This window comes from Bos indicus x Bos taurus, chromosome 6, assembly GCF_003369695.1.
Source record: "Bos indicus x Bos taurus breed Angus x Brahman F1 hybrid chromosome 6, Bos_hybrid_MaternalHap_v2.0, whole genome shotgun sequence".
NCBI lineage: Eukaryota > Metazoa > Chordata > Mammalia > Artiodactyla > Bovidae > Bos > Bos indicus x Bos taurus.
The window spans coordinates 104,448,119-104,520,207 of record NC_040081.1 but is presented as its reverse complement, the minus strand read 5'-3'; the positions used below and the strand labels follow the sequence as shown (position 1 = coordinate 104,520,207).

Below are 72,089 nucleotides of genomic sequence, written 5' to 3'. Positions count from 1 at the left end.
GTGTGGCCATGGGTTAGAAATGAGGCATAAAGGTAGTGTAAAGGCAGCTCTTGTATGTCTGACTTGGTAAGAGACAGGCTGGTACAATCCATAGGGATGGAAAATATGAAGGGACACCTGGCCAGAGGAGGAAATCTTGAGCTTGGTATTGGATGCAATCAGTCTAAAGTGCCTTTGAAACATCCAAATAGGCTGCTGGAGATAACCAGCCTGCAGTTCAGAGGTCAGGCTGACAATGCAAATTTCAGAGCCAATAGTATCTAAAAAGTAGCTAAGCCCTTGGCCATGAACTAAACCACCAAGGAGAGCAGTGAGAAGCCAAGTGGATCCTGTATAGCTCCCTGCCAGAAATTCCAACACCAAATAGCCAAGAAGAGGGCCATGAGCCTGCCAACAGCCCCGAGAAGGAAGCAACTCAGAGGGAGGGTGTCATCGAAGCCAAGACCCAATTCATGCTGCTCACCTGCTCCATCTGCACTCAGGGAAACCGAAACAGAGACAGCTTGGCATTGCCCTGGACCACCCAGCTTTTTCTAGGGTAAAGGGAAAAAGCATTTCCTATGGATGCTGTAACAAACTGCCACAAACTTGGTGGCTTAAAACATCACAGATTTATTATGCTACCATTCTGGACATCAGAAGTCCAAAATGAGTCTTATTGGACTGAAATGAAGGTATTGGAAGAGCCATCAGTGGAGACCCTGGAGGAGAATCCCATTCCTGCCTCTTTCAGCTTCTGGCATTCCTTGGCTTGTGGCCACATCACTTTGGTCTCTGCCTCTGTAATCACACTGCCTCCTCCTCACACATGTCAAATCTTCCTTGTGATTGAGGCCCCATCCAGATATTCCAGGAGAACCTCCCACCTTACAATCCTTGACTTGGGACTTCCCTGATGGTCCAGTGATTGGAACTTCACTTTCCAGTACAGAGGGATGCAGATTCCATCTCTCGTTGGGGAACTAAGATCCCACATACCGCCTAAACATAAAACAGAAGCAATATTGTAACACATTCAATAAAGTCTTTAAAAAAAAAGATGCTTGACTTAACAGCATTTGCAAAGTCCCTTTTGCTTCTGAGTGACCTATTCACAGGTTCCAGGGGTTGGAAAATGTGGACATCTTTAGGGAGCACTGTTTGCCCTCTCATGGGCTCTCTGGGCCCTGTAAAGGACCAGTGATCTGAGAATTTTTGGTGCCGCTCTTCTGGGCAAAGAGAGACGTCTGGTCCACACCCAACAGCACCCCTGGAGGCAGAGACCTGAAATGGTCCATGTAGCCTTGATAAGCGCTTGCTGCCTGCCAGGTGCTGTGGCTCCAACTTTACACGCAGCATCTCAGTTCATGCTTTCAGTGACTCCTTAAGGTCCCCACTGTCTTACAGAGGAGAAAACCAAGGCGCAGGGAGAGGAAGGCAACTTGCAGTGGAGGAGACCTGAACCTGGACTCAAAGCCTGTCCATCTCCCCATACCACACTTCTGCCAGGGAAGTGCCAATCCTCAGGGACCTGTTACAGGGCAGCTCCAGCTCTGCATGCACCTGGGCTGGTAGACTCGGTGCCCCTTCCCAGAAGGCTCCACCTCTAGACACTCACTGAGATCTTGACCTTTCTTCAGGGTCCAGCGTAGTACCCAAGGAACACCCAGATTCTAGCATCAGGGACAGAGCCCTCACCTGCTTCTGCAGGTCACCCACAGCCACGGTGACGGCCATGGTCTTAAACACCACAGTGTCATCATGCCTGTGCATGCTAAGTTGCTTCAGTCGTGTCTGACTCTGTGCGACCCCATGGACTGTAGCCCATGGGGCTCCTCTATCCCTAGGATTCTCCAGGCAAGAACACTGGAAGGGGTTGCCAGGCCCACCTTTAAACTGTGGGAGAAATTGCACTTTGGGGGAAGTGCTCTGTGCAGGAAGGTGACCTGCCCTGTTCCCCCTCTGGCCACTCTCTGGTTTTGTAACCCGACGGACACAGCTGGGAGGCTCAGTTCTGCCCAGTGAGCAGGCCACATCATCCCCATCCAGGTTGGGTGGGTAAAGGGCTGACTGCAGCCAGACTGGAGCATTGAGGGGAAGAAGAAACGCCTGCCATTCCCTAGATCGCATTCCTGGAAAAGGTGAAACCATTTTTGTCAAGTCAGGCGCTCACGAGACAGTTGTTAGGCCTGTAAGAAGGTATTGGAGGAAGTGGTGGGCAGCATGCTATGGACACAGAGGAAAGGATGCGTCAGTGGGTGGGTTCTATGTGCTAATTCCCCACCACCAACCAGTGCTGCAGATCCCACCCACTCTCAGGCTTATCCTTCCGTGCTAGAGCTGAGGCCACCTTCAGGGAGTGCTAGTCAGGATGCAAGTAACAAAGTACCCGATGCACAGAAAGCTCCCAAGGCCGGATCCAGCACGCTGCCTATTGGATCAATAAAGTTTTATTGGCACATCCGCATGCCTCAGGGGCAAAGGTGAGTAGTTGCAACAGAGAACTAAAATATGTTCTACTTGACCCTCTACAGAAAATGTTTGCCCACTCTTTGCTTACATAACAATAATGTTTATCTCCCATAAGCAGTCCAGATAGCCACTGAGAGGGAACTCTACCCAATACTCTGTAATTGTCTATATGGGGAAAAAAAATCTTAAAAAGAGTGAATCTAGGTATCTGTATAACTGATTCACTTTGCTGTACATCTGAAACTAACACAACATTGTGAATCAGCTATATTTCAATAAATATTTTCCATTGTCAAAAAAAGTTCAAATTTCCTATCAAAACAAGGAGTCCAGAGGAAGACAGCTCCAGGATCAGACAGGAGTACAGCAAGGACCCAACCTCCTTCCATCTCCTTCTTCTGTACCTTGGCCTCTCTTTCTTGGGCTTGTTGCTTCATGGTCACAAACTGGCTGCCACAGCTCCAGGCTTGATGACTTCCTCCTACAGTCACATTTAGGCAGGAAAAGGGGCAGACTTTCTCCTCATCTCTTTCTTATTAGGGAAATAAATCCTTCCAGGGCTATCCAGCAGAGGCCTCTTACCTCTCATGGTTAAGACCAGGGGTCAGCAAACATTTTCTGTAAAGATCCAGATAGTAAATATGGCAGGTTTTATGGATCATGTATGGTCTCTGCATCAAATTCATTTTTGAAACTGTTTTTTAAAAAATCTTTTAAAAATGTGAAAACCATTCTAGCTCACAGGTGTAGGTTACCCACACATGGTCTAGAGCTATTCACATGCCCACTTCCATACTGATGCCCAGCAAAGGGGCAGGGGGTTCACTATATTTTGACCAACCACCCAAAAGTGAGTGTTCTAGAAACATTGCCAAGACAGGTAGGCAGCCCTGGTGGCTGTCAGGGAGACAGTGGGATCACTTCCTGTCCCAGGGTGAAGAAGCGATTGGCTGCTGGTTTTTCCCTACGGAGGGGGAGAGCAGACCCCACCTGGAGACCTCCTTCGAGCTGGGTCCCCTGCTTGGCTCCTGATCCAGACCAGGCAGAGCGCGGCACATCCTAATGGACAGGCTCCTGCACTCTGCATTAACAACCAGGCTTAAAGCGCCCTCTTGTGCCTTAAACGTGAACGACGGCCCGGAGGTGTAGACTAGAAGCGCGCAGAGCAGCTCTACCAATTGTACAGCTCACACCAATTGTACAGTTCCCAGCGCCTGCTGGAAGAACTGACTCACTGGAAAAGACCCTAATGCTGGGAAAGATTGAAGGCAGGAGGAGAAGGGGACGACAGAGGATGAAATGGTTGGATGGCATCACCTACTGGATGGACAGGAGTTTGAGTGAGTTCCGGGAGTTGATGAGGAACAGGGAAGCCTGGCGAGCTGCAGTCCATAGGGTTGCAAAGAACTGGACACGACTGAGCGACTGAACTGAACTGAATTGAGCGCCTGCTCACGTTCTGCAATAGTCTGGAGTCCCGAGGGCAGCACACCTGGTCATGCAACCCGTGTGGTGAGGCCCTGGGGCAGAAAGAAGCAGAGCCCCGCCCTCCCAAGAGAGACCGCTAGCAACTAGTGGCAAAGGGCGCCAAGGTGAAGCTCACAGCGAGTCTACTTAGACTGATGTCAGTGGAAAGGGAAGAGACAGCGAAAGAAGGAAGGAGGGAGGGGAGGGGAAGGGAGGGGAGGGAAGCAGAGAGAAATAAAGTGCAGGTAGGGGTGCCTGGGGGAGAGGGAGGCACCAGCACAAGAGGCTGGAGCCGCAGAGGCCAGATCCTGAAGACCCCAACAGACCACCGTTAGGAGTTTGTGAAAAGTGAAAGTTACCCAATCATGTCCGACTCTCTGCAGCCCTGTGGACTGTAGCCCGCCAGGTTCCTCTGTCCATGGGATTCTCCAGGCAAGAATACTGGAGTGAGCTGCCATTCCCTTCTCCAGGGGATCTTCCCGATCCAGGGATCGAACCCAGGTCTCCTGCAGTACTTTCTTTTAAAAGCAACCGGAAGCCACCGAAGGGTTTTAGCGGGTGACTTAATTTGATCTACTTTTTTTTTAGACAACTTAAGTGCCTATTCCCCGTGGTGCTTCATATGTTATTAGGGCAGAGGAAACAGCACACCAGAAGTACCACCCCTTTGAGCATCAACACACTACATTCACGCTTCTCCTGCCCTTCCCCAGCGTTCGCTTGGGGTCTGCTCATTAGACCACAAGAGCACCCTCCCCACCAGCTGCCCTGACAGGTCCCACCCCAGCCTCATGCTGGGGACTCTCCTCTTGTGGGAATCCGCAGCAAAACACCCTGATCCTCCAGACCTCTCGATGGATCAAGGATGCCCCACCCCCGCCCCGAGGAGTGAGAGGTGGTGGGGGCACATGGGGGAAGCATCCTTCTTAAAACTAAATAGCTCTCTCAGCTTCCCTCAAACTCAAAATCTTCCCGGTCCTCCCCCGGGACGCTGACAGCCACCTCTGACACATCGCGGGAACCCAGAGCCGTGGACAGAGTCCAATCAGGGCACCTGTTACCCTAGAGGCTGGTCCCACCCCCTCACTTTGGCTTCAAAGTGCAAGTGAACTCAGAAGAAAAGGCACCAGCGCCCCCTGCTGGCCGTGCTCTTCTATGGCAACGTCCACAATCCCACTGAAGAACCAGCTGTTTCCAGCAGCGTCCCCTTCACCGCTTCACCGTTTGAACTTGTGACCAAACTAGACAACATATTAAAAAGCAGAGACATTACTTTGCCAACAAAGGTCAGTCTCGTCAAAGCTATGGTTTTTCCAGTAGTCATGTGATGTGAGAGGTGGACTATAAAGAAAGCTGAGCGCCCAAGAATGGATGCTTTTGAACTGTGGTGTTGGAGAAGACTCTTGAGAGTTCCTTGGACTGCAAGGAGATCAACCAGTCCATCCTAAAGGAAATCAGTCCTGAATGTTCATTGGAAGGACTGATGCTGAAGCTGAAACTCCAATACTTTGGCCACCTGATTCGAAGAACTGACTCATTGGAAAAGACCCTGATGCTGGGAAAGATAAAAGGCAGGAGGAGAAGGGGACAACGGAGGATGAGATGGTTGGATGGCATCACCAACTCAATGGACATAAGTTTGATTAAACCCCAGGAGTTGGTGATGGACAGGGAGGCCTGGCGTGCTGCAGTCCATGCGGTCGCAGAGTCAGACATGACTGAGCGACTGAACTGAACTGTAGCAATTTACAACTGGGCGAAAAGGGAGACATTCTTCCGTGAATGTAGCAGTCTGTACACACATCCCCAAGCAATTGTTTCATGGTTATATTCACTGAATTGCATTTCTTCGTGAGATGATATGTCTAATAGAGAGGGAAATGCAACAGGGTTTTTTAAAAAGGTTTATTGATCCTGATGCTACAACTTCCTCATGATGCAGCTGTGATCAAAGGTTCCCTCCTTTCTAATAGAGTAGGAATTCTTATCCAGCGAGGTTAGGGAGCTTCTGAGACTTCGTAGGCAGACCCTGGAGGTGTTTGGTAAACTTGAATGGTTATACAGTTAGGGACGCTCGAGTAGTAATTATTCCAGCTGGACTTCATGATGATATTCACCCTGGGGAGATATAAGAGGCTAATGTGACCTCCAGATACAGACGTCTAGACAGATGCTGGTGGAAGCGATGTCTTTTGTAAGGCACACCCACGTGCCACAGGGCTAGTTGTGATCCTGGGAGTCCAACTCCAAAGTTTTTGCTCTCCCACTTGGCCTTACCAACAGCTGTGATACCCAAAAATCACACGTTCAAATCGTCACTTGATGGATGAGCTCAAGCTGCCAAATGCACAGGCTCCTCCCCAGTCTGGTTGCAACAAGTGAGAACAGGTGAGTAAGAGGTTTTTCTGGTAACTTGACTGCCCAAGACATCAGTCCTCACAGTAAAGAACCACGTGGGAAAACAAACCCATCTCAGGTTTCTGATGGACATGGAATCATCCCTGGGGAGCGAGCTGGGTGATGTTTACAAGCTGATGGCATTGAGCTACCCCACGTCTGGGATCTACCTGCTGCCAAGGAGACCACACAGTGGTGACCTTGACAAGGTTGATACACATTCTGGCTCATTCATTTTTCACTCCTGTATAATATTCCATTGCTGGATTAATCCATAATTTATTTATTCATACTCCTAACCGATGGCCACTTAGGCTGTTTTCAGTTTTTCCCAATGACAAGGGCTATTGCTGTGGACATTTCTGAACACATCTCCTATGTGTGACGAATACATGTGAGTGAGGGTACCTCTGGGGTACATACCCACAGAGGAGTGGTATTGATAGATCTCAAGGAATGTGCACCTTCAGCCCTAATCAACATTACCAATTGTTCTTCAGTCTGGTGTTACCAATTTGCTCTCCTACCACCCATGTCCGTGAGTTCCCTTTCTTTCACCTCTTGCTGACAACCTTTGCCAATCTGATGAATGGGAAATGCTATCTCATTATTATTTTAATTTGTATTGTTCTCATTCTAGCCCTGAGATTTGGACACTTGTTAACTGCACACTCTGCTTCCTATTCTGGAAATTGCATTAATATCAAGGTAATGAATTTTCCTTGGTGCCTAAGCTGGTTGAGTCAGGATGCTTGACTACTCATGGGTTGAAGCTGCCTGGCTAGAATAGCCACCCCTGATGCTGTGGGCTCTTCCTGTTTAGGGGAAAGAGATGACCCATTTTTTAAGAACACTCCCAAATGCCCTGAGCCCCAGAAGACTGTGCTGACTTTTCTGAGCTCTAATGGTGCTCAGAAGAGGTGCTTTGAAGGAGGTCACCTTTATCTTCATCACCTCCACCATAGTTTGGCCCCAGGTAAATAACAGGACAGGTACACAGCTCCACCCATCAACAGAAAATTGGATTAAAGATTTACTGAGCATGGCCCTGCCCATCAGAACAAGACCCAGTTTCCCCCTCAGTCAGTCTCTCCCATCAGGAAGCTTCCATAAGCCTCTTATCCTTCTCCATCAGAGGACATACAGACTGAAAACCACAATCATAGAAGACTAACCCATCTAATCAATGGGCCACAGTCTTGTCTAACTCAAGGAAACTATGGGCCATGCCATGTAGGGCCACCCAAGACAGACGGGTCATGGTGGAGAGATCTGACAAAATGTGGTCCTCTAGAGAAGAGAATGGCAAACCACTTCAGTATTCTTGCCTTGAGAACCCCATGAACAGTATGAAAAGGCAAAAAGATAGAACACTGAAAGATGAACTCTCCAGGTCAATAGGTGCCCAATATGCTACTGGAGATCAGTGGAGAAATAACTCCAGAAAAAAATGAAGAGATGGAGCCAAAGCAAAAAAAAAAAAAAAAAACAACAACACCCAGTTGTGGATGTGACTGGTGATGGAAGCAAGGTCCGATGCTGTAAAGAGCAATATTGCATAGGAAACTGGAATGTTAGGCCCATGAATCAAAGCAAATTGGAAGTGGTCAAACAGGAGATGGCAAGAGTGAACATCAATATTTTAGGAATCAGCAAACTAATCTGGACTGGAATGGGTGAATTTAATTCAGATGACCGTTATATCTGCTACTGTGGGCAAGAATCCCTTAGAAGAAATGGAGTAGCCATCATAGTCAACAGAAGAGTCCAAAATGCAGTACTTGGATGCAATCTCAAAAATGACAGAATAAACTCTGTTCATTTCAAAGGCAAACCACTCAGTATCACAGTAATCCAAGACTATGCCCCAACCAGTAATGCTGAAGAAGCTGAAGTTGAACGGTTCTACGAAGACCTACAAGACCTTCTAGAACTAACACCCAAAAAAGATATCCTTTTCACTATAGGGAACTGGAATGCAAAAGTAGGAAGTCAGGAAACACCTGGAGTAACAGGCAAATTTGGCCTTGGAGTACAGAATGAAGCAGGGCAAAGGCTAATAGAGTTTTGTCAAGAGAACACACTGGTCATAGCAAACACCCTCTTCCAACAACATAAGAGAAGACCCTACACATGGACATCATCAGATGGTCAACACCAAAATCAGTTTGATTATATTCTTTTCAGCCAAAGATGGAGAAGCTCTATACAGTGAGCAAAAACAAGACTAGGGGCTGACTGTGGCTCAGATCATGAACTCCTTATTGCCAAATTCAGACTTAAATTGAAGAAAGTAGGGAAAGCCACTAGACCATTCAGGTATGACCTAAACCAAATCCCTTACGATTATACAGTGGAAGTGACATAGATTCAAGGGATTAGATCTGATAGACAGAGTGCCTGAAGAACTATGGACTGAGGTTCATGATATTGTACAGGAGGCAGGGATCAAGACCAAGATCAAGATCCAAGAATAAGAAATGCAAAAAGGCAAAATGGCTGTCTGAGGATGCCTTACAAATAGCTGTGAATAGAAGAGAAGCAAAAGGCAAAGGACAAAAGGAAAGATATACTCATCTGAATGCAGAGTTCCAAAGAACAGCAAAGAGATAAGAAAGCCTTCCTCAGTGATCAGTGCAAAGAAATAGAGGAAAACAATAGAATGGGAAAGACTAGAGATCTCTTCAAGAAAATTAGAGATACCAAGGGAATATTTCATTCAAAGATGGGCTCAATAAAGGACAGATTATATGGACCTAACAGAAGCAAAAGACATTAAGAAGAGGTGGCAAGCATACACAGAAGAATTTTACAAAAAAATCATCATTACCCAGATAATCACAATGGTGTGATCACTCACCTAGAGCCAGACATTCTGGAATGTGAAGTCAAGTGGGCCTTAGGAAGCATCACTAGGTACAAAGCTAGTGGAGGGGATGGAATTCCAGTTGAGCTATTTCAAATCCTGAAAGATGATGCTGTGAAAGTGCTGCACTCAATGTGTCAGCAAATTTGGAAAACTCAGCAGTGGCCTCAGGACTGAAAAAGGTCAGTTTTCATTCCAATCCCAAAGAAAGGCAATGCCAAAGAATGCTCAAACTACCACACAATTGCACTCATCTCACACACTAGTAAAGTAATGCTCAAAATTCTCCAAGTCAGTGTTCAACAGTACATTGCTGGGAGCGAGCTCCGCCTGTGGCAAAGGTCATGAGGAAGGAGGCTTGGCATATGCAAAGGCGGGATCGAGCCTCAGGAGTCTCCCTGGAAATTCTCGAGCATCTACCCCCAAAACCAGAGTCTGCCTACTTTCTGCTTTGTGCTTTCACCTACACCTCTGACTTTAGACTTTACGGGGGGCTGTCCCCCACTACCTCTCTCTGAAAAAAGAGTTAGCTTACAGCTCCAGTTAATAATTCCTGGGTGTGACAGTGTTTCAACCTACAAACTTCTTTGGAAATCCTCTAGCCTGCCTAAATAGGTTTTTCCAGCCACGTGTGATTGTTCGGAGCCTCCCAACTGTGAGAGGCAGGAGATGTTCTAAACTGTCTAAACACAGATTCCTTTGAGTAGTTAAAAGATTGATTAGAAATTGTATTGGTGAAAGGTTTTTCACTTGTTGGGCCAATGTTTGCTGCTAAGTCTCCATATCCCTTACCTACTGTGTCCTTGGCAGTGTATTGATTGATATAATGGGTGTATAGAAATGTAAGTAGTAGCCTCAATGTTTGTAACCTTGGACCCTTAATTCTTTTCTTGATTGAGCCCACCTCACCTTTGCCCTATAGGAATGCAACTTTATCCAATGCTTTTTGGAGGCTGGCGCCTGACTTTAGAATAATCACCTTTAGAGAAAAATAAGTTTCTTAAAATGTTAACAGGCCTCCTGGCCAGAAGATGATGTAAATCACCTAAACTTTTGCATATGATAAGTTTGAAAGCCTGGCTTCGATTAGGATCAGGAACTGCTCTCCTTACATGACTCTACCCCTTCCCCCATTATCCTCTATGCACAACTTACGGTATAAAAACTACTTTGGAAAATAAAGTGCGGGCCTTGTTCACCAAAACTTGGTCTCCCCATGTCATTCTTTCTTTCTCCTTCTGGCTGAATTTTTCCTCTGAGGCGGGGAAGCTCATCAAGCCTACTAATTTTGCCTGGGCTTCTAAGATCTGACCGGGGAGGCCTTAGCGTCTCCTCTCCTTTGGGAGAACGGCAGGACGCCTGCGGCCTTCATAGATGACGTTAATTCCCTGCTTTGGAATTTTATTCAGCCTCTTTTCTTCACTGAATTTCTTCGCTGAGCTATCCTTATTTCACCACTCTTTATATCCTTAATTAAAGTTTAATTAAGCAGTTGTTTCCTGATCCCTGCCGACGCCGTCTCTCCTTCGAATACCCTGGATCAGCCGGGGCTGGACCCCAGCAGTACATGAACTGTGAACTTCCAGATGTTTGAGCTGGATTTACAAAAGGCAGGGGAACCAGAGATCAAATTGCCAACATCCGTTGGATCATCGAAAAAGCAGGAGCGTTCCAGAAAAACATCTACTTCTGCTTTATTAACTATGCTAAAGACTTCGACTGTGTGGATTACAACAAACTGTGGAAAATTTTGAAAGAGACGGGAATACCAGACCACTTGACCTGCCTCTTGAGAAATCTGTATGCAGATCAGGAAGCAGCGGTTAGAACTGGACACGGAGCAACAGACTGGTTCCAAATCGGGAGAGGAGTATGTCAAGGCTGTATATTGTCACCCTGCTTATTTAACTTCTATGCAGAGTACATCATGAGAAACGTTGGACTGGAAGAAACACAAGCTGGAATCAAGATTGCCGAGAGAAATATCAATAACCTCAGATATGCAGATGACAGCAGTCTTATGGCAGAAAGTGAAGAGGAACTAAAGAGCATCTTGATGAAGGTGAAAGAGGAGGGTGAAAAAGCTGGCTTTTCAGAAAACTAAAATCATGGTATCGAATCCCATCACTTTATGGCAAATAGATGGGGAAACAATGGAAACAGTGACAGACTTTATTTTCTTGGCTCCAAAATCTTTGCCGATGGTGACTGCAGCCATAAAATTAAAAGATGCTTGCTCCTTGGAAGGAAAGTTATGACCAACCTAGACAGCGTATTAAAATCAGAGACGTTACTTTGCCAACAAGGTCTGTGTTGTCAAAGCTATGGTTTTTCCAGTAGTCATGTATGGATGTGAGAGATGGACCATAAAGAAAGCTGAGTGCTGAAGAACTGATACTTTTGAACTGTGGTGTTGGAAAAGACTCTTGAGAGTCCCTTGGACAGCAAGGAGATCCAACCACTCCATCCTAAAGGAAATCAGTCCTGAATATTCATTTGAAGGACTGATGCTGAAGCTGAAACTCCAATACTTTAGCCACCTGATGCGAAGAATTGACTCATTGGAAAAGACCCTGATGCTGGGAAAGATTGAAGGCGGGAGGAGAAGGGGATGACAGAGGATGAGATGGCTGGATGGCATCACCGACTCAATGGACATGAGTTTGAGTAAACTCCGGAAGTTGGTGATGGACAGTGAGGCCTGGTGTGCTACAATCCATGGGGTCGCAAACAGTCGGACACGACTGAGCAACTGAACTGAACTGAGCTGAACTAATAGTATTCTGTGTCTACCTCAAAACCACCAAGCCTGGACCAGTTGTTCCCAGCACTACTGTGATTCCCTGTATCTCTTGGCAGGGCTTAAAACCCACAGGCTGGGGCCCTAGGGCTGTACTGGTGGATACTGATAGAACAGGGAGAAATCAATGTCAACCGAAATGGGATCCCTTGGAGAAACCAGCATCCACATAGGGTCATCTCACATAGGATCATTTACCAATATGCCCAGAGACTCAGGAGAAGATGCTTGCCAAGGTGTCATTTATAAAAGCAAAGAAACAAGCAAGCAAACCACATAAATGTCTCTAAGTGTCCAACATCAGGGTTTGACTAAATCAGCTATGGCACAGCCCTCCAAGGAATGTACTTTGAAGCTGTCTAAAGTTATGTTACAGAAGAGAACACAGTGTCTAGGAATGCCCTTCAGGAGTGTCTATGTGAGGTCCATGGGCTCCTAAGATGCTTCTGGAAAATGATCGGCATCACCTGAGATGTTTATTTAAGCATCCAGGACCGAACCCCAGCCCAGTGGAAGCTGACCTTTCACTGAGGAGGCAGGATTCCTAATAGATGCCCTAAATGACTCTAATGCACTCAACCGTGTGAGAATATGTGCCATGGGAACCCTGAAATACCCTGGTGTCTTAAGATTTAAAAAGCAAGTCACATGCAAATACAACACGTATAAAAACAGTACTGTTTGCACTTGTGTGAGTGCATATGTGAGTCTATGTGCAATAATGGGTACCCAGGTACCAAAAATTAACAGCAATTACCTCTAGATCGCAAATTCTCAACCCAGGGACTATTAACAATTGGAGCCAGACAATTCTTTGTGATGGAGGCAGTCGGGTGCGAACCTCTTTCCCGGCCTCTACCCATGAGTTGCCAGTAACGCCCCCTGTTGCTGAATGCAAAAGCAAGTGCAGAACGAGAAGTACCGTTTATGCTGTGGCTCTTTGTTCACAAGTTTGTCTCCCGCACCAGTCTCTTGAGATTGAAATAGAATATCTAGACATTTCTCTGCTTGAGTCGGTTTTATAATTTCTGTAGCACTAGAAATTTACCACTCAAGACGTCCCCTAGTCACTTATGCTGTTTATCTGACTTTGTTGTTGCTCAGTTGCTAAATCGTGTCTGGCTCCTTTGCGACGCCATGGACTGTATCCCACCAGGCTCCTCTGTCCATGCGATTTCCTAGACAAGAATACTGGAGTGGGTTGAAGAATACTGGAGCTCTCCTCCAGGGGATCTGCCCAACCCAGGGATTGAACCCAAGTTGCTTACATCTCTTGCATTGGCAGGTGGGTTCTTTACCACTGAGCCACCTGGGACATGCCAGGGTACACACCAGTATACTAAAGAGGAAGACATAACGCCCCCTAGTGGTTAACAAAAATGTCTCTAGACGTTGCCCAAATTGCCTTGGAAGGCAAGATCATCCACAGTTGAGAATCACCGCTGTAGATGGAAATTATAACAGATAATGTTTTACTTTGTTTTTTTAGTATCTCTGCCCATTACTTCGTTTTTTCTAAAATTAATATAAAGTATTTCAGTCATGTAAAAATTTGAGTGTTTCTTAATGTCCCACACTCTGTGCTGTCAAAAAAGAAAAAAAAAAAAAACTCAGATGAAAAGATGTTCACATTAGTATTTACAGTAAGTAGACTGATTTTATTATGACTTTAAAAGACTTAAGAAAAAGCATATACAAATCCATCCCAAATGTCACTATTCCTTCAGAGGCTTTAAACTATTTATAACCTTTAGATAAGCATCTCGATTTTAAGAAAAAATCTTAAAGAAGCAATCCTAAATATAAAAACTGTTTTACATACATGGTTGATTTTTGCAGAGTCACTTATAAAAACAAAAAGTTATAAACACTCTAAAACCAATAGTAAGGAAAATGAAATTAATTACAGTGCTTGATAGACTAAAACATGAAAATGATATTTACAAAGAGTTTATAACAATGAGGGGAGAAGGTTAAAGCCATATTGTTAAGTGAGGGGAAACGCATACAAAATTGAATATGTTGCATATCACTAGCAAGTATAACAAAACAGCAATAAAAAGAATCCTTTGCTTTCAAACAACTAAAAGAAACACATCAATCAAGTTAGAAAAACGACTGTCAAGATCTTTGTCTTTAATTTTCTATCTACATGAGATGGCAGGTGTTCACTAAACTTATTGTGATAAGCATTTTATAGTGTATGTAAGTCAAATAATTAATGTATACCTTAATACAGTACTGTATGTCAATCACATCTCAATAAAACTGGGGAAAATGTCAATTAAACATTTAAAATGATTGTCAATTTTAAAAATTATTATTAATTAAACATCCTAGGTGATTTTTCTCTCTCTATTCTTCTGAAATATCCACATTTTCTAAAATAGGCCTATATATCTTTATAGTGAGAGGAAGACAGTAAAGATGTATTTTTTTAAAAACTTCAGAACAATTACAATGAAAATGTGCCAAACTTTCAGGTGAGAAATATGTCTTTATATTGATTTATACACAGTTTTCCATCCAGATGATAAAATAACTTTGTTCAAAAAATTAGACATAAAATATTTAAAAATTAAAAATCTTCAAAAGTACAATATAAAATAAGTGGAATTGTAGCTGCATTCACAGTTCTGAGAAGGGTAAAATTTAAGGGTGATTAGACTATCCAGATGGTCAGAAAAAGACTGTATATTGTAACACGATAACAGAAAGCAATTTTAATGAAAAACAAACTGGATATATATTTTTTCAACCTGCAACCACATTCTTTGGAAACAAAGGATCTCATTTTGAAGGAGATCAAATTTGGGTTTGATTAGAATTAACTAACCAAGGGCAGATTTCAGCCACCTCATCGATTTTGATCTAACTCGTTTACACTCATCCAGGGTGACGGGCAATTCCAGCTCATGGGAAAAGCAATTATCACAGACAAAAGGGGCCCTTCTCTCATCTGTAAGGCAATATTTGCCCGACCTTGCCATTCCCAGGTGGCTCCACCTAATTCTCTTGTTAGCGCTCCCCTCCGTCTCTGATGTGGACACAGATTATATCTTACAATAGACCTCGAAAAGGGAGGCAGCTGCGTGCATTCGGTAGAAAATAGAAAAGGGCATGGCCAGGTTGACCACAATTATCCAGGGTTCAAAGCCAAAGACAATTTCCTCCAATCCATTGTCATACTCAGGGCGGCAGCCAAAGGCGGGAGGGATCCAGAGCTGCAAGAGAAGAGGAGACGGTCCCAGAGGCTGCCAGGGGTCCCACACGAACCCTGGTGCTGACCTGGACTCAGGGAAACCGAATCACACACGACAGAGCCAAACAGCCCCCACCCATTGTCTCCCATCTCCATGCAGCCTGCCAGTGCATTGAGCCCCAATTCTGCATGAACACTCTTCAAACTCACCTGCTTCTCTCCATCCTCATAGCCCTCACCTTGGTCTAGTCCCTGGTCCTTGGTCTCCCCACCTGGACTGCTGCAAAGCCTCCCAAGACCCCCCACTCCAGGGGGCACCTTCAATCCATCTCCCTGCGACCCCCACAATGTGTCTGCAGGGATGATCTTTATAAAGCACACATCTGACCTTGTCACTCCTCTGCGGGTCACTCACCAAGGCTCCGTATGCCTTCAGGAGAAAGTCCAAATCTCCTCAATAACTAGACACCTGTCCACGTCTTCACGTCCTTTATCACTCATTTCATTCTGCCCCACCAGACTGTGCACAGCCCCCAAATATGCCTTTTTTTCCCCAGTCTTCAGGGCTTTGCTCCTGCCTCTTCCTCTATCAGGGACTCCTTCTTCTGCTAAGTCCTACCTTCTTCCAAGTCTGGAGACACCTCCCCTTGCAGGAAGCCCTCCTCGATCTAACCTGTCAGGCAGGAACTTCCTCTGTCTCCCCACAGCCCCACCGTGTTTTCCCACAGTGGTGCTCCCTATTTTTCCACACCCATCTGTACATATCACCGTTGGTGCTTGCAGATCCTGGGCCCACAGGTCTGGGCTGATGGTCTTTTTTTCTGGCTTGTCCTTGGCTTAGAAAGACAGCCTAGGCCCTGCCCACATCCTCCTGACCAGGGGGAGAAGCACTGCCTTGGAGCCAGCCGTGGGTTTCTGCCACATACAGACTATGATTTAACCTCTCCAAGCCTTGGTTTCCTCATCTGTAAAATGGGTATACTAACACCTGTATCAGGGGGCTCAGATGAGAATAAGATGGCACCTAAATCTGCAAAACATAGAGCAATAACCTGTTATATTTGTTGCTCATGGAACCTATACCTTGGTTCCCCCTTCTCAGCCTTCCTGTTCCAGCTTCTCCTCCACCTCCCCTTAAATTCTCAGGCTCCTAGACCTGCTTCTCTCTCACACCGACACTTCTGCAACTTCCTCCATCCCCACACTGTGGCAGGCAGCCTCTCAGGTGACCCCCTGCAAAGGTCCCACCTCCTGGGATTCATGTTCCGTGGAGCCCCCTCCAAAGCTGTGAGTTGGACTCATCCAAAAGAATATGACACCAGTCATGGGATGTCACTACTGAGGTTAGGTTACAAAAGGACTCTGGAGTCCATCTTGCTCACCCCCTCCCACAAGAATGGAAGCCAGCTGCCACGTGAGCCACCAGAGGAAACTGGCTGCCATGTGAGCCACAAGAGGAAGCCAGATTCCACGTGAGCCACCCTATGGAGAGGCCACGTAGCCAGGAACTGTGGGCAGGTGAGTCTCAGGCTCGCAGCCAGCAAGGATCTCAAACCCTCAGCCCAACAACTCACCAGGAACTGAGTCCACATATATGAGCCACATAAACTCACAGCTGCATACATGAATTTAGAAACAGACCCCTTTCTCCCAAAAAACCAAGCCAGGAAATGACTGCAGCCCCAGCAGACAGTTTGACTACAGCCTGTGAGGGACCCAGAGTAGAGTCACCCAGCTAAGCCATGCTCAGCTTCCTGACCCAGAACAGCTGTGCAATGATAAACGTCTGTTGTGTTAAGTTGCTGAGTTGGGGGTCATTTCTTACCCAGCAGTGGGTAACTGATACAAGTGACTTTCATTCACATCTCCACACAGAAACCTCTCAGGCTTCTATCTCTAGCCCTGGGTTCTGGGTTCTGGGTCCTTAGAAGTATTCCTCCCACGCTAGCTGGTTCTTCTCGCCTCCTTGGCTGGCTCCTCTTCCTTTGCTGTCTCTCAGTGTTGGCTGGTCCCAGGGCTCATTCATTCCCGGGTCCTCTCTTCCCTATACCCGTGACCCCAGCGATCTCACCCAGTCCAGGTTGTAAACACCAGCTGTGGGCCCACAACTTCCCAATCCAAATCACCAGCCTGGTCCACCCTCGGAATTCCAGGCTCATATATCTCACAGGCTACTCAGCTGTCTACAACATATCTCAAACTCAACATTACAGTCCCATTTCTCCCCATCTCCTCGGCAACACCTTCTTCCCAAGGGCTCAACAAAACTCCAGTGTCATCCTGGTATTCTGATTCGCTCTCATAACCACCTGCCTACCATCTGATCCATCAGTAAATCTTGACGACTCTGCCTCCAAAACAGCACCCTCAATCCACTGCCGGGAGCCAGCGTGAGGAACTCTGCCCGTGGCAAAGGTCATGAGGAAGGAGGCTCGGCATACGCAAAGGCGGGATCGAGCCTCAGGAGTCTCCCTGGAAATTCTCAAGCATCTACCCCCAAAACCAGAGTCTGCCTACTTTCTGCTTTGTGCTCTCACCTACACCTCTGACTTTACGGGGGCTGTCCCCCACTACCTCTCTCTGAAAAAAGAGTTAACTTACAGCTCCAGTTAATAATTCCTGGGTGTGATAGTGTTTCAACCTACAAACTCCTTTGGAAGTCCTCTAGCCTGCCTGAAAAGGTTTTTCCGGCCACATGTGATTGTTCAGAGCCTCCCAACTATGAGAGGCATGAGATGTTCTAAAATGTCTAAATACAGATTCCTTTGAGCAGTTAAAAGATTGATTAGAAATTGTATTGGTGAAGGGTTTTTCACTTGTTGGGCCAATGTTTGCTGCTAAGTCTCCATATCCCTTACCTGCTGTGTCCCTGGCAGTGTACTGATTAATATAATTGGTGTATAGGAATGTAAGTAGTAGCTTTAATGTTTGTAACCTTGGACCCTTGAGTTAATTCTTTTTCTTGTTATAGCCCACCACACCTTTGCCCTGTAGGAATGCAACTTTATCTAGTGCTTCTGGAGGGTGGCGCCTGACTAATCATCTTTAGAGAAAAATAAGTTTTCTGAAGAAAGGGTCTTAAAATGTTAACAGGCCTCCGGGCCAGAAGATGATGTAAATCACCTAAACTTTGGCATATGACGGCAATGCCAAAGAATGCTCAAACTACCACACAATTGCACTCACCTCATACGCTAGTAAAGTAATGCTCAAAATTCTCCAAGCCAGGCTTCAGCAATACGTGAACTGTGAACTTCCAGGTGTTCAAGCTGGTTTTAGAAAAGGCAGAGGAACCAGAGACCAAATTGCCACCATCCGCTGGATCATGGAAAAAGCAAGAGAGTTCCAGAAAAACATCTATTTCTGCTTTATTGACTATGCCAAAGCCTTTGACTGTGTGGATCACAATAAACTGTGGGAAATTCTGAAAGAGATGGGACTACCAGACCACCTGACCTGCCACTTGAGAAACCTGTATGAAGGTCAGGAAGCAACAGTTAGAACTGGACATGGAACAACAGACTGGTTCCAAATAGGAAAAGGAGTTCGTCAAGGCTGTATATTGTCACCCTGCTTATTTAACTTCTATGCAGAGTACATCATGAGAAATGCTGGGCTGGAAGAAGCCCAAGCTGGAATCAAGATTGCCGGGAGAAATATCAATAACCTCAGATATGCAGATGACACCACCCTTATGGCAGAAAGTGAAGAGGAACTCAAAAGCCTCTTGATGAAAGTGAAAGTGGAGAGTGAAAAAGTAGGCTTAAAGGTCAACATTCAGAAAACGAAGATCATGGCATCCGGTCCCACCACTTCATGGGAAATAGATGGGGAAACAGTGGAAACAGTGTCAGACTTTATTTTTCTGGGCTCCAAAATCACTGCAGATGGTGACTGCAGCCATGAAATTAAAAGACGCTTACTCCTTGGAAGGAAAGTTATGACCAACCTAGATAGCATATTCAAAAGCAGAGACATTACTTTGCCAACAAAGGTTCGTCTAGTCAAGGCTATGGTTTTTCCTGTGGTCATGTATGGATGTGAGAGTTGGGCTGTGAAGAAGGCTGAGAGCCGAAGAATTGATGCTTTTGAAGTGTGATGTTGGAGAAGACTCTTGAGAGTCCCTTGGACTGCAAGGAGATCCAACCAGTCCATCCTGAAGGAGATCAGCCCTGGGATTTCTTTGGAAGGAATGATGCTAAAGCTGAAACTCCAGTACTTTGGCCACCTCATGCGAAGAGCTGACTCATTGGAAAAGACTCTGATGCTGGGAGGGATTGGGGGCAGGAGGAGAAGGGGACGACAGAGGATGAGATGGCTGGATGGCATCACCGACTCGACGTGAGTCTCAGTGAACTCCGGGAGTTGGTGATGGACAGGGAGGCCTGGCGTGCTGCGATTCATGGGGTTGCAAAGAGTTGGACACGACTGAGCGACTGATCTGATGTGATCTGATCTGAAGTTTGCAGGAAGAAAGCCTGGCTCACTGCTGACTCTACCCCTTCCCCCATTATCCCCTATGCACAACTTAAGGTATAAAAACTACTTTGGAAAATAAAGTGTGGGCCTTGTTCACTGAAACTTGGTCTCCCCATGTCATTCTTTCTCTCAACCTCTGGCTGAGTTTTCATCTAGAGCGCGGAGGTCCTCTGAGACCACATATTTGCATGGGCCTCTAAGACCCACTCAAGAAGGTGCCTAAGGTGGGGCACCTTCCGTTATTCGAGAGAGCGTCTGCAGCTTCCGTGGTCAGAGCTAACCTGATGTCACAGGTTATATTGATTTTCTGCATAAACCAAGCTACTCGGCCTCTTTTCTCCACTGAATTTCCTCACTGAGCTATCCTTATTTAACCACTCTTTATATATTTAATTAACATTTAAATAAGCTGTTGTTTCCTGATCGCTGAAGCCGTCTCCCCTTCGAAACCCCTGACTCCACCGGGGCTGGACCCCGGCAATCTACCCACCTCTCTCCACTCCACCCGCCAGGCCGCCACCCCCATCTCTCACCTGGACCATCAGTGGCCCCCCGCCCCGCTTATGCTCCCAGCCCACAGTCTGTTCACCACTCCGCACCAGATTATTTATGTAAGATGGTGTCCCTTTCCTGGTTAAACTCCCAAAGGCTTCACAGCATATTTTTTAAAAATAATCTACCCTTAAACAGAATGGCAGAGCCCTCTGTTAGATGATTCTTTACCAGCCCCCAACCCTGCTGCCCAGCTTGCCCCCAGCCACCCACATGGTCACATGCACTTCCTCCTCTTCTGGAAGGAGGCAAGCTCTCCCACCCAGGATTTTGCTTGGCTCTCTCCTCTACCTGGAGTGCCCATGGCTCCTTCTCTGTTCAGCCCTGGGCTCTAATCCCATCTCCTGAGAGAGCCTTTCCCACCAGCCCGGCCTTCTGATCAACCTCAGGCATCCAAGCACCACCGCACACACCCTCCCTTGTAGTTCTCTGCAGGGTATGCGTCACTATGGGCGTTTTTCCTAATTGACTCTTGTTGCTAGTCCTGCCATCTTGTTTGTAAGCCCCATAGGAGGAAGACCAACATGCTGGGGCACGTGGTACCCTTGTGACTCACAGTAGTGCTGGCCCTCAGTAGGCAACCACAGCTCTATTTTCAGGAAGGGAGGAAGAAAAGGAAGGAGGGTGGGAAGGAAAATGAGAAGAAGAGATTATAAGCCTCTTTCCTGAAATCCAGACCTTTCCGTCTGCTGTGACGTTGGCTACAATTCTTGCTACTCATCCCCTTGGGAGGCAGACCTCTGCCCCCTTGCCTTGAGTCCGGATAGATGCTGTCACTGCCGGATCCATAAAATCCGGTAGAAATGGTGCCATGCAACGTCTACACCTGGCCTTAAAAGACTGATCGTCAGTCCAGGTTTCATGCTAGAGACGGGATACTCAGGGCCGGTGCACCGGGATGACCCTGAGGGATGGGATGGGGAGGAAGGTGGGAGTGGGGGTCAGGATGGGGGACACATGTACACCCATGGCTGATTCATGTGACTGTATGGCAAAACCACTACAATATTGTAAAGTAATTAGCCTCCAATTAAAATTAATCAATTAATTTCCAAAAAAAGATAAAAAGACTGGCACTTCCAATCCCCTGGAAGCTTGGCTCTGGGGTACTGAGCCACCATCTAAGAAGCCCACCTCCCCCAAGACCACTGTGCTGGAGAACCCCCATGCAGATGCTGCAACCAGAATCCCAGCTGAATCCAGCCTTTCGGCCTCCCCCACCCAAGGTGCCAGATTGTGGACTTTCCAACCCTACCACCAGCTTCAGTTGATACGGTGAGGAACAGAAAAGTCCTGCCAAGCCCTGCCAGCTTTCCTAGCCCACAGAGTCATCAGATATAATAAAATGGTTGTTGCTTTTGTCATGCATTTGGGGTCACTGATTACACAGCAACAGAAAGCCAAAAAAAAAAAAAAATCTGCCTGTTGGTGATATCCAGAGAGACCTTACCATTGAATTTGTTCAGTACTAAACTCGCCCTCCCCGTGAGCCCCCGCCAAAGCCTCCTCCCCATCCAGAGACCCTTAACCTCCATAAATAGCATCACCATGAACCCAGGAACTCAAGTCAGATGAACCTGAGGGTCCTCACACCAAGTGAGATAAATTCTATACAATTCTCCCCACCCCCACTGGCACTGCCCTGGTTCAAGTTCCCATCATTTCCTCTCTGGGCAGCTGTGGGGGCTTCTGTACCAGCTTCCCTGATCTTTGATCTTATCTCTCTCCATCCTTCCTGCACATTGCTACAAGGACATCATTCCAAAACACAAAGGTCTGAGAAGGTCCTCTACCACCCTCAGCATGAAGACCGGACTCAGGCAGGCTTATGAAGCTCTGCTTAAGCCAGATCCATCTAACCACACACTCCATCCTCTTTCCTGCTCTGTTTCACATGGATGGAATTCATGCTAAGCTGCTGCTGCTGCTGCTGCTAAGTCACTTCAGTCATGTCCGACTCTGTGTGACCCCATAAATGGTAGCCCACCAGGCTCCCCCGCCCCTGGGATTCTCCAGGCAAGAACACTGGAGTGGGTTGCCATTTCCTTCTCCAATGCATGAAAGTGAAAAGTGAAAGTAAAGTCGCTCAGTCATGTCTGACTCTTAGTGACCCCATGGACTGCAGCCTACCAGGCTCTTCCATCCATGGGATTTTCCAGGCAAGAGTACTGAAGTGGGGTGCCATGCTAAACTGCTAGTGCTCCCCAAATAGGCCATGGTATCCTATGTCTCTGTGCCTTTGCAGATCATGTGCCCTCTGCCCCAAGGCTTTTCCTTGCCTTGACTACAGTTGGCAGCCTTCCAACCATTCATAGAGGCTGAGACAGGCAGTACTGAGTGGCCGTCAGTACATCTTCATCTTCCTTTTCACCTTCCATCATAGGGGCTAGAAAGCAAAGCATCCACTTCCCCATCCTCCCTGGTAGTTAGGGGTGTTCACATCAATCACAGACATTGCCTGGCACCAGTCCTTCCCTCTGTCTTCCTGTCTTGAACACAGGCATGATGACTGGTGCTACTGCAGCCATCCTATGACCATGTGGCAACAAGCACTACACCAGCAACAGTCAGGCAGAAAGGTGAACAGAGCCTGGATCCTTGATGATAGGGTTCAGCTGCCAGGTCAACCCTGAGCAGCCAACTTCCAGAATTCTTAAGACTGAAAATACTACTCATCAAGCTTCCTACTACTTACAGCCAAAAGCACTCCTCATTGAGACTACGTCTCACCTTAAGCACCCCTTGCTCATTCAAGTCCCTGCCTGAATCCACACTCCCCTTCTCCCTTGCACATAGTCCTGTCCCAGCCTTTGCCGTCTTCACTACATTGTATTTTTTTCCTTGTCTCCTTCTCCCACAAATACTATGACCTTTGTGAGGAAAGAGATTGAGTTTTCTCACTTTTAATTAATTCTTAGTTCCCACCCCAGCCCCTGGCACACAGATACTCAGTACATGGATTTATATTGACAGAATATAAGCCTATGTTCCGGCCTAATATTTTAACCTTACACTTAAATTATTTTGATTATAAGCTGCCTTCACTCCTCATTCAAAAACAGCAGGGAAAATAGATTTATCAATTTTTTTTAAATAAAGAAATAATGATGCAGATTACCGAAATATTGCAGAGGAACAAAAAAGCTGCAATATTCCTCAAGACTCTTCTCTGGGCATTGTCCTGAAGGAAACAGGAGTGGCAGGCTGAGCCCTGGGCCCTTTCCCAGCTCTTATCCTCTTTCTCTCTGCCACCGACTTCTCTCAGACATGTATTTCCATTGGCCGCAGGCGGCATCTCAAGGGCCTGGGGAGCCATGTCCCCGGCCATAGGTCCGTTCTTGAGGCAGGAAGAAGGGAGAGACATGGCATTGCCATTGTAGACTGTGACCACCCGCAGGGTTCTAATGTCATCGGAGAGCTTCCCTGGCTCTCGGTGAATGGACTCAATGATGAAGAGGTTCTGGATGTATTTCTCGACAACAGCCAGGATGGAGTAGGGCAGGTTGTACCAGGTGTATGGAGGGCGGGACTCAGCGCAAAGTATGGCCAGGATGGAACCCCAGGAGATGAACCAGGAGCCAGAGGCAGTGCCCACCAGCAGGTCCGCATCCAGTTTGCGGGCCGGGTTTTTGGACTCGTCTAGTGACTGCTCATCTAGCCTATAAATCCGGATCCCAACCAGCCCTGCTGCCCCCATAAGCATCAGCAAGATGCTGGCATACAGGTAGAACATGATGAGTGCCGCCTCGCTCTTGGTTTTGGAACGGCCGATCTGGATCAGATACACCACCACGACCCCGATGGTGGTGGCCAGCACGGTCAGGCCCAGGACCGAGCCCAGCAGGACCCCGTGCGACCTGAACTGCATCTTCTGATGCTGGTGACTGTCGACCTTGCGCCCGATGTTTTTCCACAGGACGTAGAGCATCGTGGAGGCCAGGATCTGATACTCTATGTTGAAAGGATAGAGGTAGTACATCCCGTGGGAGATGGCCAGGCAGAGGGTCGGGGGTGTGCAGTTACACGGAGGCGTGTGGTCATCTAAAACTAGGGGAGGCAGATCACAGGGGAGGGTGATTAGCATGTTCATGTGATGACATGGAAAACCACAAAGAAATATTGTTACTATGGATGCATGCTTGGGTTTGCCCATTGAATGAAAAGCTTTGTGTCATGGCTTATTGTCATGCTGAATATCCTGTCTAACTTGACAGCCGTGAATGTCCCCCAGAGAGTACTGATTACGTGAATTAGATCTTCTCCAGACATCAGAATGTTGTCCAACCATTGGAAATGATATTGTAGAAATCTATTTACCAACATACAAAGATGTTCAGAAGATACTGGTGAACAAAAGCAGCTTGCCAAAGAGGCTAGAGCATGAATCTCTTTTTATAAGTTACAGATATAAAGGTGACATAGACAGGGAGATAGACAGACATAGAAGAAGTCTGGAAGGCCACAGACTAAAATGTTAACAATGGTTATCGCTGGGTGGAAAAACAGCAGGTGATTTTTCTTTGGTTTGCTTTTCTATTTTCTTTCTTTCAGTAAAAGAAACATCTCAAAGTATCTTTTTTGCAGTTTTATTGAGATATAATCGACATATTTGTGTAAGTTTTCCTTTAGGTTTTGCTTCACTGTATTTTCCAAGCTTTCTATATGAATATGATTGACATGTATTATTTTAAAATTACTTTTTTAAAAACAACCTTGTGAGGGAAAATGCCTCTTATTAGGAAAGATTTTCCTCTTGAGAATATCTGAAGCCAGCAAGTGTGGCAAGAGACAAGTCCCATCTTCTGGAAGAAACTTGTTGATTGTATAAAGGACCATTTCATAACAAGGAGGGGAAATGCTGTAAGTAAATAATTAAATATGCAGCAAAAGCCTTAAAGTTGGTGTAAAGACTATGGCCTATAATTCCAATCTATTGCAGGGGACAAGTCAAAAATATAATCAAAGCATTAGGTAAAATTTTGTTGTGTGTTTCTGAGAAAGAAACAGAAGCACTCAATGTGGCACAATTTAGAAAGCATTAGATGGATTTTATGGCACCCCACTCCAGTACTCTTGCCTGGAAAGTCCCATGGACGGAGGAGCCTGGAAGGCTGCAGTCCATGGGGTCTCTGAGGGTCTGACATGACTGAGCGACTTCACTTTCACTTTTCATTTTCATGCATTGGAAAAGGAAATGGCAACCCACCCACTCCAGTGTTCTTGCCTGGAGAATCCCAGGGATGGGGGAGCCTGGTGAGCTGTCGTCTATGAGGTCGCACAGAGTCGGACATGACTGAAGTGACTTAGCAGCAGCAGCAGCAGATGGATTTTATAATGGGTTAATTAGATGAATTTACAGAATTAGATGAATGCTATAATACATCTTTATAATGGAATAGTAGTGGTGGTTTAGTCGCTAAGTCGTTTCCAACTCTTGCAATGCCATGGACTGTAGCCTGTCAGGCTCCTCTGCCCAAAGGATTCTCCAGGCAAGAATACTGGAGTGGGTTGCCATTTCCTTCTCCAGGGGATCTTCCCAATCCAGGAATCAAACCTGCAATGCAGGAGACCGGGGTTTGATTCCTGGGTTGGGAAGATCCCCAGGAGAAGGAAATGGAATAGTATAATGGAATAGTAGGCAGACATTAAAAATATAATTGTGTCTGTGACAACCTAGAGGAGTGGGATGGGGTGGAAGGTGAGAGGGGTTCAAGAGGGAGGGGACATACGTATACCTGTGGCTGATTTATGCTGATGTATTGCAGAAAGCAACACAAATTGTAAAGCAATTATCCCTCAATTAAAAATAAATTTAAAAATTTTTAAAGATTAAAAAACAACAATTCTGTGTTTTAATGATGTAAGAAAATAATTATGCTACAATAACAATGAGGGAAAAAGTAAGAACAAATTGTATATCCAGTATTTTTAAATGCGTACCACAACCTGGAATACAGTTGTGAGCTCAGTTTAAAGGACAGCAGCCAATATTTTTTAATGGAATTGCAATGGAATAAAATAGGATTGACTGAATGGAATCAAACACAATAGAAATTTGAGTATCTTTGATATAGTATGATTATTATTTCATGGGAATATACATGTAGACATAGGGCATTTGGATTGCAATGTAAAATCTATTTCTTACTGTAGGTGGTAGAAAAAAATGATTGAATATATACCATATGATCTCAACTACAAATACACAGCACACTACCAAAAACTAACCAGATGTTAACAGCATTTAGCTGCACTCCTCAGTAGGTGTTATTGTGGATTTTTTTCTTTACATTTTGCCATTGCTTTAATTTATGATATGCATATACTACTTATAAAATCAGGCAAAAAAGGCTTTATGGTAGCACTAGTTACCCTCACTTGTTTTTTTATCTGCCAATTCCAAACTCGCAGTCCTTCCCTCCCCTGTTCCCCTCCCCACTGGCAACAAGAAGCCTGTTCTCTATGTCTGTGAATCTGTTCCTGTTTAGTTGATAAGTTTGTTTGTGTCATATTTTAGATTCCACATACAAGTGATATATATTCATCTTTCTCTGGCTGACTTACTTCACTTAGTGTGATAATCTCTAGGTCCATCCACGTTTCTATAAATGGCATTGTTTCATTCTTTTTATGGCTGAGTAATATTCCATTGTATATATGTACCACAGCTTCTTTATCCATTCATCTGTCAATGGACATTTAGGTTGCTTCTATGTCTTGGCTATTGTAAATAGCACTGCTATGAACATAGGGCTGCATGTATCTTTTTGAATTATAGCTTTGTCTGAGTGTGTATGTATATATGTATATAATGTGTGTATATATATATATATATGCCCAGGAGTAATCTGCCTTACTTTTGCAGAGCACTGCAATTTTCAATACATAAGGAGTTTCCCTACCACTTGTAACCTAACCATACATCATAAGACTTGTATGATGCAAAAGACAAGGAGAACTCAGAAGAAAAAGGTTCGGATTAATAGAATGTTAGAGTTGACAAAGTTTCCTTTTTTATAAATTAATCTAATCCCACCTTCACCAAGGTCTCTGGAGCCACATTGCTATGATTCAAATCCTGGCTGAATCGTCTACTCACTGTGTGATCTTGGGTTAGTCACTTAACTTCTCTGAGGCCCAGTCATTTCATCCATATAATAAGGTCAGTGTTGCCTACCTCCAAGTGTTGGGACAAGAGTTTAATGTGCCAGCCACTCAGAGAATGCTTAACAAAACATGTTGTTATTGTTGTCATTGCTGTTACTGTTACTGATTCCAATGAGGAAATGAGGCTCAAGGAGCATGACCTTCCCAAGAGTAGGCTGCTGGTTGGGGGTGGTGAAGAAATATAGTGTGTACCCTGATTTTGTCATCCTCACCCCACTGGTGAGGAAACAGGTTTAAAGTTCTCCTTGTGACTGATCTGCGTTTGTACAGAGAGGACAGATATGCAGTACATTAACGCTGGAGGTACTCATGGGAAGTATGTGGTTCAAGCCCCCTCATGTTATGAATGAGAAAAGAGAGGCTCGGAGTGGTTGAACGGTGTCCAAAAGTCACACAGCCAAAACATGATAGGCATAGGCCCCCAACCTGAGGCATCAGTCACCTGGGCATTGCACCGTCCTCTACCCCACACTCTTCTCAACTCCAGTGCTCTAAGATCAAATCGACAGATAGATTCCAAAAGAGAACTTTGGAAGAAAACGAAAAGATTCACACTACAGGCACTCAAATAGGTACAAGGGGGAATAAAGATGGGCCAAAATTATAAACCAAGTAGAGTTAAATAAAAACTTCAAATGAGCAAAAACTGATTAACCACAACATACCATTAGACATCTATGGATTTTTAAATGTTATACTTGTAGTAGAAAGAACTGGTCATAGAGGTTTAATTAAAAACACAAACAGGAACAACCACCAATCTTCTGCAGTTGTAAATAAAGACATTCACCTCCATACCAAACTGAACCATGAGAAACCATGATCAAAATGATGACCCTTGGGTCTGACGAGTCACTAAAGAACCCTTTAATTATGCTCAGCACACCCTACTTATGGAGGCAGGATGAAAGACTTAGGAGGTTTTGAAAGATTTTCAACAACAGGGGATTGTCTGGACGATGTTCAGTTGGGTGGACCCTGCAGGTCTTTGAAACCCATCCCTCTGTCTCTGAGGTTTCCCAGCTGTTCCAACATGACAGCCAGGCATCTCTTATCACTCACCTATAGTTATGTTCCCAAAGCCCAGGGTGATGAGTCGTTCCTTGTGTTCGTTAAGTTGGTGCTTTGACTCATTCAGGACGCTGTTAGCCCACAGAAGCAGGTTGGTGAACACTGAGTGGATCACCCCAAACCTGGAAAACACAAGGACTCACTGCTTGAGCAGCCCTGGGAAACTCTGAGCCCAAGAGATGAGGTGGAGACTTTCTATGCATGCACACACGTGCACACATATACACATGACTCTTTCTTTGCAGTGATTGTGGTTTCATCTGGCAACTCAAGCTCTGGGTGGGTCCTGTGTCTGGCTAGGAGAAGCAGTTGCATGGAACCTTCCCAAACCACAGTCTTGGCACTCTGCCTTAATCTTGAACCTGCCAGGACTCAATTCATTGTCTACAGGACAAAAGGAAAAAAAAAAAAAAGCCCTGGGTCTTGAAAGCAGGGACACAAGGATGGAAATTTACTAAAAGCAGGCAACCAACCCCACCATACCCCAAACCCTTTCTTCCAGAAAGGAAGAGGACAGTTAAGAAAAGATAAAAGGGCTACATTGGACATCTGGAGAGTTCGGTATGTCCTTACTGTTGGGTTGCCAAACCAATGGTCATTATCAATCCTCTCTGTCTTACCATTTACTTCAAAGACACCAAAACAAACCACAGACTTGATATCTGGCCTTCCTTGCAATTAGGCATGGCCATTCTGGCCAGTAGGAAGTGAGGTGAAGTCTACTGGCACTACGGAAAAGCTTCCAGTTTCTTGATGGAAGACAACAGAATGAGAAAAGCCTCTTTAGCCTCCTTCTCCCCCTTTTTCCCGGCCTTGAATGTAGACATGAAAACTGGAGTTGTGGCAGCTATCTTGTAACTATGAAGCAACCAACACTAGATGAAACCCTCACCCACTGAGGGAGGCAGAGTGGAAACATTCAGAAAGCCTATTCTGTGATAACACTGTTTAGCAGCTGGAGTTTCAGACAGGTTTAGGAAAGTTGCTGTGTTTAGTTGCTCAGTCATGTCTGTCTCTTTGCAACCCCATGGACTGCAGCTCGCCAGGCTGCTCTGTCTATGGGATTCTCCATGCAAGAATACTGGAGTGGGTTGCCATGCTCTCCTCCAGGGCATCTTCCTAATGCAGGGATCGAACCCAGGTCTCCCACATTGCAGACGAATTCTTTACCAGATGAGCCACCAGGGAAGCCCAGGTTTAGGAATTAGGCCATATTATTCAAATGGTAAAGAATCCGCCTGCAATACGAGAGACCCAGGTTCAATCTCTGGGTCACGGAGATCCCCTGAAGGAGGGCATGGCAGCCCACTCCAGTATTCTTGCCTGGAGAATCCCATGGACAGAGGAGCCTGGTGGGCTACAGTGCATGGGGTCGCAAAGAGCCAGACACGACTGAGAAACTAACACTATACTACTATTTCACAAATAGAGTAAATAGCCACATTTGGAGTTTAAAAATTAGTAAGCACAAGGCTATTCTAGTCTGAGCAGAGTTCTATCCCTGCCTCTGACCACCCTGCCTCCTAAGGAAGAAGAAAAGGGATGACTCTGGACTCTGGAGGACAGGGAGGGAACTAGGGCAGTATGGTTCCAATGGAGTCATGGTCTGTTTCAGAGCCTCCAGAGTCTCTGCATGGCTGCCAGCTTAACATGTGTTCACACTGGTCGCTTCTAGGGTGCTTAACAATGGGCCTTGCATGAAGCAGGTGCAGCAAATACAGGTGATTTGAGGAGATTCCTTGAAACTTCTAACTGATCACTTCCCAGTGGCAGAGCAGAGGCCCAGAGGATGCAAGCCCCCTTTAACCAAGAGCACGCTTGTCCATGATCTGCCTACAGAAAAAACGGTACAGTTGGGTCCTCATCCCTGACCTTGCTTCTCCTCTGAGTTTTAACCCAGATGACTCCTCTGGGGCTCCCACGAACACTCGCAAGGCAAGTCTTTCCTTTTTTGAACTGTAGCTTCCTTTGGCCGCTTCCCAATGTCCAGGCGCAAGTGGAGAAGGCAGCAGCGACAGAGGGGTGAGGGTGGGCAGTCTGAGTCAGGTGTTTGCCCATCTGCCTGCCCCTTGTACTCATCCATTTGCTCCAGATTGTGGCCAGCCTTCCCCAGGGCACCTGGGAGGCACTGTATGTACAGAGCCTTTGACAAATGCAGACAATACTGTTTGCCTCCGGCTGGCTGTCTGGCTTTTCTTTTACTTATAATGCACACAGCTCCCCTTTCTTCTCCTCTTTCCTGGTCCAAATGACGTTGCCTAATCCCTGTTCCACAGAATCCAAGCAGGTAAGACCACTGCCACCCATGGCTGCAGGCGTTTTTCTGTCACGCATGTTCCCCAGGAGCTGACAACCTCCGGTTGGTTGATCTGGAAACTGTCCTATAAACTAACGGCAAACATTTCCTCATGCCAGGCTGCCTTGCTCATACTGGGATCGAGTAACCCCAGACCACAAGAAAGAGAAAGATTCCATGAGCCATTTTTTGACCTCAGTTTATCTTTCCAGCTCTGATTTCAGAAGTGCTATTTTTCTAAACTTCCCTCTTGAGAAAAGAAAAGCTCTCAAATCTGTAAGAATTATCAAATCAGGAGAAAAGTCCCTGTATGTACTAAAAGCATGGATAGTGGAGTATTGGCTCAAAAGACCAGAAGAAAAGGGTAAGTCCAAGAGTGGGAAGTTCTGAAACCTCCAGGGCGTGGCAGGAAGTGTCCATGAATAAAGCAGGCCTGGGACACATTAGGCAGTGGTGGGTGATAGGGTCTATATGGGGGCTCATGGTTGAAATGGCTCATTATGTTGACCTCACAAAGAATAAAATCACAAGGACCCTTGAGACTGACCAAATTGCCCAAACGAAGTTCTGTTTTCCCCGCTGGTGCCTACCTTCTCAAAGCTACGAGACCCCCAGATTCCAGACCTCTGGCTATGTGACCACAGGACTCAGCAATAGGTTAAAAATTAACCATCCCTTCAGAGAATTTTCCATTGGTGGTATATAAGAAAGACCCCATCAGAAAGGGAGGACGCTCGTTCTCCGTAAGGGCCAGTCACCCTCTCGTTTCCCTCTAATAAATTTCCCTTTTCTTGCCTGACTGCCCGGGTCGCTCTCTTTTTCTCTGCACTCCGTCTTAAGTGGGGACTGTAGCTAAATGAGTGGCCAGCTCCCATCTGGAGGGAATGATCCCAGCTCAGCCCTAGCTCTTTGCTGCCATGCACATTCTGGATTATCAAACCTTCCAATTTTTCTGGAGACATTTAACTCTGGGGACTTCCCTGGCTGTCCAGTGCTTAAGACTCCACATTTCCACTGTAGAGGGCACCAGTTTGATACCTAATCAAGGAACTAATATTCCATGTGCCACCCAGCATGACAACAAGTTTTTATAAAAATGTTTTTAAAAATCTAAAACCAAAAAAAAAAAAAAAAAATCTAAAACCAAAAGGTGATGAGTAACTCAAAAATGGTTAACGCTTTGCCCTATTTAAAAAAAATAACAGGCTAAATCAAGCTATGAGAATATTTAGTTCAAACTACATACTATCCAATTTAGGAAAGAGGCCCAAGACAGGGAGACTTGTCTCCAATCGCTCAACGAACAAGGTCAAGGCAGGACCATGTTCCAGTCCTTTGGAATTCCTTTAGATGAAAAACTTCAGTGGGAAATATCTGGGTACATGGCCTAGAGCAGCATTATCCCAAAGAAGATAATATAAGACACTGAGGTAATTTTTAATTTAAATTTAAAAAAATTTTTAATTAATATTTAGTTTAAATTTAAATTTAATTTTTAATTAAAAAGACACTTTTTAATTTCCCAGTAGTCACATTTAAAGAACAGTAAAAAGAAACATGTGAAAATAATTTTAATAATATTTTTTTTGTTAACCCCAGTATATCTAATATACTATGATGTCAACTAATCAAAAAGAAAGATTTCACCCAGTAAACCCAGATGGCCACTGAGCCACTGTGATGCCGCAGAAATCGCATTGGATTTAAAGTCTGCATCCAGGTCCCGCCCAGCTATGCACAGGTGAGCTGCCTGACCTTGGAGATTCACTTCCTTTCTTGGCCTCCTCCCCTGCTAAGTAGGATCATGATTGTAGCTACTGTCCCTAACCGCCAGGGCCATCATGAGACACTCTCATAAGTAACACATGTAAATGAAAGTGCTTTATGAATGGGAAAGCCCATTTTATTCAGCCAGGAATTCCTGGTAGGACAAGTGGCCCAATAATCATTTGTTGAGAACATCTCACCCTTTATCCCAACAATTCTACTTCCAGGAATTTAACTCAAGAAAATAATCAGAGGATAAGCAACAAGGTCCTACTATATAGCACAGGAAACTATGTTCAATATCCTGTGATAAACTGTTGTGGAAAAGAATATGAAGAAGAATGTATCCATAAGTGTAATGAATCATTGTGCTGTACAGCAGAAATCAACATGACACTGGAAATCAACTGTGTGGGAGCAAGTCACGCAGTCATGTCCAACTCTTTGCGACCCTATGAACTGTAGCCCACCAGGCTCCTCTGTCCATGGGATTCTCCAGGCAAGAATACTGGAGTGGGTTGCCACACCCTCCTCCAGGGGATCTTCCCAACCCAGGGATTGAGCCTGAGTCTGTTATATCTCCTGCATTGGCAGGTGGGTTCCTTAATGCTAGCACCACCTGGGAAGCCCCTAAATCAACTATACCTTAATAATATACATTTTTAAAAAAGAATGAGAGATGTTCAAAAGTATTTTTAACTGAAGATGTTCATCACAGTACTATTCATAATAACGACAAAAACTTCCAAATTCGATGTCCAGTGAGAGGTGTTATGGACTGGATTGGGTCCCTTCAGAATTTATATGTAGAAGCCCTAACTCTTAATGTGACTGTACTTGGTGATGGTGTACAAGGAGGTGTGTGTCAGTCGCTCAGCTGTGTCTGACTCTTTGCGACCCCATGGACTGTAGCCCACTCCTCTGTCCATGGAATTCTCCAGGCAAGAATACTGGATTGCGTAACAATTCCCTTGTCCAGGGGATCGTCTGGATCCAGGAATTTATCCTGGCTCTCTGGCATTGCAGGCAGATTCTTTACTGTCTGAGACACCTGGGAAGCCCATATAAGGAGGTAATTAAGGTTAAATGAGGTCATAAGAATGGGGGCCAGATCCAATAGGACTGGTATTCTTATAAGAAGAGGAAGAGACACCAGAGAGCTCTCTCCCCATGCCCAGAGGAAAGGCCAGGTGAAGACATAGCGAAAAGGCAATGCCTGCAAGTCAGGGAGAGAGCCTCACCAGAAACCAACCTGCTGGTACCTTGACCTTGGATTTGGAGCCTCCAGAACTGTGAGAAGATACGTTTCTGTTGTTTACACCCCTCCTCCCCTGCCCAGCATGTGGTACTTTACCAAGGCAGCCCGAGACGAATACAACAGGGCTGTATAATTTGATCAACTATAGCAATGGCACTTTATGCAATTGGTAAAGATAATGGAGTAGAAAAGGTCAGGGGAAATGTTAATGACAAAATGAAAAGAAAAGCCAAGAAGAGCAGGACCACAATTGTAAAAAGAAAGAAATTTCCTATCTATTCACTGAAAAAACAACTGGAAGGAAACCAAAATATGAATAGTAGTTACCTCTGGGTAGCAGCTGTCTGAGGAATCTCTGGCTGCTATAACAAAACAAAAGACATTTATTTCTCACAGTTCTAGAGGCTCAACGTCCAAGATCAAGGTGCCAGCAGACTTGGTTTCTGGTGAAGCCTCTCTTCCTGGCTTGCAGATGGCTACCTGTCACTGTGTCCTCACGGGTACACTCAGGGCAGGGGGTGCGAATCATGTGTCTCTTTTCTGTGTGGATACTAATCCCATAAGGAGGACCGTACCCTCATGAACTCATGACCTAATTACTCCCCAAAGGCACCACCATCAAATACCCATCACCTTGGGGGTTAGGGCTCCAACACATGAATTTGAAGGAGACACAGACGTTCAGTCCATAATGGTGGCATCATGGTGATTTTTAACTTCCACTGTGTCCTTACAAGTTTTATCAGGAAACAAACTACATTTTTTAAGAAGAATGTTATGGAGTAGACACAGTGAAACTCACACTCCAGAACAAAATCAGCAAGCATTCTCCTCAAGCTGCAAGCCGAACCCAGCCTCAGTGATGGAAAAAGGAGCAGGTGACACACACACCCGTCACTGCCCAGCACATGAAACAGGAGACACTGGATGGAAATCCCTGGCTTGTCACTTGCACTGGAGACCCAGGGAAGTCCCCTAACCTGCTAGAACCTGCTGCCACATCCATGTAATGCAGAGAAGAATCGTTACCATAGTTACCCTGACAGAGTCCAGAGGAAACACGAGGATGGATGGGGAAGTCTTTGTCCTGCCCTAAGGGACAATTTGCTTTTGGCTAAGATCAAGTGTAGTCTGGGGGCTTCCCTGGGGGCTCAGTGGTAAAGAATCCACCTGCCACTGCAGGAGACGCAAGAGACGTAGGTGGGTTACAGTACACGGGGTCGTGAAAAGTCAGACACGACAGAGCAGCTGAACACAAGGGACAATTAAGATGGCAGTTAAAGGTCACTGCCAAGGCCACTGCTCGGGGCTGCACAGGGGAGCAGCCAGTCCACACGCTCCTGCAATGGTGCTCAGACGCCTGGGTACCTTGACCCATTACCTCTGCATATCACCACTAGTGCCTGGCATCAGGCTCAGCACACAGTAGGAGCACAATATATGCCTCACTGCTGGATGAGCAGATCCTTTTTGCATAATGAGGTTGGTGACAGTTATTTCTAGTCCATGGAAGTCTCCAGGCCAGAATACTAGAGTGGATAGCTTTCCCTTCTCCAGGGGATCTTCCCAACCCAGGGATCGAACCCAGGTCTCCTGCATTGCAGATGGATTCTTTACCAGCTGAGCCACAAGGGAAGCCCAAGAATACTGGAGTGGGTAGATCTTCCCAACCCAGGAATCAAACCAGGGTCCCCTGCATTGCAGGTGGATTCTTTACCAGCTGAGCTATCAGGAAAGCCCTCTACTTCAATAAAATAGTTCCAACCAGTGCTCATATGTAAGTCACTTTCTTAAATAGCAGTTTTCATTTCAAATGATACTGGGGGACTTTTTTGTGCCTTATGGATAGTTTATATGATGAGGGATCATTCCAGAAAGCAAACAGTGATCCCTTGATGCCTCTATATGTGTGCACAGAGGCTTTCTTACCTGATAATCATAGTTTGCATGAAGGTAATTCACCTCATTAGCCTACAGATTCTCTCCCTTGATCCTCACAATCATCTCAAGAGAAAGACGGGCAGACATAATAATAGACCCAACACTCAGGGTCCTTATTCTGTGCCAGGAACAAGCTCTACATCAATTACTGCATTCAGTACCCAGAGGCTGGCTATGCTATTATCTGCATTTTATGGATGAGGAAAACTGAGGCTCACAAAGGGGAAGTTTCTAAGAAAACAGAGGCAAAATTCAACTCACATCACCATATTTTTAGGGCTGTCCCAGAAGAGGCCAAAGGCAGAGGGTCCCCTCTCCAGGCCACAACTGAAGGCTTTGCTTGTCAGAATGGAGAAGAGAGTGGTTCTCATATTTTAAATCCAAGTAAGATGGCAGGGATTAGCTTTGTTTGCTCTAAACGAACATTAAATCCAGCATGTAAGTGATTACCCACAATGTTTACCTTTCCAGTGTTTTGAAAGACTGGATGATATCCTTTGAGTGCCCCCAAAGAAAGTATACCTAAATGGAAACAAAGAAAATAAAGATATATCAATGGGAAAGCCATCACTATATCTGCACAATGAGAAGTTATAAAACCTAAGGGAAGGATGTGGAAAGTGTTGGGCACGTTAGTGACCACCCCATCCAAAAATGACAAGTCATTTCTGGTGATGGTGGCATTCTCATGGGAGACAGTGCTCCAGGGGCACTGCCATGAGAATCAGAGGGAGGCCTCCAGGTTTAGGAGAAAATGGTACCCTGCGTGCTGTGGGGTAAGCCTTGGGGAGCAGCAGCCTGCCTGCCATGATGCCTGTTCACCTGCTTATACCATCTTTATAGGGCTTCATTCAAGAAAATATCCACTGAACTGTTCCTACATCAGTGGCTGGAAACCAAATTTTGAGTGCTTTAAATGAAGGCCAGAAGTGATTCAGGGTGGTCTTTTATTTCACTCTACAGTAAGTCCACTATATACAAACCCTCAAGTTGTGAACTTTCAGAGATGTAAGCATGCATTCTTTCAACCTCAGTCAGTCAGTTTAGTCGCTCAGTCATGTCCGACTCTTTGCGACCCCATGGATGCAACACATCAGGCCTCCCTGTCCATCAGCAACTCCTGGAGCTTGCTTAAACTCATGTCCATCGAGTCGGTGATGCCATCCAACTATCTCATCCTCTGTCATCCCCTTCTCCTGCCTTCAATCTTTCCCAGCATCAGGGTCTTTTCCAAGGACTCAGGCATGAGTGAAATCATAGCTTCCCCTCCGACTCCTATTGCTGACAATACTCCAGTCAGTAACTCTTCTCACCTGTCTGCTCAATGCCAGCCCCTGTATGCCAGCTACACTGGAATACTTTACTTTTCAAGGTGTGTGTGCTATACGGTCAGTTGCTCAGTTGTGTCTGACTCTTCGTGACCCCGTGGACGGTAGACTGCCAGGTTTCTCTATGGGATTTTCCAGGCAAGAATACTGGAATGGGTTGCCATCTCCTCCTCCAGGGGATCGTCCTGACCCAGGGATCAAACGTGCATCTCTTATGTCTCTTGCACTGGCGGGTAGATTCTTTATCACTAGCGCCACCTGGGAAGCTCCCCCACCCTCCAAGGTACTGTCCTGTAAGATTTTAAATGTTTTACTTTTGTGTTTGTTTTTTTATGTATTATTTATGTAAAAAGTATTATGAATCTATTACAGTACAGTACTATATAGCTGGACTTTCCTAGTGGCTCAGTCGGTAAAGAATCCACCTGCAATGTGGGAGATTTGGGTTCAATCCCTGGGTTGGGAAGATTCCCTGGAGGAGAGCATGGCAACCCACTTCAGTATTCTTGCCCGCGAAAGCCCATGGACAGAGAAGCCTGGCAGGCTGCAGTCCATGGGGTCGCAAAGAGTTGGACATGAATGATCGACTAAAGCACAGCACTACATATCTAACTGTGATAGGTGGGTGATTAGGCTAACTTTGTTGGACTTACAAAAAAAATTGAATTACATATGGGCTGTCAGAACAGAACTCATTCTTATGTAGGTGATTATATACGTATTTGTACTGTATTATATCTGTTTCCCACGTCCCTGGCCATGCAGCCACTAGAAGCAACTCAGGATGCAGGCTAAATGTGGGGAGGCTGTACTGGACCCATGAGCAAATCTCAGTCCCTTGGCCTTGGGCAAGTCTCTTTTCCCATCTGTGAAATGGGGATGATAATGAAACTTACCTTGGTGGATATTGTGAGCAGTGAAATAAGATAATCCATGTCTACTTAGAACAGAGCCTGCAGTAGGTACGTTTTCAGTAAAAGCTCTCTGTTGTCAACTTACTCCTCTGTCTTATGCATAATCTGAGTTCCTAAAGCATTTGGAGCCTAATTAGATGGTAAAGAATCTGCCTGAAGTGCGGAAGACACGGGTTCGATCGCTGGGTCGAGAAGATCCCCCAGAGAAGGGAATGGCAACCCACTCCAGTATTCTTGCCTGGAGAATTTCATGGACAGAGGAGCCTGGCGGGCTACAGTCCATGGGGTCACAAAGAGTCAGACACGATGGAATGACTATACACTTTAGACACAAACACACGTTGAGCACCTACTACTTGTCAAACACAGCCAGGCACTTCATAAATTTGTCTCAGCTTTCATTTGGCAAATGCGTGCTATAAAAAAAATAATCAGACAACACATACTCAAAAATACACCACACATACTCTCTCATCCACATCATTTCACCTAAGATTTACTATCCTGCTCTGGAAAACACTGTCAGGCATGATTCATGAAACATCTAACAACTTAAAAAACAGAGAAACAGAGGGCAGTGACTCCTGGTAAAGATGACACTCAGCCCAACAATAAGGAAGCGCTAAAGTGAGTTAGTTTTTGTCTATGAATTCTAAGTTAGATGGCTACTTAGCTGATGCTTTGATAAAGATTACATAGCAGGGGCTTCCCTGGTGGCTCAGTGGTGGAAACTCCGCCTATCAATGCAGGTGACACAGGCTTGATCCCTGGTCCGAGAAGATCCCACATGCCAAGGAGCAACTAAGCCCATGCACTGCAACTACTGAGCTTGTGCTTTAGAGCCTGGGAACCGAAGCTACTGAGCCCGCATGCCACAACTACTGAAGCCCGTGTGCCTAGGGCCCGTGCTCCGCAAAAAGAGAAGCCACTGCAGTGAGAAGCCCGAGTATTCCAACTACAGAGTAGCCCCTGCTCGCCGCAACTAGAGAGGAGCCTTGCAGCAACTAAGACCCAGCACAGCCAATAAATAAATAAATATCTTAACAAGAATACTTTTTTAAAAAAGGCTATATAGAAAAATAAAGAAGTTTATGATTTAAGTGAAAAATTGTACACAGAAAATCTGCCCCTTATATATAAAACTTTGATAAGAGTATATACTTGAGTACAAGGAGAGGGAACACATAAAAACAGCAACAAATATTTCAGTTGAGGACTTACAGGTGTATCTTTAGACTCTTTTTCAATTTTTTTCAGTAATGTTACATTTTTTAAATAAATATTTTTAAATCACCATACAATCCAGCAGTTTGACTTGTAGGTACATATCCAAATGAATTGAAAGCAGAGTCTTAGGACTTCTCTAGCAGTCCAGTGGTTAGAAATCCACCTGCCTAATGCAAGTGACACAGGTTGGATCCCTGGTCTGGGAGGATGCCACCTGCTGTGGAGCAACTAAACACCATAACAACATTCTAGCCCGCATTCTAGAGCCCACAAGCCTAGAACTACTGAAGCCTGCATACCCTAGGGCCATACTCTGCAAGAAGAGAAGCCCGCACCCTGCAAGGAAAGAGTAGCCTCCACTTGCCACCATTAGAGAAAGCCCACGCAGTGCCGCCAATAAATGATTATTTTTTTAAAAGCAGGGTCTCAAAAATATATTTGCACACATACGTTCACAGCAGCATTACTCACAATGGCCAAAAGGTGGAAGCAACGCCAGGGTCTATCAATGAATGAACAGATAAGAAATGTGGTCCATCCATAGAATGGAATAGTTTTCAGCCTCAAAAAGGAAGGAAATTCTGACACATCTACAACATGGATAAATCCATGCTAAGCAAAATGAGCCAGTCACAAAAGGACAAACTCTCTATGTTTCTACTTGTCTGATTCAAAGAGACAGAAAGCTGAATGATTTGGAAAGTTGAATGGCAGTTCCCCAGTGCTGGGAGTGGTAGAAATCGGGAGTTAGTATCTAACGGGGACAGAATTTCATTTTTGCAAGATGAAAGAGTTGTGCTGATTAGTTGCATGACAATGTGAATACATTTAACACTGCTGAACCAAATAGCTCCTCTTGGCCCTCCTGCGCCCACACAGCCACCGCTCCTTGGATGTGGGGTTGCTCCTCTCGGCTGCCACCCCTGACTTCAGATGTGGGGTAGCTCCTCTGGAGCAGGAGCTTTGCTGGAGCAGCCATGAAGAGATACCTCACGTCCAAGGTAAGAGAAACCCAAGTAAGACGGTAGGTGTTGTGAGAGGGCATCAGAGGGCAGACACACTGAAACCATATCACAGAACACTAGCCAATCTAATCACACGGACCACAGCCTTGTCTAATTCAATGAAACTAAGCCATGCCATGTGGGGCCACCCAAGATGGACGGGTCATGGTAGAGAGGTCTGAGAGAATATGGTCCACTGGAGAAGGGAATGGCAAATCACTTCAGTATTCTTGCCTTGAGAACCCCATGAACAGTATGAAAAGGCAAAATAATAGGATACTGAAAGAGGAACTCCCCAGGTTGGTAGGTGCCCAATATGCTACTGGAGATCAGTGGAGAAATAACTCCAGAAAGAATGAAGGGATGGAGCCAAAGCAAAAACAACACCCAGTTGTGGATGTGACTGGTGATAGAAGCAAGGTCTGATGCTGTAAAGAGCAATATTGCATAGGAACCTGGAATGTTAGGTCCATGAATCAAGGTAAATTGGAAGTGGTCAAACAGGAGATGGTAATCAGCGAACTAAAATGGACTGGAATGGGTGAATTTAACTCAGATGAACATTATATCTAACACTGTGGGCAGGAATCCCTTAGAAAAAATGGAGTAGCCATCATGGTCAACAAAAGAGTCCGAAATGCAGTACTTGGATGCAATCTCAAAAACGACAGAATGATCTCTGTTCATTCCCAAGGCAAACCATTCAATATCACGGTGATCCAAGCCTATGCCGCAACCAGTAATGCTGAAGAAGCTGAAGTTGAATGGTTCTATGAAGACCTACAAGACCTTTTAGAAAGTGAAAATGAAAGTGAAGTCGCTCAGTCGTGTGTGACTCTTCGCGACCCTGTGGACTGTACCTACCAGGCTTCCTCTGTCCACGGGATTCTCCAGGCAAGAATACTGGAATGGGTTACCATTTCCTTCTCCAGGGGATCTTCCCGACCCAGGGATTGAACCCAGGTCTCCCTCATGGGAGGCAGATGCTTTAACCTCTGAGCCACCAGGGAAGATGTCCTTTTCATTATAGGGACTGGAATGCAAAAATAGGAAGTCAAGTAACACCTGGAGTAACAGGCAAATTTGGCCTTGGAATACGGAATGAAGCAGGGCAAAGGCTAATAGAGCTCTGCCAAGAGAACGCACTGGTCATAGCAAACACCCTCTTCCAACAACACAAGAGAAGACTCTACACATGGACATCACCAGATGGTTAAACCAAAATCAGGTTGATTATATTCTTTGCAGCCAAAGATGGAGAAGCTCTATACAGTGAGCAAAAACAAGACCAGGAGCTGACTGTGGCTCAGATCATGAACTCCTTATTGCCAAATTCAGACTGAAATGGAAGCAAGTAGGGAAAACCACTAGACCATTCAGGTATGACCTAAATTAAATCCCTTATGATTATACAGTGGAAGTGAGAAATAGATTTAAGGGACTAGATCTGATAGACAGAGTGCCTGATGAACTATGGACAGAGGTTCTTGACACTGTATAGGAGGCAGGGATCAAGACCATCCCCAAGAAAAAGAAATGCAAAAAAGTAAAATGGCTGTCTGAGGAGGTCTTACAAATAGCTGTGAAAAGAAGAGAAGCGAAAAGCAAAGGAGAAAAGGAAAGATATTCCCATTTGAATGCAGAGTTCCAAAGAATAGCAAGGAGAGATAAGAAAGCCTTCCTCAGTGATCAATGCAAAGAAATAGAGGAAAACAACAGAATGGGAAAGACTAGAGGTCTCTTTAAGAAAGTTAGAGATACCAAGGGAACATTTCAGGCAAAGATGGGCTCGATAAAGGACAGAAATGGTATGGACCTAACAGAAGAAGAAGATATTAAGAAGAGGTGGCAAGAATATACAGAACTGTGCAAAAAAGATCTTCACAACCAAGATAATCACAATGGTGTGATCACTCACCTAGAGCCAGACATCCTGGAATGTGAAGTCAAGTGGGCCTTAGAAAGCATCACTATGAACAAAGCTAGTGGAGGAGATGGAATTCCAGTTGAGCTGTTTCAAATCCTGAAAGATGATGCTGTGAAAGTGTTGCACTCAATATGCCAGCAAATTTGGAAAACTCAGCAGTGGCCACAGGACTGGAAAAGGTCAGTTTTCATTCCAAACCCAAAGAAAGGCAATGCCAAAGAATGCTCAAACTACTGCACAATTGCACTCATCTCACATGCTAGTAAAGTAATGCTCAAAATTCTCCAAGCCAGGCTTCAGCAATACGTGAACCGTGAACTTCCAGATGTTCAAGCTGGTTTTAGGAAAGGCATAGGAACCAGAGATCAAATTGCCAACACATGCTGGATCATGGAAAACGCAAGAGAGTTCCAGAAAAACATCTATTTCTGCTTTATTGACTATGCCAAAGCCTTTGTGTGCATCACAATAAACTGTGGAAAATTCTGAAAGAGATGGGAATACCAGATCACCTGAACTGCCACTTGAGAAACCTGTATGCAGGTCAGGAAGCAACAGTTAGAACTGGACATGGAACAACAGACTGGTTCCAAATAGGAAAAGGAGTATGTCAAGGCTGTATATTGTCACCCTGCTTATTTAACTTATATGCAGAGTACATCATGAGAAACACTGGACTGGAAGAAGCACAAGCTGGAATCAAGATTGCTGGGAGAAATATCAATAACCTCAGATATGCAGATGACACCACCCTTATGGCAGAAAGTGAAGAGGAACAAAAAAGCCTCATGATGAAAGTGAAAGAAGAGAGTGAAAAAGTTGGCTTAAAGCTCAACATTCAGAAAACGAAGATAATGGCATCTGGTCCCATCACTTCATGGGAAATAGATGGGGAAACAGTGGAAACAGTGTCAGGCTTTATTTTGGGGGGCTCCAAAATCACTGCAGATGGTGACAGTAGCCATGAAATTAAAAGACGCTCACTCCTTGGAAGGAAAGTTATGACCAACCTACATCGCATATTGAAAAGCAGAGACATTACTTTGCCAACAAAGTCCATCTAGTCAAGGCTATGGTTTTTCCAGTGGTCATGTATGGATGTGGGAGTTGGACTGTGAAGAAAGCTGAGCACCAAAGAATGGATGTTTTTGAACTGTGGTGTTGGAGAAGACTCTTGAGAGTCCCTTGGACTTCAAAGGAAATCCAACCAGTCCATCCTCAAGGAGATCAGTCCTGGGTGTTCATTGGAAGGACTGATGCTGAGGCTGAAACTCCAATACTTTGGCCACTTCATGCGGAGAGTTGACTCATTGGAAAAGACCCTGATGCTGGGAGGGTTGGGGCAGAAGAAGAAGGGGACGACAGAGGATGAGATGGCTGGATGGCATCACTGACTTGATGGACGTGAGTTTGAGTGAAATCTGAGAGTTGGTGATGGACAGGGAGGTCTGGTGTGCGGCAATTCATGGGGTTGCAAAGAGTCAGACATGACTGAGCGGCTGAACTGAACTGAACTGAACTGAACCGAATAGGTAAAAATGGCTAAGGCAGCAAATGTTATGGTTACATGTACTTTACCACAATTTAAAAACAAAAAGTCTGTTTTAAAAAGTAATGTTTTTTATTCTTCCATCATCTAATGTAGCAAATGCACACAGTCAGAATCCAATAAGGATAGAAAAATTGATTAATTGACTGACTGACAAAATGTCTTAAATTATGAAGGAAGAGATCTCCAAGCCACCAAGTGACAGAGTGATATTTTGAAAACCACATCTGCCCAGGTCTTTCCTCTGCCCAGAACCTTTGATGGCTCCCCACTGCCCTTGTGGGAAAGTCTTCCCAGGTCTTTCCTCTGTCCAGAGTCTTCAATGGCTCCCCACTGCCCTTGCGGGAAAGTCTGCCCAGGTCTTTCCTCTGCCCAGAACTTTCAATGGCTCCCCATTGCCCTTGTGGGAAAGTCAAAGCTCCTACAGCGGGCATCAGCCTTGACCAAGCACTCACTGCAATGTGCTGGGTATACACACCACACCTTTAATTTTCACAACAACCCCATAAAGGAGGCGTTTCACAGATGAGACCATGAGGCCCAGAGAAGTTAAGACATTTGCTCAGAGTCACACTGCTGGTGTGAGCCAAAGCCAGAGTCCGTGCCTATAAGGCCTACACCAAATCACAGCTCAGTCTGGGCCCATCACCCTAGCTCGCCTCCCCCTACAGCCCACACATCTCCTTCCCATCATGTGGAGGGGCTGCACACCCCCAAATGTCCTCTGTTATGGTGTCTGACACACCACACCCCTCTTTCCTTGACAAACACCCCTCACCTCAAAACTAGTGAGAGGCCTTCCTGGCTCTCCCTCATCCCTGGGTGACTTCATCTAAGCATCGAGTTGTGGTGCCAGCAGTGTCTCTTTTGTTGATTGTCTCCCCCTTGACTGACTCCTCCACAGAGAACAGACCATGGCTAGACTCAAGAGTACTGAACACAGGGCTTGTCATTTGGGGGAAGAAGGAAGGAGGGGGGGAGGAAGGGAAGGTGGGAGGGCAGAAGGAAGTTCTTCCTGGTCCCCTAAGGCTTTCCACATTGTCACTGGAATCTCTAGAAGATTGTTCCTCATGGGATGGGATGAGTTGCATGCCCCTGGAATGAACTGCATTCATTTGCTGGCACTTCCAGAACAAAATACCACAGGTTAGATGGCTTAAAACAGCCAAAACTAATTTTCCCCCAGTTCTAGAAGCCAGAAGTCTGAGATCAAGGTACTGGCAGGTTGGTTCTCTCCTTCCCTGCAGATGGCAACCTCCCTTCAATGCCCTCACACTGCGAGTCTGTGTCCTCCTCTCCTCTTCTCATAAGGACACCGGTCCTGTAAGATTAGGGCCCACCCTAGTGACATCTAAGACAGACCATAAAGAAGACAGAGCACCGAAGAATTGGTGCTGTCAAACTGTGGTGCTGGAGAAGACTCTTGAGAGTCCCTTGGGCAGCAACAAGATCAAACCAGTCAATCCTAAAGGAAATAAACCCTGAACATTCATTGGAAGGACTGAAGCTGAAGCTGAAGCTCCAGTACTTTGGCCACTTGATGCGAAGAGCTGACTCATTGGAAAAGACCCTGATGCTGGGAAAGATTGAGGGCAAGAGGCAAGGGGGAACAACAAAGGAGGAGATGGTTGGATGGCATCACCCATTCACTGGACATGAACTTGGGCAAAGTCCAGGAGATGGTGAGGGACAGGGAAGCCTGGCGGGCTGCAGTCCATGGGGTTGCAAAGAGCTGGACATGACTTGGCGACTGAACAACAGCAAAGTGACCTCATTCGGCCTTGATTACCTCTGCCAAGATTCTGTCTCCGAACAATCACCTTCTGAGGTCCTGGACTTTAGGGCTTCAACACGTGAATGTGAGGGACACAATTCAGCCCACAATAATTCTCAAAAGTCAAGGTGACCCTTTTGCACAAATCACCCTGGGAGCGCCTGCCCAGTTCCAGAGCTCCCACAAAGACAAACTTCTGCTAAGCTCTCCAGGCACATCCTCTCAAAGAGCTTCACTTGTGAGAATGTGTTCCATCTCAAGAAATATTGTAAGGTCACCAAGAGCTGGCTGGCAGTCACCTGGATGCAGGTGGAGGCTGCTGCTGCTGCTGCTAAGTCGCTTCAGTCGTGTCCGACTCTGTGCGACCCCATAGACGGCAGCCCACCAGGCTCCTCTGTCCCTGGGATTCTCCAGGCAAGAACACTGGAGTGGGTTGCCATTTCCTTCTCCAATGCATGAAAGTGAAAAGTGAAAGCGAAGTCGCTCAGTCGTGCCCGACTCTTAGTGACCCCATGGACTGGAGCCCACCAGGCTCCTCCGTCCATGGGATCCTCCAGGCAAGAGCACTGGAGTGGGGTGCCGAGATTAAAAAATGGTATCATTGGGCTTCAGAAGTGAGAAATTTGTCCTAAAGAACATTCCTCAATGGGGGAATACAGAAACATTTTCAGCAATAGCAGTATCGCTGAATCAAGCTCATGGCTTTTCAGGGTGACTTCTGTGAAGGCAAACCAGCAAGAATGTTTATGTATGTATAAAGAATGTACACATGTATAAGAATGTGAAGTTGAAGCTCCAATACTTTGGCCACCTGATGCAAAGAGCCGACTCATTTGAAAAGATCCTAACGCTGGGAAAGATGGAGGGCAGGAGGAGAAGGGGGCGACAGAGGATGAAAAGGTTGGATGGCATCACCAACTCAACTGACATGAGTTTGAGCAACTCCGGGAGAGAGTAAAGGACAGGGAAGCCTGGCACACTGCAGTGCAGGGGTCACACATAGTTGGACCTGACTTAGCGGCTGAACAACAACATAAGAATGAGTGTGTGTATGTATACAGAATGAATGTATATATAAATAACTGAATCATTTTTCTGTACAGCAGAAATGAACACAATGTTTTAAGTCAACTACACTGCAATTAAAAAAAAAGAATCACGGCATCTTGGTTGTGACTTTGGGCAAGTCATTTGTCCCCTCTGTCTTTAGTGTGACGATCCAAGAGCTGCGCTTGGGGAGGTGTTGAAAGCACTACACAAAGTGAAATGCAAAAGTCCAACAGAAACACTACTTGTTACTTTTGCAGTTATGTCAACTCTGACAGCCTTCACCAGGGACTTCGGCCAAGAATGGAAGCTATGCTGGAGACCCATCTCGGGTCTTCTTCAAAATGAGGTTTTTCTGATTCTAAGCTACAGATTTAAATTACATATCAAGTCCTTCCTTCTTAGCCACACCAAGTTGACCAAGGTTGAGAAAGAAATTCTCATACATTTCTAAAGATTTTAATCCACAAGTAAGCAAACAAACCAAAAAAAAGAGCGTCTCAGTGACTCAGAGCAGAGACTGTAATGGCACAAAGTTTTTTGGGGGATGATGAAAATGTTCTAAAATGGATATAGGCATGGTCGCACAACCCTATGAATATACCAAGCCACCAAACTGTACACTTTAAATCAGTGTGTTGTGTAGGATGTGAATTATATCTCAATAAAACTGTTAATTAAAATTCCCCAAGCCTTTTCCCATGGGCTCCAGCCTGGCTGAATTTCCTGACTCTTCATCGGTGTAAGTTTTGCCCCTTAAGATTCCCACAAAAGTGGCCACGGGGACACAGTCCCACCGCACAGAGGAGGTGGCCAAAAGACCATCTTAGACACCCTGGGATACACTTGACAGATATCAAAGCAGCCTAAGCAAACATCGTGTGGTTTACCTGCAGCAGAGTATGCACCGCATGGGTGACAGGGAAAACTCCTTCAGTGGCTGATAAACATCCAGAAAATCCAATGAAGTACCCAATTTTAAGGCATCCCAGGATGATGGTAATGACTGCAAACAATGTGATACTACCTGAATGGGGTGGAGAGGCGGTAGAAACACACACATATAAGTGTTGGTATGCACTGATATCATTTCAAAACAAATTATATTAAACCCTCATATATAAACTCAAATGATTTTTGACAAGGGTGCCAAGATGGCTCAACTGGGAAATGGCATTTGTTTCAAAAAACTGATGCTGGGAAACTGGGTATCCACATGCAAAAGAATGAAGCTGGGGACTTCCCTGGTGATCCAGTGGCTCAGACTCTGTGTTCCCAAAGCAGGGGGCCTGGGTTTGATTCCTGATCAGGGAACTAGATCCCTTCTATCGCATCTAATAAGACCCATGGCAGCCAAATAAATGTGTGTGTTTGTGTGTCTATGCATGTGTGTGTTAGTTCAATTGTTCAGTCCAACTCTGCAACTCCATGGGTTGTAGCCCACCAGGCTCCTTGTCCATGGAATTCTCCAGGCAAAAATACTGAAGTGGGTAGCCATTCCCTTCTCTAGGGGATCTTCCCAACCCAGGGATCAAACCTGGGTCTCCCACATTGCAGGCAGATTCTTTACCATCTGAGCCACCAGGGAAGCCCAAATAAATAAAAAAAATTTTTTAAATGAAGCTGGATGCTCACCTTACAGCATATATAAAAATTAACTCAAAATGAAAAATGTTAATCTTTCAGTCATGAAAGATGTAGGAACCTGGGTTTCCTACATTGTAGGCAGAGTCTTTGCCATCTGAGCCACCAGGGAATGAATCAAAGACTTATTCTAAAACCTAAAACTATAAAATCTTAGAAGAAAACATAGGAAAAAATCCTTATAATGTTGGGTTTGGCAATGATTTATTGGATATGACACCAAAAGCACAAGCCACAAAAATAAAAAATAGTTACATTAGTTGCTCAGTTATGTCTGACTCTTTGCAACCCCATGGACTATAGAGTCCATGGAATTCTCCAGGCCAGAATACTGGAGTGGGTAGTCTTTCCCTTCTCCAGGGGATCTTCCCAACCCAGGGATCAAACCCAGGTCTCCAGCACTGCAGGTGGATTCTTTACCAGGTGAGCCACAGGGGAAGCCCACATTAAAATGAAAAAAAAATTAGGCATCAGAGGACACTATCAACCCACAGAATGAAAGATAATATTCACAAATCACATATCTGATAAGGTGAGAGTATCCAGATTCTATGAAGAACTACAATATAACCATTTTATTAAAAAAAGCAATTTAAAAAAACAAGCACAGGACTAGAATGGACATTTCTCCAAAGAACATATGTAAATGGATATTTAACACATGAAAAAACACTCAACAGCACTAGCTATTAGGGAAAGGAGAATGAAAATCACTATGAAATGCCATCTCACATGCATTAGGATGGCCACTACCCAAAAAAGAAGAGAGAGGAAAAGGATGGCGGGGGGAAGGAGAGGGGAAGGGGAAGGGGAGAGAAGGGGAGGAGGGAAGGAAGGAAGACAGGAAAGGAGGGAGCAAGGGAGGAAAGATGGAAAATAATAACAAAGATGTGGAGAAACCAGAATCCTTATACACTGGTGATGGGAACATGAAATGGTGTAGCCCCTGTGGAAAACGGTATGGCAGTTGCTCAGAAAATCAAAAACAATAACTCCACATGGTCTGGCAATTCCACTTCTGGGTTTCTACCAAAGGATCAAAGGCAGGGGCACAAAGGGATACGTGGACACCCACGTTCATGGCAGCATCATTCACAAGTGCCTAAAGGAGGAAGCGACCCAAGCGTCTATCATTGGATGAGTGGATAAAAATGCAGCATGTCCATTCAGTGGAATATGATTCAGCTTTAAAAAGGAAGGGCGTTGTGACACGTGATACCACCTGGACGAACCGTGAGGGCATCAGGGAGCTCAAGGTCCATAAGTGAAATAAGCCAGTCACAAAAAGACAAATGCTGGATGACTCCACTTATTCCTTGGAGTAGTTGCATTCACAGGAACAGAAAGTAAAACAGTGCCTGCCAGGGGCTGGTGGAGGAGAAAATCGGGAGTTATTTAATGATACAGACGTCTAGCTTTACAAGATGGAAGAGTATTGAACATTAACTGTAATTAATTCACAAAAAAGAATGTACTTAACAGCACTGAACTGTACCTTTAAATGATTAAGCTGGTAAACTGTATGCTATGTTTATTTTATCACAATTTTAAAAAATTTTAACATATATAAAGCAAATTCTACTATTGGCCTCAGGAGCTAAAACTAGAAGAAAACATTATGACTTGTTTACCATTGTACAGGCCTCAGGCATATTCTGGGGTCTGACAAATGATGTACATTCAACAGAATTTGGGCAAAACAAAAGAAGTCCTCTAGAAGATTTTCCCACGCAAAATGATCAATCTAAGAGTGTCATTGTTCTGCTCAAAATATCTCAGTTCTTTGATCCTAAAAGCCCGCTCGCTAAAGAATAAAAGTAAGGGGGATAAGGTATACAGGAACTTTCTGTACTATCTTTGCAACTCTTCTTTACAATAGAAAGTTTACTTTTTAAGAATGACAGGGACCTGTCTATAGTCATGGCATGTACAATGCTGTGCTGGTGACATGGAGAAAGGAAACACTCTTTAATGGTACATCCGCCATGGTTGACAGCAAATGAAAACTAACAAAAACAGGCATATGAATAAGACTGGAAAGGAGTATGCAAAATACATTAAAAAAGGAACTTGTAGCCAAATGAAGAAAGTAGCAAGAAAAGCATAACTGTGGAGATTTGATCAAGGCCAAAGTCCCCAGTCCCTCTTCTGGCCCAACATCAACCACCATTCATACCTTCTCTCCCACGAAAGCAGGAAACCAGATCGTGTGTGACATGCATTATGGCAAGAGAGAGAGGAGGGCCTGGGCCATCACAGGGAGCTCTAACATTACAGCTCTGGCCTAAGAAGCCTCCAGTGAGGAGTAATGCAATCGCCTGGCTCCTTTCCACTGCTCAAAGCCTTAGAGAAACAACTCTAAGTCACATTTTTTTTTCCAAATTCTGGAAAAAAACCCAGTGAAATCAGAAACTTCACAGGAGTGGAGATTCAATCCCAGGGCTTTGAAACGGTTTGACAAATGCATGGTTCCTTTTGATGACAAAGAGAAATGGCCAGATGAAGTGAGGCAGGCTGGTTGGGTGGCAAAGGCAGAGGCTGTAACTCTGGAGACCCGGCTGTGTCACGGACAGAATGTGTGAGTTCAGACAGGTCAATCCCAAGCTCCTAGTCTTGGTTTTGCCATCTATAAAATGAGACTAGTCCACAGCCGTGGTTCTCAAACTTGAACCTGGGTCGGAATCACCTGGAGGACTTGTTAAAGCAAGGAGTACTGGGTCCCACCCCCAGAGTTTCTGATTCAATAGGTCTGGGGCAGGGTGTCCAAATTTGCGTCTCTAACAAGTTCTCAGGTAGAGCGTATGCTGTTGGCCTGGGACCCCACCTGGAGAATCACTGATTTGGGACATCTCTGTCGCTGACATTTCAAGAGTTGTGATAAGAACATCACATGCCTTCTCACATTCCTGCAGCCCTTCCTTCCTTCATCCATCCTCCCATCCATTTCTTTCTACAACAAATGTTTTAGGGACTCCTACTATACATGAGGGCCTTCCCAATTTGCCCAGTGGTAAAGAATCTGCCTGCCAATGCAGGAGACGCAGGTAGACATGAGTTCAAGCCCTGGGTGGGGAAGGTCCCCTGGAGGAGGAAATGGCACCCCACTCCACTATTGTTGCCTAGGCAATTCCATGGACAGAGAAACCTGATGGGGTCAGGGGGTCCATGAGGTCAAAAAGAATCAGACAGGACTGTGCAACAGAGCACACACACACTATGCATGAGGCATTTTGCCAGGCACTCAAAGGTAAACAAATAAGATCGCTGGAGAAACAAAAATACACACACATAACATTGCATGAATTGGGGTGTGCAGAAGATACAGAGAAGTGAGCTGGCACCAAACTTCTCATCTGCATCGTGCAAAATCCAAAGCCAGTGGGAGAGTAGCTAGAGTCCACTGCAAGGAAAGGACTGCAGTTGAGAAACCCTATTCCCAGGCAAGATGGTGCCCACGGGTCAGGGCAAAAGACAGAAAGATGTTTGAAGATATGCTGAATATAATTGTTTGACACCTCTTTGTTGTTCAAATAAGATCCAGGCACTTGGGATATAAAAACATCAATAAAGTATATGTCCTTGGTGAGTTTAACCTGCTAGGGGGGAAGACAGGAAAATAAGCAAATAAGTGATAAACACAGAAGAAATGTCAGAAAGTGCCAAGTGCATGAGGTTGACGACGGCGGTCAGAAAAGGATTCTCTGAGAAGGTAACAGCTGAATTGACAAAAAAATGTTGGGAGAAAAATATCCACAGAACTCACCTGACAAAGGGCTTTAACCAAACAATCAGGAGCCCTCTTAGCGAGGGAAGATGAAGAGGAAAGGGAGAAACAGTGAGTAATAAACTGTGCAACAGACTGAAGAGGTGGATGGATGTATAATGGAAGGAAGGAGAGAAGGAAGGGAGGGAGGGTGTGAATGGGTGGATGATGGATGGATGGATGATGGATGATGGATGATGGAAGGAGGGATGGATGGATTATGGATGGATGCATGAGTGAATGGATGAATAGTCCAGTTTAATAGAAATAAGAAAAAGATGATAGAAGTTATATCCAAATGGATGAAGATAAACTGTCTGGAAATGTGTAATTTACATGCTCTTTAAAGATTTGTGATACAGACTAAAGCTGGGGATGGACTGAGTGAGGAGCAGAACAACTTTTCAAAGTTCTCATGGTAAAGTGATGGGTACTAGGGGAAACGAGGGAAACAAATGCATTCTAAAGGTCTAATCTCTTTGGAATAGAGAAGAATGGGAGGATCTTGGAGTGAGAAGCAATGTGGTGAGAATGAAGTAATATGTACCTGATTATGAGAATGAGGAAAGGTAAGCTAGTCATTAATAGAGTAGAAAAACATAGTAGAATGTTCAAGTTCTCCAAAGAGCAAACACTGGAAAAGGCAAATGAGTCAACAATATGTAACATAAATCATTATAATCATCCTAAAGAAAAAAAGAAACAACAAAATCCAGAATATAAATCATTACAGTTAGAATGATCTAAGTCTCCCATTAATTAGTAAACAAAGATGGGAATTCTGAATTAAAACCAAAACCTAACTATACGATCTTTACATGAAACACACTTTTAACTGAGTGACAACAATGAAAAGAGGGAGGTGGACAAAGTGGAAGTAGGCAATACAAACTAAAAGAAGTGAGGTAGAGAAGTGTTACTATCAGACCACACGGGATTTAAGATTCACTGTAATTCTCAGGACAGAGAATTCTCCCATCTTCATCATCACGTGTGAAGAAAGACATCGTGTATGAGGAAGACATAATAATCAAACAACCCAAATAAAATCCCTTTTGTTTTGTGTATTTAACTGCTACTTAAAAAAAAAAAATTGAGTGAAAGATTTCAGAACCAGACAGATCCAGCAGACATAGACAGGACATAGAGGAACTGAACTGCACAACTGACAAGCTTGGTTTTATAACATCACCTTGCATGTTGATAAAAATCCACTATGTCATAAAAGCACAGAACATAGAGTGCCATGGTAGGTGCTAAATCCCTGGCTTCAATCCATTTTCTACCACTTTATTATTGTTGATGACCTTGAGCAACTTCCTAACTTCTCTGTGCCTCCATTTCCTCATCTGTAAAATGTGGATTATAAGATTGACTATCTCCTAGGGATGTTCAGTTCAGTTCAATCGCTCAGTCGTGTCCAACTCTTTGTGACCCCATGCACTGCAGCATGCCAGGCCTCCCTGGCCATCACCAACTCCCAGAGGTTGCTCAAACTCATGCCCATTGAGTTGGTGACACCATCTGTCATCCCCTTTCCTCCCACCTTCAATCTCTCCCAGCAGCAGGGTCTTTGCCAATGAGCTGGCTCTTCCCATCAGGTGGCCAAAGTTTGGGAACTTCAGCTTCAGTCCTTCCAATGAATATTCAGGACTGATTTCCTTTAGGATTGACTGGTTGGATCTCCTTGCACTCCAAGGGACTCTCAAGAGTCTTCTCCAACACCACAGTTCAAAAGCATCCATTTTTCAGCACTCGGCTTTCTTTATAGTCCAACTCTCACATACATATGTGACTACTGGAAAAACCACAGCTTTGACTAGATGGATCTTTGTCGGCAAAGTAATGTCTCTGCTTTTTAATATGCTGTCTAGGTTGGTTATAGCTTTTCTTCCAAGGAGCAAACATCTTTTCATTTCATGGCTACAGTCACCATCTGCAGTGATTTTGGAGGCCAAAAAAATAAAGCCTCTCATTGCTTCCATTGTTTCCCCATCTATTTGCTATGAAGTGATGGAACTGGATGGAATGATCTTAGTTTTCTGAATGTTGAGTTTTAAGCCAACTTTTTCACTCTCCTCTTTCACTTTCCTCAACAGGCTCTTTAGTTCTTCCTTGCTTTCTGCCATAAGAGTGGTATCATCTACATATCTGAGGTTATTGATCTTTCTCCTGGCAATCTTGATTCCAGCTCATGCTTCATCCAGCCCAGCATTTTGCATGTTGTACTCTGCATATAAGTTAAATAAGCAGGGTGACAGTATACAGTCTTGATGTACTCCTTTCCTGATTTGGAACCAGTCTTTTGTTCCATGTCCGGTTCTAACTGTTGCCTCCTGACCTGCATACAGGCTTCTCAGGAGGCAGGTAAGATGGTCTGGTATTCCCATCTCTTGAAGAATTTTCCACAGTTTGTTGTGATGCACACAGTCAAAGGCTTTGGCATAGTCAATAAAGCAGAAGTAGATGTTTTTATGGAACTCTCTTGCTTTTTCAACGATCCAATGGATGTTGGCAATTTGATCTCTGGTTCCTCTGCCTTTTCTAAATACATCTTGAACATCTGGAAGTTCTCAGTTCATGTACTGTTGAAGCCTAACTTCAAGGATTTTGACCATTACCTTGCTAGCATCTGAAATGAGTGCAATTGTGCAGTAGTTTGAACATTCTTTGGCATTGCCTTTCTTTGGTATTGGAATGAAAACTGACCTTTTCCAGTCCTGTGGCCACTGTTGAGTTTTCCAAATTTTCTGGCATTTTGAGTATAGCACTTTAACAGCATCATCTTTTAGGATTTGAAATAGCTCAGCTGGAATCCATCACCTCCACTAGCTTTGTTCATAGTGATGCTTCCTAAGGCCCATTTGACTTCGAATTCCAGGATGTTTGGTTCTAGGTGAGTGATGACACCATTGTCATTATCTGGGTCATGAAGATCTTTTCTGTATAGTTCTTCTGTGTAGTCTTGCCACCTCTTCTTAATATCTTCTGCTTCTATCAGGTCCATACTGTTTCTGTCCTTTATTGTGATCATCTTTGCATGAAATGTTCCCTTGGTATCTCTAATTTTCTTGAAGATATGGCTAGTCTTTCCCATTTATTGTTTTCTTCTGTTTCTTTGCACTGATCACTGGGGAAGGCTTTCTTATCTCTTATCTCACCTAGGGGTGTAGAGGAGATTAATAAGGTCAACTGTCTCCTAGGGGTGTGGAGGAGATTAAATGAGGCCTGACATGGAAAGCACCCAGAACAGTGTCCCACAAATAAAAAACTTCTACAAGGATTCAAAGCAGAGACCCTGTTTGAATGCTTATTATCATCACTTAACTAGGTAGAGCCAATTAGAAGGTTCTGTAGCCACATTACTTGAGAATAATCCTAAAATGTTTAGTGTTGGCAGAGGGGAGACCCCCTCCACTGTGTTAGTTGCCCAGAGCCCTCCTAGGAGTCTAGAATCTTGAACTGTAGACTCTTGGAGGTTGAAGGTGCCACAGAGTTAGTCTACATCCCCCATCTCATGCAAGGATGCTTCCCACTGCATCATGACCAGCACCTGTCTGGTCTCCACCTGAACATGCCCAGGGCTGGGAGGCTCACCCCTTGCATCACCAGCTTCTGCTTAGATTAGAATGCTCTTCCCCACACGGAACTTACGACAGCACCCCAGAACTACCATTCTCTTTCCTGGCAATTCTGCCATCATTCACTCATTCCTTCATCCATCCATTCAACTATCCATTCATCCATTTGATGATTCAGTAAATACCAACGGGCACTCACTGCATGTTAGGCAGTGTGCCAGGAGCTCAGGTTATAATGGGAAGTGCATTCAAACAGGGTCTCTGCTTTGAAGAGCTCACCACCTGGTTAGATCAACAAACTGAATGACACAATCTCTTGCTTGAGAAGTGCTAGGAAGAAAGTGAACAGGATGTTATAAGAACATACAACCCAGAAGACCCACCTGGTCTGAAGGCAACATGAAAGGCTTCCCTGAAAAAATGACTCTCATTTCCTAGGAAACCCCCTACCATCTCCACATCCTCTCTCTCCTGGACTGTCTGTACACCCCTTTCACTCCTCCTGGGGCCACCCCCTAGCAGCACCCACATGATGCTCAACGGGGGACACTCCACTTGCAGCTGACTTCCTTTCCAATCAGTGCCCAATCAGCATCAGCTTTTTAGGCAGCTGCATTGTAAGGCTGAAATCCTGAGAGGAGGTTTGTATTTTCTACTAGAGCAGAAATCCCATCCAAAGAACAAAGCAAAAAAATACATGTGAGAGAATGCGTGCAATTAGGCAAGACTCTCTCACAGTGAGCCCAGGCTGAGCCTAGGAGATAGTCGCTCACTTTCCTGGGAAAATCGCTCAAAAACCCCTGCATCTTCACCTGCTCCAGAGTTTTGCTGGGTGTCACTGTCATGCTCAGTTTTTTATATTCTGTGTATTCTTTTATCCTTTTTTAAATTCAAGGTAGCCTCCTAAGACCCTACATATTCTCCCTATATATACACGCGTGCTCAGTTGCTCGGTCATATCTGATTTTTTGCAACTCCATGGACTGTATCCCTCCAGGTGTCTCTATCCAGGGGATGGGATTCTCCAGGCAAGAACACTGGAGTGGGTTGCCCTGCTCTCTTCCAGGGGGTCAAACCTGAATCTCCTGCATTGCAGCAGATTCTTTACTGCTGAGCCACCAGGGAAGCACCTCCGCACACACATTGGGGTATCATCCTCCCCATTTTACAAATGAGGAAATTGAGGCAGAAAAGTGAGGCTACATGCAGGGGGGTGGGGCGGGGAGCTCTTAGCCCTCGTGCTCTGATACCCCTCACTGTCTGCACCATCCTCGCCCCCTCTTGCAGCTCTCTATACAGGGGCCACACCCGAGCATCCTGTCCCCAGAACCCAACCAGTGCCCCAGAGCTCGGTCCAGGCTGTTGAACCAAACTGGATCAATGTTTCTGCCCAGCCACCACAAAAGGTGTCCCCATGCTGTGGGCTCTGTTATTCTCTGCATGTTCCAAAGATCCCTCTGCTGGGTGGAGAGGACAGAAGTTACATGGAAGTGAGGGATTTTGCCCCTCTGTCGCCCTCTAATATCACAAGGAGCTCAGCCCTCTTCTCTTTCTCACTCTGTCTGAATGTTTCCGTTGACAGGGGCTCAACCCTCCCCCTGATGCCCTTTTAGCTTCTTGGTCCAGGAGATGAAGGTGATAACATCCACCTCAAGAACCGCTGTGAGACTGGAAATATTACACTAAGTGAAAGAAGCTGATCACCAACATGACATATTAGGTGATTCCATTCACTAAAATGTCCAAGCCAGGCAAATCTAGAGATAGAAAGTAGATTCACAGTTATCTGTTCCTGGGGTGGATATGGGGTAAGGGCTCTCAGGGGGTAAGAGGTATCAGGGGATAAGAGCTAAAGGGCACATGCTTCTATTTGAGATGATAAAACGTTCTAAAAACTGACTGTGGTGATAGTTGCACATATCTGTGAATCGCCCACAACCCATCAGCTTGTGCACTTTGTGTGTGTGTGTGTGTGTCAGTAGCTCAGTTGTGTCCGACTCTTTGCGACCCCATGGACTATAGCCTGCCAGGCTCCTCTGTCTATGGAATTCTCCAGACAATAATACTGGAGTGGGTTGCCATTCCCTTCTCCAGGGAATCTTCCCAGCCCAGGGATCAAACCCACGTCTCCTGCATTGCAGGCAGATTCTTTAAATGGGTAAATTGTAGATTATGTGGACTATGTCTCAAGAGGACTATTGCTTAAGAAACAGGAGAAGAATTGCTGGGCCCACTGACACGTGCTCACTATACCCGCAGCAGGAACAGAGGCCCAGGAAAACAAGGGGGGTCTGGAGGGTCTGTGCCTGCAGAGGCCTGAGGTGATCAGATTGAAATGAATATGCATCCTGAGGAGGGAACCAACCTGAAGCCCAGTGCCACATTCATGAACTTGCTGAATCCGCCCTGAAATCAGCAGGGTGGACTGGAATCCCATGGGGACCCACCCTGACCGCTCCCTCCTTAGCCGCAACAGACACTGCTGCAGGGCTGCACACTGGGTTTTGCAATCCTGCCAAGCATCCTCCAGGAGTTTCTGGCTGCACTGCCAGACTGTGGGCTCCCTGTGTTCAGAGACTGTTGCATCCTTGGGTCCTATAGCCTTCATCCCTTGCCTCTCTCTCCTCCTCTGCTCCCTGCCACCATCCCCGATGGGCCCCGCCTCTCTTCACACAGGTGCTTGGAACCATCTGTTTTTGCAACCTTCAATTTCTCACACATGGAGACGGCCTCTTTCTGAACTCCATCACTGCATCCCAACCTTTATCTCTACAGCCACCTGTCCTGGGCATGTCTTCCAGATGCACCTTGCCCCTAACAGATAAGAACCAAAGTACTCAGAGCAGACAGAGAGGCAATGTGCTATGTACACAGATGCACCTCATTCTAAGTAAAAAAAGCACTTTGTAAGAATGTCTATATGTGTATAACTGGGTCACTTTGCTGTACAGCAGAGATCGGTGCAACACTGTAAATCAACTATCCTTCAGTTTTAAAAAAGAAAGAGAAAAAAAGAAGTAATGATAAGAGCTAATCAATTATTGTGCAGGAGAGGGCAGAGAAGCAACCAATGAATCTTTTCCTAAGCCCTCTTTGCTAAAAAAAAAAAAAAAGAAAGAAAGAAATGAAAGAAAGAAAAAAAAGGGGGGAGCACTCCGTAAAAATCTGATCTCATTTTAAAAGGATTAGATTTGGGAGTGATTATTCACACACACAAAGAAAGCATCACCGTGACAAACGACTGGGACAATACCTCTAACCAGCATTCCAAACACACTCAATAAACATGGCTATTAGTCCTATTGTCGTCATTGCCATGATTTTGTGTTAATAACACTTCTCTGGGCTTGAGACAGGTCAGAAACCAATAAAAAAAGAAACCTTCCTTCACCACTGCAGTCCTTCAAGAGACCAGAAACAGAAACAAGACCTTGGTAATTAACAGGATGAAACAGCTACTCAGGGGGTTTTCCTGTCACTGCGCACCGGGGTTGGCATGAGATGTCCTGCTGCTGACACTTCTTCCAGAAGAAATCAGTCTCTTTACCCAGCAAATAGAGGAGCTGGATGAATAATTCATCCTTCCTGCTGATTTTTTATGACAGCCAATGACTTTTGTTCCCAAAAAAGCCTTCACTTTCTCATACGCGGTAGGTGAGACAGAATGTCTTCTGCTCAAAGAAATGTTTCACAGCTCATACCAAGACCCAAAAACTTTCTCTGGAAAACCTCAGGGTCCAGAATTCCACAGGCTGGCTTTTTGTCAGAGCTGCAGACTTCCAAGACCAACACAGAAGCCAGGGCAGAGCTAAGTCAAACCTGTCTTTCCAGCTGGGATTCCAAGGAAAACCTCAGTGCCTTCTTGGGCTGAAGGCACTCCCTTTGGCACTGTGGACTCCTAGAGTACTTTTGGGGCAATTAGGCTCTTGCTTCTCTGATAAACCACAGCTCATTTACAGGGGTGGACAGTGCTTTGCAAACCCCTTTCAGGCAACTTCTCCCAGCTCCTTCCCTGAGAGGCAGCCATGCTTCTTACTTTACTGATGAGGAAACTGGGACTCAGAAAGGTAAGGGTAACAGAGCTGAGTTATGGCGCCATGCCTTCAGAGTCAGCACCACTCCATCATCCACATGCCTCACCTGAAGAGTTCTGTTACTACGGAACAACTTGGTGAGTGTCTAAACAGCCACACCATTTACTGAACACCTACTAGGTGCTCTCTCGGCATTGCCTCTTTTATTCCATCTCTGCCTGATGTCTAATGGACATCTCAGATGTAACACATCCACAGGAGGAGCCCTGATTCTGCATTCCCACCCTACTCCTCCTTCTGTCTTCCTAGTCTTGGAACATGGCAGCGCCACCGATGCATTGACTGGGGCCGCAATGCTCAGAGTCTTCCTGGAAGGAGGAAAAGAGAGAGGAGGGAAGAGAGAGGAAGAGCAGAGCGGGGGAGTGAGAGAAGAAGGAAGGAGGAGGGGAGAGTGGGAGAAAGAAAAGACGGAAGGAGAGAGAGTGGGGGAGGAAGAGAGAAAGGAAAGAAGGAAGGAGGGTGGATGGAAAAGGGAGGCATGGAGGAGAAGGGAAGGGTTGGATGAGGGGAGAAGAAGAAGGGAAGAAAGAAGAACAGAGGATGGAGGAGGAAGGAAGTGAAGGAAAGACTAAGGGAAGATTCTGCCACTACAGAGAAGTGACGGTCCAAAGCCTGTGTATGATATTTTTGAGCCTAAGTCAACAGCCTCAAAGCAACATTCCATTCTTTTTGCGTGTTTGTTTGCTATGGCGCTGGATTCACTGCCATTTATAGGATCTCAAAACCATGAACCTCCCTGAAACAACCACTTTCAGAGCAGGAATTTGGGCCACCCTGGAGTTGTATGTAGTTTTTCCAAAGGCAAGATGATCTAGACACAGTCCCTGAGCCTAAGAAACCTCAAATCTCATCTGGATGACCAGGCTCATATCCAACTAGTCATAAGACAAGGCAGAAATTCACAAAGGCCAAAAGGGCTCTACATAGAGCCATGGTGACCCATGGGCTGCTGCTGCTGCTAAGTCGCTTCAGTCGTGTCTGACTCTGTGCGACCCCATAGATGGCAGCCCACCAGGCTCCCCCGTCCCTGGGATTCTCCAGGCAAGAACACTGGAGTGGGTTGCCATTTCCTTCTCCAGTGCATGAAAGTGAAAAGTGAAAGTGAAGTCGCTCAGTCGTGTCCGACTCTTAGCGACCTCGTGGACTGCAGCCTACCAGGCTCCTCCGTCCATGGCCCATGGGAGTGAGGAGTAATTCCTGCCAAGTGTGTGGAGAAGGTGGCGTTGGGGCCAGATCTTTGGAGGAATGAGACACTGTGACGGGAACTTAAAGCCTTTGAGCCTGGAGCACAGAATGAGGACAAAGAAGATAAAACTGAAGAGTCACCTGGGACCCGATCAGAGAGAGCCTTGAACGCCAGGATAGGGAGTGTGGCCTCTGTCACGGGGTCAGTGGAACCATGGCAGGGCTTTAAATAAGGAAAGAAAGATGTGAATAGGTTTCTGTAACCGTAGCTCCAACGTCGGAATATAAGGCAAGAGCCTGAAAGCGGAGGGAGAGAGAAGAGAAGTGAAGGTGTGGGGAGGGGGGCACAGAAAAGATGGACAGGAAGACGGAGGCAGAGAAGACTACAGGAGAGAGGTGGAAGGGAGCGAGGGCGCAGATACCGCGGGGCTGCAGCTAGCGGGCGAGCAGGCTGGTTTCGCTGTGCGCTCGGCCGCCCGCCCGCTGGTTTGCTGCGTCGGGGACTCACCGCGGAGCCAGCGCGCGCCGGCGTACGTGTCCTTGAGGCGGATGAGGCGGCGGTGCGCGGAGCTGCGGCGCACATACCACAGCATCCAGAGCAGCTGCAGCAGCATGAGCGCCGTGAGGAAGCACAGCAGGTCCCTCTTACCCACGCCCGAGGCGTGCACGGCCCAGGCCAACAGGAACAGCAGCCCCGCCACGAACACGTTCAGCGCGTACTGGCTGCTCAGGGCCTCGGCCAGCTTCTGCGGGAAGCTCTCGCGGACGGCGCCCCGCCGAGGCGCCGGGGAACCCGGGGATCCCCGGAACCCCGGAGCCAAGAACGGGGGCGGCGGGCGGGCCGCTGGCCAGGAGGAGCCCCTCTCCGAGTCGCTCGGAGCCTTCAGGGGAGCGGCAGGCGCCCCTTGACCCTCGGGCATCATTGAGTGACCCTCACCTAGTCTAGCCTTGGGGACTGCTGCGACCTGCGCCCCACCCGCTGCTCCCGTCCTCCCCTGCCCTAGCCCCGAGGGGCCTCGGCCGATCAGCCCCCCTGTCCTGATCACCTGCGGACACCTGCTCTCCCGCCTTCTGCCCCCTGCCCTCGGTCAAGGCGCTCACCCAATCCACTTACCACGTCCCCACCCCGCTGACCCCAGCTTCTTCGCGCTCCCCTATGCACACTGCCCACTTCCCCTCCCTCCGCAAGGTCTGGGGCAACCCTTCCCAGCACCCTGGACCCACGCGGGGCCCCCGATGCCTTGGTTGGGCACCAGCCCTGCCCCGATGGCCGCGGGTCCTCCCGCTCCCCAGCCCAGCGCGTCCGAACCCGCCCGCCGTCCGCTGCTCTGTTGTCCCCTGAGCCGACGCCGGCTGACCCAGCCCTGCCCGGGCGACAGGTGGCTCCCGGAGTTGGGGTGCGGGGGAGCGAGGGGTTGTCCACAGCTGGCCGAAGAGGGTAGGCACGGGGGCGTGGTAGCGAGGGAACCGCGAGCCCGAGGGTGCGTGCGCGGCTCCGGTGCCTCAGCGTCTGCGTGGCAGCCCGCGGAAGCCCAGGTGAGCCAGAAGGTGTCCGTGCGCGTGAGTCTGCCTGTCCTCGTCCCTGCGTGTCTCTGTGGTCTGTTTGCTCTGTGCGGGGTCTCTGTCTGGCCCGTCAGTCTTTGGGTGTGCCTGCTTGGGGCGGGAAGGATGGGACAGAGTGGCAGCGCCCGTCCCTAGATCTATGACTATGGAGATGGCGTGTCTTTTTTGCTCGTGTCTCTGTTCGCCCGTCTGCCTGGTGTCCCTGTGTGTCTGCCTGAAGATGCCCAGAAACGGATAAAGACGGGAGCCACTTCCCAAGAAAAGATCATCTCTCTCCCTCCTGCAGGAGCATGGGGAGCTGCTTCTGGACTGAGCCGAGCTGGGGCTGGGGGCTGCCCACGGGTCCTCCCTGGAACGCGAGGCCCAGGGCCCCTCCCTCAGCTCCCTCCGCCCCCCACCCCCAACCACCACCGCCCGACCTTGTCCGACAGGTGTCCCTCTCCGGAAGTCTTCAGGCAAGCCTGAGATCTCGGCTAGAGCAAGGAGCTGGGAAGCACCGCTGGCGGGGAGATGGAGCCTGGGGAGGGTGGGCAGGGCTCACAGCAAGCCACAGTGCAGTAACAGAGGGCCCAGCGCCCCGGAGACATCCTCTTCCCCTTGGTTTAACACCCTGTTGTTTGCCATTCTAAAGTTCTTAATTTTGAACCAGGGGACCTACATTTTCCTTTTGCAGTGGATCCAGAAAATTGTATGGCTGGTTCCGACTGCCAGAGGGTCCTGGCTGCAGGGAGCCCCAGGCTGGGAGTCAACCTGAGGACTCCGCCATCGTTCACGTTTTCACTTTGTTCATTCACTTAGGTGACCGATACTCATTTATCCTACATTGAATTAGTTGCAGGACTCTGCTCTAAGTGTGGGGGATTCAGCTCTGAAAGAGTATCGTTATGGAGCTCATCTTCTAGTGAGACACCCTCGTGGGACAAGTACTTAACTGTCTGGAAAGGGGGAGAGAATCACACATGAGACTCAGCTCTGTCTTGCAGGAGCCCATGACCCAGGGCTGTCTGGATGGGGAGGGCTGGAGGAGCCCTGAGTCTGCCAAGCAAGGCGAGAGGTTCCCAGAGGAGGCAGCACCTGAACAGTCTTGGGAGAAGTAGGAGTTGGCCAGGAGATGTGGGAGGGCAAGTGAGGGGGTTCCAGAGACAGGATGGAGCACATGCACAGAAAGAGTGCAAAAAGGTCAGTCCCTTTGGACCGTGTCCATCCGTCCAAAGCTTAGAGTGTGCCCTTCACCTGGGTGTCACCAGAGCTAAGCCAGGTGGCTGTCAGTAAATAAACCAAGGAGTTAGTGAATGCACACGTGGATGGAGGCCGTATGAATGAATAAGTAAGCCAAGCGTCATCGTCTCATCAGACTAATGGGGGGAGTGGGATCCAATGAGTCCTCCCCACTGTGCTCCAGCCCCTGACCTTGCTTTGTTTTCCTTCTTTGCATAGTGTTACCCAGACTGTGTGTATTTCTGGGGCCTCTCTCTCCCATTGTAATGAAAGCTCTATGAGAAGGGCATGGCCTGTCTCATCTGCTGCTGTATCTCCATCACATAGAACAGTGGTACCCAGCACATGGTAGGTACTCAATCAATACCTATTGAATTGTGTCTCCCTACAAAAGATGTTGAAGTACCATGGACGGTAGCCCACCCAACTCCTCTGTCCATGGAATTCTCCAGGCAAGAATACTGGAGTGGGTAGCCATTCCCTTCTCCAGAGGATCTTCCCAACCCTGGGATCGAACCTGCATTGCAGATGGATTCTTTACCATCTGAGACACCAGAGGAGCCCTGAAGTACCTGTGAATGGAAACTTGTTTAGAAATAAAAGTTTTGCACATGATCAAGTTAAGGTAATAGGGTCCCATTCAGTATGACTGCCTCTTTCTTTAAAAAAAGGAAACTTTGAAGATGGACACATATGGAGGGAGGAGGATGTGAGTATACAGAAAGAATGCCACCTACAAGTCAAGGGTTATCTGAGACTACCAGAAACTAGGAGGGGCCTGAAACAGATTTTTCCCTCTCAGCCCTCAGAGGGAACCAACTCTGTGGACACCTTGATCTTGGACTTCTAGTCTTGAGAATTGTGGACTATAAATTTCTGTTGTTTAAGCCATCCAATGTGGTCTTTGTTAGAACAATCGCAGGAAACTAAGACATCCAGCTTATTCCTTCTGTGGTCCCCTGGGGACCTATCTACTGCTCCATTCCACTCTTTGACACATGGCATAATCTATCTTTTAACTGTCTTTCCTGTTCTGAACTCCTAAAGGCAAGAACTGGGCTTCCCTGATGGCCTAGTGTGTAAAGAATCAGCCTGCAATGCAGGAGATACAGAAGAGACAGGTTCAGTCCCTGGGTTGGGAAGATCCCCTGGAGGAGGAAATGGCCCCCCACGCCAGTATTCTTGCCTGGGAAATCCCATGGACAGAGGAGCCTGGCAGACTACAGTCCAGAGGGTTGCAGAGTCAGACACGACCAAGTGACTAAACCCACAACACACACACACACACACACACACACAAAGGCAAGATCTACATTTGGTTGATTCAGCTTTCTTTATAGTCCCAACTCTCACATCCATACATGACTACCAGAAAAACCATAGCTTTGACTATACAGACCTTTGTTGGCAAAGTGATGTCTCTCCTTTTTAATATGCTATCTAGGTTTGTCAAAGCTTTTCTTCCAAAGAGCAAGTGTCTTTTAATTTCATGGTTGCAGTCACCATCTGCAATGATTTTGGAGCCCAAGAGAATAAAGTCTGTCACTGTTTCCATTATTTCCCCATCTATTTGCCATGAAGTGATGAGATCCAATGCCATGATCTTAGTTTTCTGAATGTTGAGTTTTAAGCCAGCTTTTCATTCTCCTCTTTCACCTTCATCAAGAGGCTCTTTAGTTTCTTTTCACTTTCAGCCATTAGAGTGGTGTTATCTGCATTATCTGAGGTTATTGATATTTCCCCCAGCAATCTTGATGCCAGCTTGTGCTTCATCCAGCCTGACATTTCGAATGATGTACTCTGCATATAAGTTAAATAAGCAGGGTGACAATATACAGCCTCAATGTACTCCTTTCCTGATTTGGAATGTCTGTTGTTCTATGTCTGCTTCTAACTGTTGCTTCTTGACTTGCATACAGGTTTCTCAGGACGTAGGTAAGGTGGCTTTATAGTCCCATCTCTTTAAGAATTTTCCAGTTTGTTGTGATCCACACAGTCAAAGGCATTAGCATAGTCAATAAAGCAGAAGTAGGTATTTTTCTGGCATTCCCTTGCTTTTTCTGTGATCCAATGGATATTGGCAATTTGATCGCTATTTCCTCTGCCTTTTCTAAATCCAGCTTGTATATCTGGAAGTTCTTGGTTCATGTATTGTTGAAGCCTAACTTGAAGTACTTTGAGCATTACCTTGCTAGCATGTGAAATGAATGCAATTGTATGGTAGTTTAAACATTCTTTGGCATTGCCCTTCTTTGGGGTTGGAATGAAAACTGACTTTTCCAGTCCTGTGGCCACTGTTGAGTTTTCCAAATTTGCTGGCATATTGAGTGCAGCACTTTAACAGCATCATCTTTTAGGATTTGAAATAGCTCCCTTATCCACTTTTAATCCAGCACCACCAGGATCAAACACTCCTGATATTTATCATAAGTTATTCAGGTCCTGAAGCAACTTTGCCATGTATGGATCCCTCTCTCTTAGTGGGCCAGCGCATCCCCAGTAAGGCTAGTTTAGTATTTGATCCAGGATAATAACCTCAGATATGCAGATGACACCACCCTTATGGCAGAAAGTGAAGAGGAACTAAAAAGCCTCTTGATGAAAGTGAAAGTGGAGAGTGAAAAAGTTGGCTTAAAGCTCAACATTCAGAAAACAAAGATCATGGCATCCGGTCCCATCACTTCACGGGAAATAGATGGGGAAATAGTGGAAACAGTGTCAGACTTTATTTTTTTAGGCTCCAAAATCACTGCAGATGGTGACTGCAGCCATGAAATTAAAAGATGCTTACTCCTTGGAAGAAAAGTTATGACAAACCTAGATAGCATATTGAAAAGCAGAGACATTACTTTGCCAACAAAGGTCCGTCTAGTCAAGGCTATGGTTTTTCCTGTGGTCGTGTATGGATGTGAGAGTTGGACTGTGAAGAAGGCTGAGAGCTGAAGAATTGATGCTTTTGTAGTGTGGTGTTGGAGAAGACTCTTGAGAGTCCCTTGGACTGCAAGGAGATCCAACTAGTCCATTCTGAAGGAGATCAGCCCTGGGATTTCTTTGGAGGGAATGATGCTGAAGCTGAAACTCCAATACTTTGGCCACCTCATGTGAAGAGTTGACTCATTGGAAAAGATTCGGATACTGGGAGGGATTGAGGGCAGGAGGAGAAGGGGACGACAGAGGATGAGATGGCTGGATGGCATCACTGACTCGATGGATGTGAGTCTGAGTGAACTCCGGGAGTTGGTGATGGACAGGGAGGCCTGGCGTGCTGCGATTCATGGGGTCTCGAAGAGTCGGACACGACTGAGCGACTGAACTGAACTGAACTGAACTGAATGGTTGAGTGGCCAGGAAGGACATGGGGCAAATCCTGAAGAGAGTAAGCATTGCTTTGAGATCCCTACCTCCTCTGGAACTCTCCTAGGGCCTTGGGCTTCCCTCGTAGCTCAGTTGGTAAAGAGTCTGCCTGCAATGCAGGAGACCCAGGTTCGATTCCTTGGTCGGGAAGATCCCTTGGAGCAGGAAATGGCAACCCACTCCAGTATCCTTGCCTGGAGAATCCCATGGACAGAGGAGCCTCTACAGTCTATGGGGTTGCAAGAGTCGGGTGCAACTGAGCGACTAAACACATACATACCTCCTCTGGGGCCCCCACATGGTCCTCAAGCAAGGAACGGCTCTGTTACCCAGGAAGGAGAGGTGGGCCTTCTGTTGGTCCAGAAGGTTCTGAGGAATCTAGGAGTGCAAGGTTCTCAAGTGCATTTTACCAAGATCCCCATCTCAGTTCTCAAAGTCCTGCTCCTTCCCTATCTGGGTTCTGACCTTGGTGGAAGATATTTTCCTAGACGGAGAGTTCAGCCTTCTCTGCCCCTCTGCCCCTCTCACAATTCAGTTCTGTGCTGACCCTTAGCTGTGTCTATCCTTCAGCTCCAGAAGGTAAAGATTTCTTTAAATGCTACCAAGAAGCTATTCTATTTCTCACTTTTTGAGAACTGTCCTAGTGGAAGCACTACTGGATTCCACTAGAAGATGACACAGAGGGTGGAATAGAGCCCAGAGAGTAGAGCCTAAAGCTTTGCACATCCTAACAAGCAGCACTGGCCCCTAATCAATGAAAGAGGACTTGTGCCCAGGTGGCATTCGGGATTTTTAGGGACCAGAGGCCGCATGCCTTGTTTATCTCTTTCTGAATGGGAATGTTATTGTGAGTACCCTACGGCCACCTCATCCCTTTATGTTTGGTGTATAATTGGCAGGTAACTTATCTTCAAAGAGGCTTCCCTGGTGGTTCAAATGGTAAAGAAACTGCCTGCCAATGCAGGAGACACAGAAGACGGTGCTTTGATCCCTGGGTTGGGAAGATCCCCTGGAGAAGGGAACAGCAACCCACTTCAGTATTCTGGCCTGGAGAATCCCATGACAGAGGAGCCTGGAGGGCTACAGTCCATGGGGTCACATAGAGTCGGACACCACTCAGCACCTAACAGTTTCACTTTTACCTTTAAAGGTGTGCAGATCAAGAGGACCATGCCTCTGATGAGGCACCCTTTATTGATTTATGACTATGAGATCAGGGAGCTAAAGCCTAAACCTGATGCTATAAGTGGGATCCCTGGAAGGCAAGTGACTCTTGCAAGTGGAAGGAATCTAGATAATTTGTGAACAGAGATTACACTGTAGCAATTTCCCTTTTTTAAAATTGGGAAGTATAGTTGATTTACAATGTCGTGTTAGTTTCTGGTATATATGTATATATATATGTATATATAAAAAAAGAATATGTATATATTCAGTAGGATCTTGTTATCTGTTTTATATATAGTAGGATCTGCTAATCCTAATTTATCCCTAATTTATCCTAATTTATCCCTCCCCAATCCTCTGGGAACATTTGGTCATCATAAGTTTGTTTTCTTTTTTTTTAACTTTTCCCAGCTCATTTATTTAGTGACAGAATTAGGATGAGAGCTCAGGTTTTCTGGCCCCTAAGACACTTTCTTCCTACAATTGCACATTGCCTTTCTCCAAGACAGTACACACAATGAATTCTACATTTTTTTCACACACCAAAATTAGCAAGATAAGTTTGTTTTCTATGTCTAGGAATCATGAAGTAAGTTCATTTGTATCATACTTTAAATTCCATATATAAGTAGTATCGTACATTTGTCTTTCTTGGTCTGACAGACTTTAGTATGATAATCTCTAGGGTTCATCCATGTTGCTGCAAATGACATCATTTCATTCTTTATTATGGCTGAGTAGTATTCCACTGTGTGTGTGTCACACCCTTTTCACCCATTCATTTGCTGGTGGACATTTATGTTGCTTCCATCACCTGGCTATTGTGAACAGTGCTATAAGCACCGGAGTGCATGCATCTTCTAGAATCTGAATTTTCTCTGGATATATGCCCAGGAGTGGGATTGCTGGATCACATGGCAACTCTATCTTGTTTTTTTAAGGAAACTCCATACTGCTCTCCCGGAGAAGGTGATGGCACCCCACTCCAGTACTCTTGCCTGGAAAATCCTATGGACGGAGGAGCCTGGTAGGCTGCAGTCCATGAGGTCGTGGAGTCCGATACGACTGAGCGACTTCACTTTCACTTTTCACTTTCATGCATTGGAGAAGGAAATGGCAACCCACTCCAGTGTTCTTGCCTGGAGAATCCCAGGGACGAGGGAGCCTGGTGGGCTGCCATCTCTGGGGTTGCACAGAGTTGGACACGACTGAAGTGACTTAGCAGCAGCAGCAGCAGCATACTGCTCTCCACAGTGTCTGCTAGACTGTGGCCATTTTAAACCACGACCTCCAAATTCTTTGGCACTTCTTTAGGGTGTGTGGAAGCCACATCTCCTCCCCTTGAGTCTGGAATCTGTGAGTGCTTGACCGATAGCATAGGATGGAAGTGACATGCTCAGCTTCTGAGTTTACGCTTTAAACAGTAGCTTCCATGCCCTGTCTTTGGAAACAGAGTAATGGCAGAGTAATGGCCCCAAAGACGTCCACACCCTCGTCCCTGGAACCTACGAAAACGTTGTTACATGGCAAAAGGAACACTGAAATGAAGTAAGGGTTTTAAAACAGGATGATCCTGGGTAACCCAGGTGGGTGGGCCCAGTGTATCCACACAGGCCCTTAGGAATGAAGGAGGCAGGTGGAAGAGGGGGGTCAGACCCAATGTGACCATGGAAGAAGAGGCAGGAGAACTTCCAAGTATAAGAGGGACTCATGGGACGTCCCTGGTGGTCCAGTGGATAAGACTCCACACTCCCAATGTACGGGGCCCAGGTTCCATCCCTGGTCAGGGAACTACTGCTAGATCCCACATGCCACGACTAACTATGACTGACCACAACTGACCACGACTAACCATCCTGCAGTTACACACTGAAACTAAGACCTGGTGCAGCCAAATAAAAAAAATTTTTTTAAGTGAAGTAAGCCAGAAAGAAAAACACCAATACAATATACTAACGCATATATATGGAATTTAGAAAGATGGAAACAATAACCCTGTGTACGAGACAGCAAAAGAGACACCGATGTATAGATCAGTCTTATGGACTCTGTGGGAGAGGGAGAGGGTGGGGAGATTTGGGAAAATAGCATTGAAACATGTATAATATCATGTTTGAAACAAGTCGCCAGTCCAGGTTCAATGCACGGTACTGGATGCTTGGGGCTGGTGCACTGGGAAGACCCAGAGGGAGGGGAGGGGAGGGAGGAGGGTGGAGGGTTCAGGATGGGGAACGCGGGTATACCTGTGGCGGATTCATTTTGATATTTGGCAAAACTAATACAATTATGTAAAGTTTAAAAATAAAATAAAATTAAAAAAAAAAAGATTTAGTGGAAATATTATTAAATATAAATAAAAGAATTATTTTATTTTATAAATAAAAGAATTATTTTGCTGGAAAGGAGACCCAAAAAGGAGCTAATAACTGGAGAAGCATGAGGAAGCCCTGTTTGGGGTGTGTTTGTTTGAAGATGGGAAACAGTACAACCCACTGGTGCGCAGACATAAGCGATGCATCTCAAGACATCGTGAATACACCCAAAGTGAGGCATGAAAAGGCTTGGAGACGGTACAGCTCTGCTAAAAGCTAGTCGCTCACATGGCTTTTGAAACAAGAGCTACTCATGACATTTCTGCATAATTGGAAAAGTCCTCTTCCTCAACCTCAAGAACTGAATCCGTCACTTAGATGACATCTTTGTGGCCCTCTGGAGAATACTTTTCTCTTCTGTTAACTCCCAATCTTCCCTTGACCCAGAGCCTGCAGTTCAGTGTTGTTGGGTTTTTTTTGTTGTTTTTGTTACTTTACATTGTTTTTTTTTTATTTATTTAATTGAAGGATAGTTGCTTTACAGAATTTTGTTGTTTTCTGTCAAACCTCAACACGAATCAGCCATAGGTATATATATATCCCCTCCCTTTTGAACCTCCCTCCCCATCCCACCCCTCCAGGTTGATACAGAGCCCCTGCTAGAGTTTCCTGAGCCATACAGTGCATTCCCACTGGTTATCTATTTTACATACAGTAATGTAAGTTTCCATGTTACTCTTTAAAATTAGTCCTTGGGTTTCCTTGGTAGTGACCCAGCGGTTAAGAATCCACCTGCCCATGCGGAGAACACGAGTTCGATCCCTGCTCTGGGAAGATCCTATATGCCGCGGGGCAACTGAGCCCCCATGGGCCACAACTACTGAGCCTGCGCTCTAGAGCCCGTGAGCTGCGAACTACCGAGTCCCTGCCCTGCGACAAGGAGTAGCCCCCACTCACCGCAACTAGAGAAGGCCCATGTGCAGCACCAAAGGCCCAGTGCAGCCAAAAATAAAGAAGTAAATCTTTTTAAAAATTAGTCCTTAGTGTATACACACTATTCCTGACTGCTATGTTTCTTACAAGTTCCACGTAAACCTTTCCTAAAATCTGCCAAACTCTTCCCCACCTCGACTCACTGAGCTGAATCAAAGACTTTGTGATATTTTTATTTATTTTTGGCTGTGCTGGGTCTCCGTTGCTGCATGGGCTCTTCTCTAGTTAAGGCGAGTTGCGGCGCAGAGGCTTCCTATCGCGGTGTCTTCTCCTGTTGCCGAGCACAGGCTCTAGGGCACGCGGGCTTCCGTAGGTGCAGTTCGCCCGGCTCTGTAGTTGTGGCACATGTTTAAGTGAAGGGTAGTTCTCCTAACTGTGGCCACAAAAGAGGGCATCTAATAACCTCTACTCCCCAGACCCATTCCCCTTCCCCAAACAACCCTACTTATAAAGATGTGGCTCTTAGCTTTTCCTTCCCAAGGCATCTCTCTTTTGCTTAAGGATAGCCAGAGACCTTTTTTTGTTGTTGCGTAAAACCAAGGAACCCTGATACAGCCAGGACTCTAAATCCTGTTTAAAAGTCTCTTTTAAGTCTCCAAGAAAGACCGCTGCCTCCCAAGCTAGGTCCCAGACACAGATCCGGGGAGAGGTTTGATCTGATTTTTACTGTAGTGAGCTCAGTTCGATTCCACTACCTCTTGGTTTCCATACAATTAAAACATTCTACCTTC

The 72,089-nt window shown here is 45.9% G+C and overlaps 1 protein-coding gene across 2 annotated transcripts; it reads right to left on the bottom strand.

The window, feature by feature from the left end:
* Positions 1–13,626: 13,626 nt before the first annotated feature.
* OTOP1 (otopetrin 1) lies at positions 13,627–61,671 on the bottom strand. 2 transcript variants are annotated; one of them, XM_027545033.1, is made up of 6 exons: positions 61,260–61,671; positions 47,375–47,511; positions 36,178–36,236; positions 28,444–28,574; positions 23,333–24,261; positions 13,627–15,205 (listed from the first exon to the last, which is right to left on the bottom strand). In XM_027545033.1, the coding sequence occupies exons 1-6, from the start codon at positions 61,669–61,671 to the stop codon at positions 15,035–15,037; spliced, it is 1,839 nt and encodes a 612-aa protein (XP_027400834.1). In that variant the 3' UTR covers positions 13,627–15,034. The 2 variants fall into 2 exon arrangements, with proteins under 2 accessions (XP_027400834.1, XP_027400833.1); XM_027545032.1 differs by lacking the exon at positions 61,260–61,671 and adding an exon at positions 49,351–50,380.
* Between the last annotated feature and the right edge of the window lie 10,418 nt (positions 61,672–72,089).

Excerpts from the sequence above, each read along its gene's own strand:
- OTOP1 (XM_027545033.1), bottom strand. The coding sequence starts at position 61,671 with ATGCCCGAGGGTCAAGGGGCGCCTGCCGCTCCCCTGAAGGCTCCGAGC. Across the intron at positions 47,512-61,259 it reads CGGCGCGCGCTGGCTCCGCG|GTAGTATCACATTGTTTGCA; the intron begins GTGAGTCCCCGA and ends CACCCCATTCAG. Across the intron at positions 28,575-36,177 it reads TCTTTCAAAACACTGGAAAG|GTTTGGGGTGATCCACTCAG; the intron begins GTAAACATTGTG and ends TGTGTTTTCCAG.